General features: G+C 40.4%; 1 protein-coding gene across 1 annotated transcript; it reads left to right on the forward strand.

Annotated features, from left to right (window-relative positions):
* The first annotated feature begins 32,504 nt into the window (after window positions 1-32,504).
* On the forward strand, window positions 32,505-46,950 carry LOC126285126 (trypsin alpha-3-like). The gene is made up of 2 exons (XM_049984448.1): window positions 32,505-32,563; window positions 46,659-46,950. The coding sequence occupies exons 1-2, from the start codon at window positions 32,505-32,507 to the stop codon at window positions 46,948-46,950; spliced, it is 351 nt and encodes a 116-aa protein (XP_049840405.1).
* Window positions 46,951-72,089: the final 25,139 nt, after the last annotated feature.

Raw genomic sequence — 72,089 nt, forward strand, 5'->3', positions numbered from 1 at the left:
GAAGTCTCCTTCATTCTGAGAACGGCCTTGCCAAAGAGGACGGGGGAGTGAACAGAGGTTCCGGGCACTCTCTTACCCTTCTGGGGATGGAGTGACCCTAAAAGGCACAGGAACCAGCAATGATGGATGGTATGAGCATGCTGAAGGCAATAGAAACCACTGCGTTAAAGACACATAACATGTATTCCCAGCACTTTTGGCCTATGATTGGTAAAGTGTCACGACGATTTCTCCATAGCCAAAAGATTCTGGAGAAATCCCTGAACCGGTTCTCCGGGAAGGGTCTGCAAAGAGGCAGGTGCATTGCAGAAAAGACTGACTTTCCAACGAAAGAATAACGTTCAAAGAATCAGGGACGTGGAATAACTGAACTTAGTAGGAAAGCTAGAAAACCTGAAAACGCAAATGGTAAGGCTCAATCTAGATATAGTATGGGTAAATGAAGAGAAATGGAAAGGAGACAAGGATTTCCGGTCAGACGAGTATACCGTACTGTCAACAGTAGCAGGAAATGAAATAACAGAAGTAGGGTTCGTTATGAGTTGGAAGGTAGGACAGAGAGTGAGTTACTATGAACAGTTCAGTGATAGAGCTGTTCTTACCAGGATCTGCAGCAAACTAACACCGACAACAGTAGTTCAGTTATTAATGCCGCTCAGGCGCTCTGTCCGGAACCGCGCGACTGCTACGGTCGCAGGATCGAATCCTGCCTCGGGCATGTATGTGTGTGATGTCGTTAGATTAGTTAGGTTTAAGTAGTTCTACGTTGTAGAGGACTGATGACCTCAGATGTTAAGTCCCATAGTGCTCAGAGCCCATATTAATGCCGACATCGCAAGCAGAAGATGAAGAGAGAGAGAGAGAGAGAATGTAATCAGAATTTTGGATCATTAAGTCAGTACATATAGGGAGATGAAAATCTAATGATCATGGGACACTGGGATGTGGTTGTAGTGGAAGGAATAGAGGAATGGGTTACGGGAGAATATGGACTTGGTAGAAGGAATGAGAGAGGGGAAAGACTGAGTTCTTCTGCTTACACCATAGTCTAGGCTATAAGTGTGTTCCGTCTTCTGTGTATCCAACCATCTATTTCTTGTTATTCCTAGGGATCTCGTACCTAAAGGTTTAAAATTTAAGACTTGTTTCAGTAGTCTTGAATCTGGCATTCTTTGTAAATGTTTTAGGAAGTTTTTAAACTTCTAATTTGTAGCATATGTCCAAAGCTCTGTTCTTATGTCTTCGATTCTTAGCCGCTCTAACCTTGTACTACCCTCAACTGCTCTTAGCAATTTCATTCCTGCCGCTTGGACTCTATTGTCTTGCTTTTTATTAGTTGTCCAGTTTTCGCTTCCAAATAGCCATGTAGGGGTGGTACTTAACTTATAAAATGAATTTATGACTTTTCTCACTCTATCCCTCAATGTTCTATTAATTGATCTTTATATCATACGATTTTTCTGCAGTTTGTTGTCAATGTCGAGTTCAGTCGGGTAGCTTATAATATTTCCAAGGAAAATGAAGTGACTTACATGTTCAACGGCCTTTTTTCCTATTATGATCTTAGTCCTCAGCGGTTTCGTGCCTTTGAAAGCCATCAATTTTGTTTTTGCAATGGATATCTTCATATTATATTCTTAAGGAATTTGCTTCAGCCAACAGATGAATCTTTGTAGCGAAGTTTCGCTATCCTCTACAACTGCAAGGTCGTCTGAGGAAAGTATCGTACTGAAATATGTTATGTGATAATCTTAAGTCCAGATAATTTTTTTCTTTCCGTGTCCAAATAATTTTTTTCTTTCCGTGTTTCAATCAAATCCTTAACGTATATATTCAAAAAGTGTGAGTCATAAGCTGCAGCCTTGTCCAACCCCTTCATTTATTGCTATGTCTTCTGACACTGCATGATTAGTTCGTATTTTTGTACCTTTATATGGGCTCTCTATCTCCTTTGTTGTTGGCTCAGGATAAGCATTCCTGTGTAATATGTTCGACATATACATCTACGTGATTACTCTGATATTCACAATAATGTGCCTGGCAAAGGGTTCAATGAACCACCTTCAAGCTGTCTCTCTACCGTTCCACTCTCAACGGCACGCGGGAAAAACGAGCACTTAAATTTTTCTTTGCGGGCCCTGACTTCTCTCATTTTATCGTGGTAATCATTTCTCCCTATGTAGGTGGGTATAAACAGAACGTTTTCGCAATCGGAGGAGAAAACTTTTGATTGAGATGTCATGAGAAGATCCCGTCGCAACGAAACACGCCTTTTTTTTAAAATCATAGCCACTCCAATTCATGTATCATGCCTGTGGCACTATCTCCCTTATTTCGCGATAATACAAAACTAGCCGCACTTCTTTGTACTTTTACGACGTCATCCGTCAGTCCTACCTGATACGGATCCCACACCGCGCAGAATAGGGTGGACAAGCGTGGTGTAAGCAGTCTCTTTAGTAGACCTGTTGCACCTTCTATGTCTTCTGCCAATGAATCGCAGTCTTTGGTTTGCCCCACCCACAGTATTATCTACGTGATCGATCCAATTTAGGTTATTTGTAACTTTAATCTCCGATTATTTAGTTGAATTTACAGCACTAAGATTTGTGTGACTTATCACGTAATCGAAATTTAGCTGATTTCTTTTAGTACTTATGTGAATAACTTCACACTTTTCCTTATTCAGGGTCAACTGCCACTTTTCGCACCATACAGATATATTATCTAAATCATTTTGCAAGTCCGTTCTGATAATCTGATGACTTTACAAGACAGCAAATGACAGCATCATCTGCAAACAGTCTAAGAAGGCTACTCAGATTGTTTCCTATGTCGTTAATATAGATCAGGAGCAATAGAGGGCATATAACACTTACTTGAGGAACGCTGTATATTTCTTGTTTTACTCGATGACTTTCCGTCTTTTACTGCGAACTGTGATCTTTCTGACAGGAAATCACGAATCCAGTCGCACAACTAAGGCGATACTCCGTAGGCACGCAGTTTCGTTTGAAGACGCTTGTGAGGAACGGCGTCGAAAGCTTTCTGGAAATCTAAAAATATGGAATCATTTTGACATTCCATAGCGATAGCTAGTTGTCCTTCACAAGAACGTCATTTCTGAAACCGTGCTGACTATGTGTCAAAAATCGTTTTCTTCGAGGTACTTCATAATGTTCGAATACAGTATACGTCCCAAAATCCTACTGAAAACCGACGTTAGTGATATAGGCCTGTAATTCAGCGGATTACTCCTACTTCCCTTTTTGGTGTTGGTGTGACTTGAGCAATTTTCCGGTCTTTAGGCACAGATCTTTCTGTGAGCGTGTGGTTGTATATAATTGCTACATATGGAGCTATTTTATCAGCATACTCTGAGAGGAACCTGGTATATAATCTGGACCGGAGGCCTTGCCTTTATTAAGCGATTTAAGCTGCTTCGTTACTCCGAGGATATTTACTTCTATGTTTCTCGTCTTGGCAGTTGTTCTTGATTGGAATTCAGTAATATTTACTTCGTTTTCTTTGGTGAAGGAGTTTCGGAAAACCGTGTTTAATAACTATGCTTTAAGTGGAACTGTCATCAGTGACTTCAGCGTTGTTATCGCGCAGTGAAGGTATTGATTGCGTCTTGCCACTGGTGTGCTTTATGTATGACCAGAATATCTTTGGGTTTTCTGCCAGATTTCGAGACAGAATTTCGTTGTGGAAATTATTAAAAGCATCTCGCATTGAAGTACGCCCCATATTTCGAACTTCTGTAAAACTTTGCCGATCTTGGGTTTTTTTTTTTTTTAATTTGGCATGCTTTTTTCGTGGCTTCTGCAACAACGATCTGACCCGTTTTGTGTACCATGGGGGGTCAGTTCCATCACTTATTAATTTATGTGGTTTATATGTCTCAACTGCTGTCGATACTATCTCTTTGAAAAGATTCCACAACTTTTCTTCATTTACATGATCAGATGAGAAGGAGGGAAGACTGTCTCTTAAAAAGGCGTTAAGACCATTTTTATCGGATTTTTTTTAGTAGACATACTTTGCGATTATTTTTGATGGTTGTGGGTGTTACGGTATGCAGCCCAGCAGCAACTGCCTAGTGATCGCTAATCCCTGTATCCGTCACTATACTCACTATTTGTCCAGGATTATTGTTTGCGAATGGGTCAAGTATGCTTTCGCAACCATTTGCGCTTCGGGTGGTCTCATGAACTAATTGTTCAAAATAATTATCTGAGGAACATTCAGTACAATTTCGGATGACGTTTTATGCCTGCCGCCGGCTTTAAACGTATAGTTTTTCCAGCATATCGAGGGTAGATTAAAGTCGCCACCGACTATATTTGTATGAGCAGGGTACTTATTTGAAATGAGACACAAGTTTTCTTTCAACTGTTCAGCAACTATATCTTCTGAGTCGGGGGTCAGTAAAACGATCCAGTTAATAGTTTAGTGTGGTTGTCAGGTATAACCTCTACCCATATTATTTCACACGGACTATCTACTTCAGTTTCGGTACAAATCAAACTACCTCTGACAGCAATAAGTACTCCACCACGAACTGTATTTAATCTATCCTTTCTGAACACTATCAGATTGTTTGAAAAAAAATTCGGCTGAACTTATTTACAGCTTTAGCCAGATCTCTGCACAACTATTTGAGCTTCAGTGCTTTCTATTAGGGCTTGGAGCTATGGTTCTTTCCCAACACAGCTACGACCATTTACAATACCAATCGTTTCTGCAACTAACTTACTGTGTTTTACCTGCCCGCTTTTAGACGGACGTGCCTTCTGTGGTTCCCTGAGACCCTCCAACCTAAAACAACCGCCCAGTCCCTTCCACACAGTCCCCGCTACCCGTGTAGCCGCCTCCTGTGTGTAGTGAACTCCTGACATATTAAGCGGAACCCAGGAAACCCACCACCCGATGACGCAAGTCAAGGAATCTGCAGCTTACATGGTCACAGAACCGCCTGAGTGATTCAGACCCTCCACTGAGCTCTGCACCAAAGGGCCACAGTAGGTTCTATCTATGATGCTGCAGATGGTGACCTCCGCACCCCAGCTGATATCCTCGCAAAAAGTTATGTCAACGATCTACATGGTTTTCAGTTACAGTATCGCGATACCGTACAGACGATAGAAACTGAATGGGATTTCTTTGTGGTTATTCGATTCTAAGATTCTGTGCTAAACCTAACACCAAGCGCAGGTCATACTCATCTGGCGGATGACAGGTTTTTCACTAACGTTACATTTTCACGACGATAGACCCTGAGAGATGCAACTGACGTAGTAGGAATTGTTTTGAGAGAACTACCCTCCAGAATGACTTCTAATTTGGAGAGACGAAACGTTGAAGCCTGTTTATCAAACAAATGACAAACATGTTTCAAGATATCGACTACTGTTACTATCAGAAATGAGTTCCATAGAAGTAATATCGTTTTTGAGTGAAAGCAATCTGTTTCTATAGCGTGTTGTCGCGACGTAAAATATACAACAACTTATCACCTTGTTATACCTGTAATAAGTAATTCACAAAGGTTGTTGTTGTTGTTGTTATTGTTGTGGTCTTCAGTCCTGGTTTGATGCAGTTCTCCATGCTACTCTATCCTGTGCAAGATTCTTCTTCTCCCAGAACCTACTGCAGCCTACATCCTTCTGAATCTTCTTAGTCTATTCATCTCTTGGTCTCCCTCTACGATTTTTACCCTCCAAGCTGCCCTCGAATACTAAATTGGTGATCCCTTGATGCCTCAGAATATGTCCTACCAAACGATTACTTCTTCTAGTCAGGTTGTGCCACAAATTTCTCTTCTCTCCAACTCTGTTCAATACCTCCGCATTAGTTAGGTGATCTACCCATCTAATCTTCAGCATTCTTCTATAGCACCACATTTCGAAAGCTTCTATTTTCTTCTTGTCTGAACTAGTTATCGTCCACGTTTCACTTCCATACATGGCTACACTCCATACCAATACTTTCAGAAATAGCTTCCTGACATTTAAATCTATACTGGATGTTAACAAATTTTTCTTCTTCACAGAAGTAGACGTACTTACTAGGTTTCAGTTCTCAGCAACACATAATCCAGTCACATTAATATGACTATTACCTATGTTTGAAGACAACGTGCAATAGCAACAATAGCCGTGGAGAGTATATAAAACTTGCTGGGATAACGCGGAAAACAGAGCGGTCGTTGTAATGGGGAAATAGAGAGATTTGTCTGACGCCCAAAAGGGCATGGTATTGGCTTTCGGTCCACGGGTTCTAGCATTTCAAAAAGGGCTAAGTTTGTAAGCTTTTTTCGTATACCAGACATGGCAAAGTAGCGCTGTCTAAATAGGGCGCCGAGGCAACTGCGGTGCAGCACGGCAATAGATCACAGGGGTGAACGACGCCTGCGGAGATGTATACTGGCGAACAGAAATGCTACTGTTGAATAACGAACCGCCGAGATGAACCTAGGGGCTACCAACAGTTTCCCTTCAACGACCATTTTGCGAACTTCTCAACGCTGGGCCTCTACATCAGACGCCTGATTCATGCTCCCACGCTGACTGCAGTTAATCGGCAACGATGGCTGGAATTTTATGGACAGTACCGCAAATTGACATCCACTGAGAGACGACAGGTGGAAGTCTCAGATGACTCACGTTTTATGCTCCATCAGACAGATCATCGTTGGCGTGGAGAGCGTGAAACGTCTGAAAGCAAACACTCTGCAACTTGGAGAGAGAGAAATACTCCGGTGAATGTTTTCGGTGGCGTTCCCTTGGTGATCTCTTCATTCCGGATGAGACACTGGATCAACACAAATATGCGTCTATCCTAGGGAGTCTTGTCCACTACTACATACAATTTGTTTTTTCTTGGCGCGATGGTATCTGCCAACAGCACACGTTACACAGGTCACAGTGAACTTGCGTGGTTCTAAGAGTACCAGGATCAATTTACCGTACCCCCCTAGCCACCAAAATCCCCGAATTATAACCCAATCGAGAGTATGTAGGACTACATCGAACGGCTGTTCGCGGCATGGATCCTCAATCAAGTAGCCTAGTAGAGGTAGCTACGGCACTGCGGTTAGCATGGCACCACATCCCTGTCATTACCTTCCACAACTATACAGACTCTGTTGCTGTACGCCTCATGTTAAAAGATTTGTAATTCAGGCTTTTGACAGATCGTTGCATTAATGTTGATATGATATTGCAATCTAAGCAAAGCGGTAACACATTTACCCACAGAAAAGAAAGATACTCACTGCTTAAAGCACACAGTTGCTGCAACATATAATACTGAGACATTAAAGAACCCCGAGTCTGTCACTAGCTACTTACGTATTATTTATTCTCTTCACTTGGTATTCCCAGATAAGCTGAAGCCTTTTCTCTCAAATTTTATTTTAAAATAGAGTATCTTGCACGTAATAATTCTGCATTAAAAATGTCATCGTCTGTAAGAGTATTCCCTGTCCTGAAGATAACAGTTGTTGTTTCAACGTCTTAGCAAACCTAAAATTCAGTTAAATGTTCTATAATTCGTTTTTCTTCCCTTCCAGTTGAACTGCCATTGCTTTTACCATCATTATGCGTTTCATATTACTGCACAGAATTCACGTTACTTACAGAGTTTCACAGTAAAGAGTGTTCATTAAGTACTAAACTATTTGTAACCTCTGACTTTTTTTGGCTCAGTTTAGTTCGTAGAAGATCTCATTAAGCATTATAAGGTAAATATCTCTTGACGACAACGAAACGCTACATAATAATTAAGTTATGAATTTTCATTTTGTAACTGTGAGGTCCCAGTTACTTGTAAGCTATTACGTTTATTCTTGTACAGTTATAATCCTTATGTAGCTTCCAACTGACAATCGTATCGCACCCTTCAGATGTACTTTTGGTTCGCTATCTTGTCTAACTATAGATAAAAGTTCCTCTGTCAGTGTTTGCTTGCACATCAAAAATACATATATCGAGGGCAATTCCCACACCGAATGCTGTTCCTGGTTCTCCATCTAACAACAGAATCAATTTTGCAGTTCTCGCGGAAAGTTTTCCATGCGGGCTGCGCCAGATTAATCGACATTGGTAACGTACTACCACAGGTATCAGCTGTGACATTTCAGCAACCTAGACTTCGTTCCTCGTGGATGTCTACTTTAAAACATAAAACACTTAAATGTGACTGAAGTACTCTATTTGCTAGTACTGTCTACGATTATCTCTGTTTCACATAGTTTACTATTAATAACGCATAACACCAGTGTGCTTTAAAATGCCACAAAATTATGGGAAAAAAAGATTTAGAGATCAATATGGAAAGCGAAGTGATGCGTTAACGCTGATAAAAGTTGTAAGTATTTAATAAAGACTTATTGCCAAATGTAACGCTCTGTAAATTCACCCGGTTACATTACTTCGCATATTGAATCAAAATATCTGAGAATCTTACAGAACGTCCAAAATGAATACTTGCTAGAATATAAACTATATTTGAGCGAACCCCAAATATGATGCTATCTTTTTTCATTTTATATTAGAACTACAGCTTTTCACCGTTTTCATTCTTCTGCAGCATCCGTTTTAAATTATTATTTGTTTTCTCATATATATTGTATAGAATTCTTATAGTATACTTTATTAGTTATCCTAGACAGGCTGGGTGAACTTATTCTTGTTTTCAGAACCTAAATCAGAAACACGGAAAGAGATAAATGAGGACTGAAAATCAGAACAGTTCCTAAAATAGCTATGATGATTTCCGCGCAAATTAAATTTTTGTTTCCTGTTTCGAATAAACAGGTGAGCCATATATAGGAAAATGTTATTATTAATACCTCGTAAGTACTGTAACTCAGAAGTAACTGAAGAGTTTGCATATGCTCTAGAAAGCAATTACAGTTGCATACGAGCATAATTTCAACGTCAGACACATGACAATATTTCGCCTTCTGTTGTGACCAGAACTAGAAGTCAAAAACCGAACAACCATACTCAGTACAGTGGTTTTTAATGGTGATCTACTCCTACTTATACTGTGTATACATTCTCGCAACCTATCTAATGGTGCGTCGTGGATTGTACTTCGTATCACTACTAATCATTCCCCTCCGTTCTACTCGCAAATGGATTGATGCAAAACGACTGCCTATATGCCACCTCATGAGCCCTAATATTTATTATGTCGTCTTCGCTGTTCTATCGCGAAATAAACGTTGGCGGCATATTAGTCGTTCGGCGGATAACTGAAAATGCCGAGTTTATACTTTTTCCAAATATCGTTTCGCGTAAAAGTGCGTTATCTTCACTCCAGGAATTCCTTGCACCACGCCTCTGAATTACTTCAACGTCTTCCTGTAATCTGACCTGGTGGGGATCCGTAACAGTCAAGTCGTACTCCAGAAGAGTCACACTCTTCTCCTATCTTAATAATAAGATTCTCCAGATAACTGAAGCCCATCATTAGTTTTCTCTAATACCGGCATTACGCGCCCTTATTATACCGCTTTGTAACGTTACACCTATGTATTTAATCGACTAAGCGCGTAGTGAGGCACACACTACGGAAATATGGGATTATGGGATCTTAGTGTCACCTTTCATCCATGATCCGTAGGATATCATGAGAGAAAATTACCAGAAAGCTGAGTTCCGCTGGAGTGGTGCTTCATAAATGCGTACTAACTTGTGGACTGCTCCTGTCACGATCGCCAGTGTAGCGTACGGTGCGCTAAGCGGGAAAATAAATATATGAAAAATATAATAGCTTAATGGGGGACATTAGTGAAAAACACACACTATTTCTAAAACGAACCAAATACACAGTTATGGAGATACGACTATGAAATTTTGTACCAAACTTTACATGGAAGTAATACATTTACATATAAAAATCCTTTGATTATATATATCCAACATATTTTTAATGAAATTTGAAATTTTACTTTTAGAAAATAATCTATGTTCCTTTTTCTCAGGAAGTATTCAAGAGATTTTCATAAAAATTTCTCTTTTTTATCTCTTTATATGTTGTAAGCTTCTCTCATGAGGTTTTTGGAATAAACCAAGTAGGAGAATTTTCATAATTTTTTAATTATAATAACAGAAGTACAATTTTAAATTCATGTAAAATATCTAGCACTTTGCCCCATATCTCACATTGCAATCATAATGTCAAAATTTGCTTTTGAGATAACGTTTACTAGGTCTACAGAAATATGTGTACAAAATTTCATAATTCTAGCATTTATAGAATCTGTGGAAAATGTAGATAAACATTAAATAAACTTTTCGTGAAATGCTATTTAAAGTTCAACCTAACTTTTTTCCTTATGTCATTCTTTCAGACGGCACCACATTTGTACTCTGAGTCGTCTTTCTCTTCAAAGCTTCTCTTCTGGTTTCTTATTGTATGTCTTCTTTCCTTTACCGGGTCTTCAACTGACTTTTCAGCTGCAGAGATGCGCTGTATATCTATTTTTTCCAGGATATTTTGAGTAAAATTTCCTATCTTGAAGCCCATTCTTGCTAATACCTTCATCCTCCTGACGTTCCTATCATAAGTACAATAACTGCATCCTAAGTTGCAATTCTGACAACGGTAGCAGATGCAAATGTGTTTTTAGGGCATCGTTTCAATATGAGTGAATTTAGAGACTCATTTGGATTTTGGGTTTTGGGAGGAACCCACTTTTCGAGATGTGATGGATCTATAAAACCAAAGAGTATGTATCACGGCCTTCTACATGTATCCCGCACACGTTTCGTTGAAAGTAATCACTGACCTGGTATTGAAGTGCTGCTTCAAAACGTGGGCGTGAAAGGGAGGCGGCGTCACTCTTTTAATTAACTTTCAGGCAAATTGGATGCGATTTCACCATTGAAACTTTGGTAAATTATTGTACATGAGTTTTACTAACAAATAATAAATAAATCGAAAATTAACATTTTTGATCAATTTCATTAACGGCCCCCTTTAGGCACTAGTACTCCAGTTTGTGATTCGTGTAGAGGACATCATGTAAAGACTAACTACTGGTCAACTCAAACAACCGAACAATGCCATTACCTTGGCTGATTTATTAAGTGAACACCTCAATATGAGTACATGGTTCAACATAAGTTACTTGAAAGAACACTACACAATAATAAAACGCGAGTGAGTGCTTATATAACGATCAACAATACCACAACTATGAAATGAATACACTGAAGCTGTGAATAAATTTCTTTACTCTAGCATTTTCATTCCTTTTCAGAATAACAGTTTACACAAACATGTGCAGATTGCGCTGATAATGTATCAGTATATTTAGTAGATAATAATATTAAAGCGAGTAAGTCGAGTGATTGTGTTTAATTACATCCTGTTTCCCCAATGGCTGACAAGAGAAGTACAAGGGCCAAAGAAAAGATAAAAAGTCACACAAAACATCTGATATACGAAACTGTATCAGAAAGTCTTTCTGCAAGAGTTTACTGTGTCTACTGGTAAGTAGAGTGCTCTTGGAAATATTAGCTTTATTTCGTCAAACCGCTACGGCGAGTTTACTAGGCTGTTATACGACGGTATGACATCTTCTATTGTCATATAATACTGGTCGACTAGCGACTGGACAAAAGACTAGAATTTTAACGTGTTCTTCACAATGGAAGAAGTGATTGAAGCATCGGTTTTTTTTATAGACGGAGAAATTTCTATCAATTTTTTCCTGTCCACAAACCCGCCTTCGGTTTTAGACCAATAATGCTAAAATCTGTGATTACTCAAAATGTTCCCAATTTTGTTATTAAATTAGGGCTCCTATTTTCCGTTCTTAATCCATTTATGCGGCACGTATTTCTATAGAGCGTCAGTTACTACCAGTTTAAAAAGCCCATAATTTCTCTACTTCCAACATATTAGACAAACTGCCTACCTACTCTTTTCCAGCATAAGTTCTCTCCTAGCCTTCATAATAGCTTCAGTAACCTCAATAACAGTCGTCACTATGGCGATATCATGACCGCTGACCCCGTCTCTACGCTCACATTCACGACAAGCTGAGACGTGTTTGTAGTTACAAGGTCTAAAATATTTCCATAACTTGTGGGTTGTCGTACTAGTTGCTCGAGACAGTTTCCGGGAACGCCTTGAGAATTACTTCACAGCGCTATCTTTCCGTTGCACCTGCAGTGAATACTTAGATGTCCTAATGACCTTAGGATAGCAGTTTCGAGTTCCAGTATAAATCCAAATTCAAAGCTGGACACTATCGATGCAGCCACTTCATTTTGTTTGATTCCTTTGAACATCTGTAAGTTTAATGCTGTTACTAATATTTAGTATGAGCGTAAGTTTTCAAAAGAAACTTATTACTTCTACATTTCAGAGTGGAACCTTTAGACTTCAATCTGACTGCCAATGTAATGTACTACACTCCTGGAAATTGAAATAAGAACACCGAGAATTCATTGTCCCAGGAAGGGGAAACTTCATTGACACATTCCTGGGGTCAGATACATCACATGATCACACTGACAGAACCACAGGCACATAGACACAGGCAACAGAGCATGCACAATGTCGGCACTAGTACAGTATATCCACCTTTCGCAGCAATGCACGCTGCTATTCTCCCATGGAGACGATCGTAGAGATGCTGGATGTAGTCCTGTGGAACGGCTTGCCATGCCATTTCCACCTGGCGCCTCAGTTGGACCAGCGTTCGTGCTGGACGTGCAGACCGCGTGAGACGATGCTTCATCCAGTCCCAAACATGCTCAATGGGGGACAGATCCGGAGATCTGGCTGGCCAGGGTAGTTGACTTACACCTTCTAGAGCACGTTGGGTGGCACGGGATACATGCGGCGTGCATTGTCCTGTTGGAACAGCAAGTTACCTTGCCAGTCTAGCAATGGTAGAACGATGGGTTCGATGACGGTTTGGATGTACCGTGCACTATTCAATGTCCCCTCGACGATCATCAGAGGTGTACGGCCAGTGTAGGAGATCGCTCCCCACACCATGATGCCGGGTGTTGGCCCTGTGTGCCACGGTCGTATGCAGTCCTGATTGTGGTGCTCACCTGCACAGCGCCAAACACGCATTCGACCATCATTGGCACCAAGGCAGAAGCGACTCTCATCGCTGAAGACGACACGTCTCCATTCGTCCCTCCATTCACGCCTGTCGCGACACCACTGGAGGCGGGCTGCACGATGTTGGGGCGTGAGCGGAAGACGGCCTAACGGTGTGCGGGACCGTAGCCCAGCTTCATGGAGACGGTTGCGAATGGTCCTCGCCGATACCCCCGGAGCAACAGTGTCCCTAATTTTCTGGGAAGTTGCGGTGCGGTCCCCTACGGCACTGCGTAGGATCCTACGGTCTTGGCGTGCATCCGTGCGTCGCTGTGGTCCGGTCCAAGGTCGACGGGTACGTGCACCTTCCGCTGACCACTGGCGACAACATCGATGTACTGTGGAGACCTCACGCCCCACGTGTTGAGCAATTCGGCGGTACGTCCACCCGGCCTCCCGCATGCCCACTATACGCCCTCGCTCAAAGTCCGTCAACTGCACATACGGTTCACGTCCACGCTGTCGCGGCATGCTACCAGTGTTAAAGACTGCGATGGAGCTCCGTATGCCACGGCAAACTGGCTGACACTGACGGCGGCGGTGCACAAATCCTGAGCAACTAGCGCCATTCGACGGCCAACACCGCGGTTCCTGGTGTGTCCGCTGTGCCGTGCGTGTGATCATTGCTTGTACAGCCCTCTCGCAGTGTCCGTAGCAAGTATGATGGGTCTGACACACCGGTGTCAATGTGTTCTTTTTTCCATTTCCAGGAGTGTATATGCACATTAATGGCTCTATGTGACCATTTTTATACTGTGTAAGTAGGCTGTTTGCGTTTTTATGTTGGTAACGCCACGAAGCGAACTGTATTAAAATCTCTGACTGCGCTGTGTGCAGTCTGTGGCTGGCTGTACTCATTACTGGAAGTTTTTCGCCTATGTAGCGTTGGGCAGTTGGATGTGAACAGTCCGTAGCGTTGAGCAGTTGGAGGTGAGCCGCCAGCAATGGTGATGTGGGGAGAGAGATGCCAGAGTTCTGAGATGTTAATACGAGCGGAAGATCTGGACGTGTGACAGGGTGAGTTACCCAACATTACCGCTGGATATCTTTCGTAAACCACATCAAATACTGACGAATCAATTCCACAGACCGAACGTGAGGAGAGGGGCTAGTGTAATTGGTTAATACAAACCATTAAAAAATGCACGGAAGTATGTATCTAAAGTTGACGCCTGAGTACCACTCCTCCGCTGTTAGATCGTATGTATCGGAGAGCACCGAATTACGTAGGTATCCAAAGGGAACGGTGATGGACCTTAGGTACAGAAGAGACTGGAACAGCATATTACGTCCACATGCTAACACCTTTTTATTGGTCTTTTTCACTGACACACATGTACATTACCATGAGGGGTGATGTACACGTTCGACGGGCGTTTCATAGGACGTGGAGGACGCATAAATTGGCCAGCCCGTTCTCCTGATCTTACACCTCTGGACTTCTTTCTGTGGGGTACGTTAAAGGAGAATGTGTACCGTGATGTGCTTACAACCCCAGAGGATATGAAACAACGTATTGTGGCAGCTTGCGGCGACATTACACCAGATGTACTGCGGCGTGTACGACATTCATTACGCTAGAGATTGCAATTGTGTGCAGCAAATGATGGCCACAGCATTGAACATCTATTGGCCTGACATGTCGGGACACACTCTATTTCACTCCGCAATTGAAAACGGAAACCACGTGTGTACGTGTACCTCACCCTTCATGCTAATGTACATGTGCGTCAATGAAAAAGACCAATAAAAAGGTGTTAGCATGTAGACGTAATGTGCTGTTCCAGTCTCTTCTGTACCTAAGGTCCATCACCGTTCTCTTTGGATCCCTACGTAATTCGGTGCTCTCCGATACACACGATCGAACAGCGGAGGAGTGGTACTCAAGCGTCAAATTTAGGTTACAATATCTCCGGATGTAATTAACATTTTACAATGCAACAAACGGCACTGATTACGTATTGTTTATATGTTCAGATGTGCTAACAAAACTAACGGGGTTCCATGTAAAAAAAACGTAGGTTTGTGTTAAAAAAGATACTTCCGTGCATTTTTTTATGGTTTGTATTAACCAATTACATTAGCCCCTCTGCTCACCTTCGGTCTGTGGATTTGATTCATCAGTATTTGATGTGGTTTACGAAATACATCCAGCGGTAACGTCAGGTGACTCACTCTGTATATATGAACACTATTAAGTAAATACATTGTTCACTATAAAAATCTTACATTTGGTAACTATATGACTATTAGTGGTTAGTGCCTTCAGTAGTTACAGTCTTTTATTTAGCTGGCAGTATTGGCGCCCTCTGTATTGCAGCAGTTCGAGTGACAAAGATTTTTGTGAGGTAAGTGATTCGGCAAAGGTGTAGGTTATTATTAGTCAAGATTATTAAAAGTCAGATTGTGGTGCGCTAAAATGTTGTGTGTCAGTTTAGAAAAAATAAAGAGAAAACAGTCTCAGTGCGTTCAATTTCATACTGCTGTTTGAAAATCAAGTAACGTAGAAGTTTTACCAGCACAGTCACTCTTTACGTTCAAAGGGGAAGTTACAACTGCATGTGAAGCTTCTGTGTTTAAGATACCTACGTACATTATTCCAAAATTACATGCAATCCTCGATAATAAATCGCATTGGACCTTTAACAAGTGAATAATCACAGTATTTTTATCTCTAATGCTAAACAGTTATAGAGACACTGAACTAAATAAATCAGAATGTGAACATAATCTGAATGGAAACTCACTGATCCCCAAGAGACGCAAAACAACATTTAATTCTGGCAAGCTGTGCTACAGTAGATAATCAGCTATGCCTTGGATCCATTTGCCAGAAATAAATCACGCTGCTCTGTTGTCATTTAAGCAATCTTGCCAAGTGCAAAGCAACATAGTGCGCCAGCTTAACTCACAGTCAACAGTCAGCTCTCTCAAACTGCAGTGTGAATCTTAAACACTTTTCCTTTAAAACTTTCGAACATCCAGTGGGACGAGGAGGCTTAATACATATATAGAGGCTTAATGATGTGTTTCAGTCACCAAAATTAAAAACACGTGAGCAAGAGTGCAATACTGATCATTGTCATGCATTACTGATCATAGCGCACGGGGCTGGTTAACGTTCTTCAATAAATTCCAAATTACAGCAACAGGATTCCAAAATTAGGCCTCTGCACCAGTACGCACGTCTGATTCCAACTATTTTTGACCACCAAGTCTTTCTCCTTCCCGCAGGCTGACGATTTGACAACAACTGGAACTTAGAATATAGAGAGTCTTCATTAAACATCTACTTAGAAAAAAGTACTTACCGCGTCCAGTATCGCTTACGAAACTGCTCGTTCTCACACTGTCACAACCAGTCATCACCCCCCCCCCCCTGACAAACAAGAATTTTGTAAAATCATTCTTGCTAAGTCATATAGTAAGGAACATTCAAGAAATGTGTTCTCAAGAAAAAGGATCGTATATACATCGGGGCGTCAGAAGCAGGCCGAAAAGCTTTTAAAGGTACTGCAGTGTAGGCTGTCCTGAGAAATATCTGTAAGAAAATCGATATGTTTCGCGTTTACGAGTTAATTAGCATTGAAGTTAGCCATTCAGGCTGTTGGGTTGAAAATCAAGCGGCTCGCCAGATACAGTGTCGCCAAATGCAGTACAAAAATTTGGACATGGAGTGGTAGTAAAGACCGAATCCGTGCCAAAGGCAGAGCAATCTCGTGCTTTATCATCTAAGCTATGTGTACACTGATACTGATTTTATATAGCGGGCCGCTGGAGTTTGCGCGTACATTGACTAAAATCATATCGATTTTTTTCCTAACACTCATTACACAGTATAACCTATCCTAAAACGCACTTACAACCTTTTGATACTGTTTCTAACCACCCTGAATAAGAAAACAGACAAAAGCACATGAAGTTTTCCAGCCAACGATTATTACGTATAGAGAAACTAAACAATTGATACATAATCCAGAATGTCATTAGTAGGTGAAAAGAGAACTCAGAATGTTATGCTCGCTGCCAAGTTCACAAGATATATTCCAAAAGAAAATAATTTATAGAAGGTTGTGTAGTAACTTCATCATTACTGTAAAAGGAAAACGTAAGACACGGATCGACAAACGGGAATTTTACCTCTTGAGCGAAGAAATAAGCTGAACGGTTTTCAACTGTTGCTAATATGTCGACAGTGAAATATTAAATGTCTTTAAAACCATGTAAACTGTTCTGCGAAAGTGGAGGTAAAAAAGCCTATGGGAGAGAGCCATGCACACAAAGAAGAAAATGTCTAATTAATGGCAAAATTCACATAGAGCATATTTGTTATGTATATTCATATATATTACACTACTAGATGGTTCATGTGGTCACAATTGAGCACAAAGGAACATATTTGTAGGCAGATGGCAAGCTCAAGGAGCTCAGTAAAGTGATAAGTTTCTCCACGGGCAGCCCGAATATCCAGACGAAATAACAATGCCCGTCTCAGGGAGGACAAGAAGTTCAATCATTTTCTCCTCCGACAGTTCAAAGTTTCAGTATTGTGGAAAAAGCTGTAATATTGGCTTTCTTCTATCATCCATTGTCACCCATTCGTCATATGGTCTATTTGAAGTGAAAAGACAAAGTGGCGAAATAAGAATCTGGTAATGTTTAATTACTGGGACACTTGATACAGTGCCAACTATGCGACCCTGGTCTTAATGGAAATTAAGCGTTTCCGTACCTTGCTTCTACAGAATAAATGATAGCGAAATTGGCATTATGATAAATGTATCAATATATGATGTATTCTGAACAAGCAAGATAAGCAAAGACTTCATATATATAATCACACACACATGCACATATATATGTTTCAGCGAAAATATCTTCGGTACAAAAATACACCACACACACACACACACACACACACACACACACACACAGCTGTATGGGAACATCGTTCCCTAAACAACAAGCCTAGAAACGACATCCATCCGATATCAACATTAAAGATTTTTCAGAAGAACTAGCAAAACAAATCTGGGAAAAAGTGTATAACGAAACCAACGTGAATATGGAGTGCTCTAAATTCTTCACATTATTTAAATCGAACTTAGAAAAGGCATTTCCGAAAGTATGCATGTCTATATCAAAATCTCACAAAAATGATGGATAACAGCATGAAGCAAAGCAAGCGCTGTATCATGTATAAGATACAGAGGCGAGAGAGTGCACGGGACTTACCCTAGTTCACTGCTAGTAGCGTCACGTCATCGTAACGCGCCTGCATATAGTATTGCACCACATTTAGCATAAAAGTAAAAATTAAGATTTGTGTGTAAAACTTTGTTAAAGTATAGTTCTATGTAATAATGTTTCAGGTAACAAATCTTAATGTTATAAAATTAGTAGTTTACGTAAAATTCACGTTTTGAAAGAAAAATAGGAGGCGCTAAATAATGACGCTAGGAAGCCAAAATTTGGTGAGAAGGTGCAGTAAGAAGTCATTAATGAGTGGTGCTGGTTTCCAAAACCATAAAACTAAAATTGACTCCAGAATCCGCGTTTTTCGGAAAAATCAGAGGCGCGAAATAATAGAGCTACAATATTGAAAATTGGTAGGATGCTTCAGTTCACCCTAATAATAATAATGGAAATACCACAATCAGTTACCTCTTCTAGTTTTTTAGTAATTTAGTAAAAACTACTTTTGTGAGTAAAATGTACATAAGCATTATAGATTAAGTATTTTAAATTTTAATGATAAAACAAATTCTTTAAGACCAATGATCAGATAGGACAATTAACAAAGCTACACCAAGTTTTAGTCTTGTAGCATAATTAACAGCTGATACAAGTCTTGATAAAGTTATGGTTCAGAGGTAACAATCTACCGTTAGTTCCATTGTAAAAATTCTAGAGAGTAAAGTTTTAATTTTAGCGGGCTGAGATTTTCTACGTGCTTCTGTACTGCTCAGATGTATGTATACAAAAATTGAGAAGTTTGTAAAGCTATTATTAAATGTGGTATTTAAGATTATGTGCCTGAGATAGCGATCATTTGGAGGCTGCTGGCATCTGCATAGGAACGAAAAGAACAGATGCTCTCTTGGCGGTACGCGCCGGAGCTATATAAAAAGAGCGGCAGAGGCAGTAGTAAGCTCACTCCGCATTAGACCAACGCCTAGTCCACGCGAGCTTAACGTCCGATCGCGCCTCGCCTCGGGTGACGTCATAGCGGGCTGTGACATGCGCATACTTAGCAATGTAAACGGACATTGAAAATCGCGAGGACTGTACACCGTCCTGGATCGTTTAGACTTCGGTAACAAACTGTTATTGTGCCGTCCGTGTGAAGTATAATTCCGCGTGGCAAGTGGTGACTAACTCCACTTTTAAGGCGAGCATTAATCTTTTTTTTTTTTTACATTATTGCGAACTATTAATAGAGCACCGTTAGTTAGAGTAATGAACTATTCGGGAGGAACTTGCTGTAGAAGTCGCCTCTGAACTATTAAACGATTGGCTGAATTAACAATATTTAATGTCTTTAGCATTTTCAGAAGTTTCGAGTAATTTGTGTGAGCCTTTAAGATAATAAAATCTTGTTTGGAACTTTAAATTTTATTGAAGCAGCCCTAATCCCGTGAAGAACTATGGATATTTTTCGTTTAGCTGGGCTGTACAGGAATGTGGCCGTGCAGACTGGGAACTAAGGTCAGTAAGTTTCCCTTCGCTTTCTGACTGGCCACCAAATTAGTTGCCAGGCTCGCGTGATTTAAGGTGGCAATGTTCAACTTTCATTCAACATTAAACAACGACTTCTTCGCCGTCCTACATATGTTGCATCGGCAATTGTCTGTTACGTGAAATGAACATTCAAACAACTCATTCGACAACTTCTTCGCCGCCCCACATATGGTGCTTATCGGCCGGGAAAACTGAATTAAAAGCAAATAAAAGTGCTCGATGTGTGAAAGCGATTGGTATAAATTAACGAACTCGGTAGGCAATAACAGGACACTGAATTGAACTAGTGTGGGAACAGTGTTACCAGTAAAGGCGGGTGTAGTGTATAAACAATAAGTGTCTACCGCTGTACGTTGGTTAGTGACGATGGTGAGGAAGGCGACGATGCTGGATCGCGGCTGCCGACGGCGCTGAGACTAAAGGAAGACGGTGCGTCATCGCGGAGCTGCGCTGATCTGCGAGACAGCTGCCGGCTGCGCCGAGCGGTCAACGGTGCCTTGCTGCCCCCCCCTGGAGCTATTGCAGTAGGCGATTCCTGTGGCGGTACTCGACGCTACAGCTGCTGCTGCTGCCTTCAATACGTCGCGACGCGTCGCATCACGATTGCTGGTACACCGCGACGACATCATTCGTCGAAATCAAGCATTTAAGTTAAGTCAAAGACTTTTAAAATATTTATTAACTGCTGCTAACAAACTAAAAGATATGGAAAGTAGTGTACATTTCAGAAGGGAACCGGTCTCTGACCAAGAATCCTCAGGATCAGGAATTGAGTTTAATGAGGATGGTTCCATTAATCCCTCAAATATTGAACTAGAACGTAATTTGTCACCAGTAAATTATGACTTTAATTTAAATGAGAGTGCAGGGATGCAATCAATAAGTGAAATAGAAGTCAAAAGGGAGCCAGTAGAGTTGCTAACTTTGTCAGGTAGTGAAACTGAGCTCAATATATCTCCAGCTCAGTCAAGTCAAGAGATACAAAGTATCAAGGTAGAAGCTCCGGATTGGATGCAAATACTGTTTGCCAAACTCGAATCAAACCAAAATAAAATTGAGGCTAAAATTGAAAATAGTTATAAAAAGTTGGAGAATAAAATTGAGGTTAGTAATAAAGAACTAAAAGAAGAACTGCAATCAAAATGGAATAGTTTGAATTATAAGATAGATGCTATTCATCATGACATTCAAGTAAAAGTAGGGCAACAGTTAACTAAAATGCATAGTACTTTCAAATGTGAAATAGATCAAATTCAAAAAAATTATCAAGAGGCAGATGAACTTTTGGAAGTGAGGTTGTCCGAAAGATTGAGCAACGAGTCCAAACTTTGCTCTGACAAAGTTAAAGAGGTACAAATTAAAGTAGATACTTGTCAGAAAAACATTGAGAAAGTAAAAGAAACCTGTACCGAAATTCGTGGTGCAGTGGAACAAAGATGTTCTGCCAGGATAGAAGCAGTAGAGTCACAAGTAGAGGAATTAAATACTAACATTGCTAACCTAGAAAATAGAGTAACCTCTGTTAATTCTAGTCATTCTACTGTACAGCATGTGACTTCAGTTGACGCCGCTTTTATAGGGTGTCGACAGTTTTTGCGCTTTGATCCTGATAAGTACATTCACCCTCTTGAATTTTGGAATGACTTTGAGGATGTTCTCCCCAACACTTGGTCAGAAAGAGAAAAAATTTCATTTATAAGAAGTCATTTGTCAGGTGATGCTTTGCGATGGTCAGCGGATGTAATGATCAAATGTAAAACTTTATCTGAATTTAAGTCTGCATTTCTCAACGAATACTGGTCACATAACAAACAAAATGATGTGTTAAGGGAATTCTGGAGTGGTAAGAATTTTTTCCCAGGGCGTGAATCAGTAAAGGATTTCGCTAGGAAGTGGGTTTCAAGACTGTCACATTTGACAGAAAAGATGAAGCCAGATATGATCATTATGGGTTTAGAAGGTAAGCTGCCGTGGTACTGGCAGAAGAGGATCATTTCCGCCCCTAGAGATAATATAGACAAATTTATTGAATATCTGGAAAGAGTGGAAAGAGTAGCTGCTGCTGAGGAGCAGGTGCAGCAGAATAACAAATCTTCTAACAATCACGTACAAAATAATGGAAACGTGAACGTTAGAAATATGGAAGTTAGGCACACCAAAACAAACTATCGAAACCAAAGCCGTGGCAGAGGAAGAGGGGGTAGATACTCACCACGCTTTCGTAACAACTACTATGACGAAAGTGGAGAAGTAAATATTATGCCATTAAGACAAGAAGGGAGTCATGATGCTACTATATCTAGTGGTGTCACAGATGAACACAACAGGCCGCGTGTGGGAAACTAAATCCCGTCTATGAGGAAACTGGCGCTCACCAGGCGGTAACAGTAACACAGCCAGTGACGGAAACACAGACAATCAGCCAACATACACAGACAGACAACATGGATGACGAAATAAATACAGATAATACCAGTGATGTGTTAAGCCACTCTCACAAAATAGTGGATAGTATTTTGGATACACTAGAAAAATGGGTCAAGGAAGAACAGGAACTCAAGGTAGATAATGGGGAAGAAATAGATAATGGGTTTGAGTCTGATGGGAATAATGATGAAGTAAAAGCTTACATCTTCGATGAAAATGGCAATCTAATAGCTGAAGTAGAAGTAGCAGAAGTAGAATCAGTACTGCAAAACTTTAGAGAGGAGGAAATGATGAATGAAGGGGGTAGAAATAGTAACGAGGTGAAAGAATCTAGTAGCTGTGTAAACGTGCCACAAATGGTTGAAGGTGACGACATTCTTATGAACAGCAATATTGCGCAGGGACGCAGTTGCTCAGAGGTAGAGGATAGTTTGGCTGATGTGCAGCAAACAAAAGTAGAAAAAGTCGTCAGATGCTTCGATTTAAAGTTAGTGGACAGATTAGAGAAAGCAGCTAAGATTATAGAGCATGACGAGCCCCAGGATGTAAATGTAAATGTAATTGCAACTGATCAGAATTACTTTAGCTGGAAGAACATAGAACGAGATTTATTAGACGAGGTGTGTGAGCAACCTGTTCAATGTAAAATAACTCACCCTGTTATCAAAGTAAACATATCAGGAGTCACTGTGCGTTGTCTGCTTGACAGTGGCAGTGAAGCAAGTGCTTTATCACAAACATTTTTTGACACCATACCCAATAAAGAGAAGTTAACAGTTATGAAAGTAAGTGGCTTAAAGATTATAGGTGCTACTGGAAAAGTCTCTAGACCAGTTCAACACGAAGCTTTGATACCCATTGGTATAAGTGACGTAGTAATAGATCATCCTTGTTTGATTGTGCTAGGCTTAAGTGTTGATATGTTGATTGGTACTGATTTCTTATCAAAGTACCAGGGAAAGATCAATTTTGATCAGAACAACTTAATTTTAACTTTACCTGACTCTAAAGTGATAAGAGAGTCTTTTATAGGAAGTCATATAGGCGGTAGTAATGAAACTTGGGAACTGCCTATTAGAGTAATAAAGAATAAAGGATACTTGCAGGAAAATTTGGTTTTCAGTGAGAATGAGGAAAGTGCTAAGGTTGAAGAGAGACACATCCTAAAGGAATTTAAAATTAACAGTAATTAATTACTGTAGGGAGTCTGCCACTCTTTGGCGGATACACGGTTTGGCGTACCGCGCAGTCCCAGCTGGGTGAAACTTTATTTCCTTTTCAAGTTTCATTCCCTTCTTCTGGTCTATCATAACAGGTAAGAATCACATATGTCTTCATGTTGTATATATGCTATTAGGTTTTAAGTATTCTTAGTAAGGATCTACCTAGTGAATGGCAAAACAAAAGTCTGAGTACCAATAAGAGGCAAACATGGCTAAAATAAATAAATTAAAATATTTCATGTAATTGTAAAGGGTTAGAAACTACAACTAAGAGAGACACTTTGCAGTATACGAAGTACGGTATGAATATGAATAATCCATGAGATTATGCAGAAGGTAGTATGTTGCTAGAAATAAGGTTGTCTGAAGGAAAACAGCGTAAGAAGGTAATGCTCATAGAGGCAAGCAATGGCGTTTTAGAATTAAATAAATGGAGATGTGTGGAAGTGGTGTGAGGATCGCACCAAATATATAGAAACAGGACGTCAATAGGCTGACAAAAGGAAAAGGGAGAAAGAAGTGGAGAAATGAAGTATTTTGAATCTGGAAGAAAAGGGAGAAAATGAATAAGGTGAAGAAGTGAAGTAAGTAAATTGAAGTAAATGATGTAGGATTAAAGAATAATTCCCTCACGTCTCGTGAAATGGTGAAAAACGCTAAATCTTGCTTGAGGCAAATAAATAGTTAAACAGACAACAGAAACACACAAATATTGGAAAATGCAGAAATTTGGAATCGGTATACTGAAAATAACTAATTTCTTTAGTAATTCATACAATAAAGCAAAGTGCTGGTCAGCAAATGACTTCTTTGATGAACTAATCCATACGATAATTAAGCCAGAGTACATTAAAACTAAAAGGTTACTCAATTTTCTAAGTTGAAGCAAGATCTTAATATATTAATTTGCTAAAAGAATTTTCACTATTTAGGAACCTAAAAGATTATTTATGAAAGAAGAAAGTAGGAGCTATTGTATCAGATACGACTTAGTGCTAAATGTCTTTCTGACAACTTCACAATTAGTAAAATAGTGCCAGAATATAAACTATAAAATGTACTTTGTCCTACCTTAAATATAAGTTGAAAACAGAAACTTAGACTGTATTGTCTGTTTCTCAGGGACATGCAGGCTGCATGAATGACTGACAACAAGCGGTAGGGAGATTGGAAGTAGAGACGCAAACCACAGTGAATACAATTTCCTCCCACAATTTTGTCAATCAGTGAAATTAAATGAGTGTTACAATAGGACACCCACCACAGTGCCGAGTATTATAGTAAAAGAAAAATGTGAGTGCGTTGCAGTGATAAAAGTCGTGTGTATTTTCTTTTTCAGGAAGAGACTGATTTTAAAGAAAAAAAAAATATAACTATTTTGTAACCATTGAAAAATTTATATTTCCATTTAAATGTATGTAAATAATTTGTGAATGTCTTCTGTACTAGGTTTTCTATGTGTATATGAGTATGGTTATTTTGTGTATGTAGTAATAAGGAATTTCCTAAGAAGAAGCAACTTAAGTTGAAAGAGGTATACTAAAGTAATCCATCGCTTGTTTGTTCTTTTAGAAATTTAATTTTGTTCAAAAATAGATTTTCACGAAAATTAAAAAGGGGGTGATGAAGCAAAGCAAGCGCTGTACCATGTATAAGATACAGAGGCGAGCGAGTGCACGGGACTTACCCTAGTTCACTGCTAGTAGCGTCACGTCATCGTAACGCGCCTGCATATAGTATTGCACCACATTTAACATAAAAGTAAAAATTAAGATTTGTGTGTAAAACTTTGTTAAAGTATAGTTCTATGTAATAATGTTTCAGGTAACAAATCTTAATGTTATAAAATTAGTAGTTTACGTAAAATTCACGTTTTGAAAGAAAAATAGGAGGCGCTAAATAATGACGCTAGGAAGCCAAAATTTGGTGAGAAGGTGCAGTAAGAAGTCATTAATGAGTGGTGCTGGTTTCCAAAACCATAAAACTAAAATTGACTCCAGAATCCGCGTTTTTCGGAAAAATCAGAGGCGCGAAATAATAGAGCTACAATATTGAAAATTGGTAGGATGCTTCAGTTCACCCTAATAATAATAATGGAAATACCACAATCAGTTACCTCTTCTAGTTTTTTAGTAATTTAGTAAAAACTACTTTTGTGAGTAAAATATACATAAGCATTATAGATTAAGTACTTTAAATTTTAATGATAAAACAAATTCTTTAAGACCAATGATCAGATAGGACAATTAACAAAGCTACACCAAGTTTTAGTCTTGTAGCATAATTAACAGCTGATACAAGTCTTGATAAAGTTATGGTTCAGAGGTAACAATCTACCGTTAGTTCCATTGTAAAAATTCTAGAGAGTAAAGTTTTAATTTTAGCGGGCTGAGATTTTCTACGTGCTTCTGTACTGCTCAGATGTATGTATACAAAAATTGAGAAGTTTGTAAAGCTATTATTAAATGTGATAATTAAGATTATGTGCCTGAGATAGCGATCATTTGGAGGCTGCTGGCATCTGCATAGGAACGAAAAGAACAGATGCTCTCTTGGCGGTACGCGCCGGAGCTATATAAAAAGAGCGGCAGAGGCAGTAGTAAGCTCACTCCGCATTAGACCAACGCCTAGTCCACGCGAGCTTAACGTCCGATCGCGCCTCGCCTCGGGTGACGTCATAGCGGGCTGTGACATGCGCATACTTAGCAATGTAAACGGACATTGAAAATCGCGAGGACTGTACACCGTCCTGGATCGTTTAGACTTCGGTAACAAACTGTTATTGTGCCGTCCGTGTGAAGTATAATTCCGCGTGGCAAGTGGTGACTAACTCCACTTTTAAGGCGAGCATTAATCTTTTTTTTTTTTACATTATTGCGAACTATTAATAGAGCACCGTTAGTTAGAGTAATGAACTATTCGGGAGGAACTTGCTGTAGAAGTCGCCTCTGAACTATTAAACGATTGGCTGAATTAACAATATTTAATGTCTTTAGCATTTTCAGAAGTTTCGAGTAATTTGTGTGAGCCTTTAAGATAATAAAATCTTGTTTGGAACTTTAAATTTTATTGAAGCAGCCCTAATCCCGTGAAGAACTATGGATATTTTTCGTTTAGCTGGGCTGTACAGGAATGTGGCCGTGCAGACTGGGAACTAAGGTCAGTAAGTTTCCCTTCGCTTTCTGACTGGCCACCAAATTAGTTGCCAGGCTCGCGTGATTTAAGGTGGCAATGTTCAACTTTCATTCAACATTAAACAACGACTTCTTCGCCGTCCTACATATGTTGCATCGGCAATTGTCTGTTACGTGAAATGAACATTCAAACAACTCATTCGACAACTTCTTCGCCGCCCCACAAGCAGGTATTAACAAGCCCTTCCAAACACTTAAATACCTCAGTTCCATGAAAAAGAGTCGCAATGATCCAGAATTCCTAAGCTTCTATCATAGATACAAAAAGGTATATAGGAAATAGCTGATTGCTGCCAAAAGTCATTCTGTGACAATATAATATATAATGCAGAGAATAAAAGCAAATCAGTCTGGAATGTTATAAAAAAGCCAACGGGGAGAGCAAATAAGTGCAGAATAACATACTGCTAAGGCAGGAGGATAAGGTAATAAATGATCCACAACACTTAGGAAACTATGTAAGTAAGTATTTTGCAACTAATGCAGAGAGGTTACAGCAAAAATTCCCTAAAACAAATATAACTCCTCTAAATAATATTGTGCTAAATACAACGGTTACTTCCAACCACAAAGAACAAGTCAATAAAACTGTTCAAAAACTGGAAAATATAAAGGCAGTAGGTGTAGATGAAGTATCAGTGTGTGTACTAAAACAACGCAGAGGGCTTATACAAAGCCCCTTAACAAACTTAACAAATGAATCCCTCACATCAGGGTCATTTCCAGAAAAGTTAAAACAGACAAGAGTTGTACTTTCGCTTAAGAAAGGTAATGCAGAAGACATAGAACATTAGCGGCTCATTTCCCTGCTGTCACCGTTTTCAAAAATAATAGAAACAATTATGAAAGACAGATTAATGAATTATCTGAATTCCCTTTAAGAGAATCGCAGTTGGGTTTCAGAAGTGGCAAAAATACGGAGTCAGCCATAGTAGAATTCACAAATGTTGTACTTGATGCCCTTGACAAGGATGAGTGTGTCACTGGCATATTTTTGGATATTTCTAAAGCCTTTGATGTAGTAGACTGCAAAATTCCACTGAATAAATTAGAACCATTAGGAATAAGAGGAGTAGCAAATGACTTGTCTCGATCATACCTAGCAGGTGGGGTACAAAGAGTAGAGATAACACATACATCAAACAGATCTAAACATTTAGATAAAACACCTATCAGAACCAAAATACGTACATTAATATAGGGGTTCCGCAATGTAGCATATTAGGACCAATAATTTTCCTGATATAGATCCATGACTTTCCCAGTAGTGTTACTCATGTCAAAAAAATTCACTGATGCCGGAAATATCATAGTTACTGAGAAAACAAGAGAATTCGTTGCAGAGAAAGCAAATGAAATTCTCTAGGAACTTTATGATAGGTCAATAATCAATAAAGTGATTGTGAGCATAAAGAAAACTAATGCCATGAATATCAGTTTGAAGGGGAAAAATTGAAGTGTTAAATTAAATGTAGATGTCACCTCTATAGATTGTGTAACGAATGCATAATTACTAGGAATGAATATCGAGTCTCATTTGAAGTGGTGTGAATGCACAAAGATACTTGCAAACAGAATGTCATCAGCATTTTATGCCCATAGAATCCTATCATCAGTGTGCACCATGCAATGTCTTTTAGTGAAATACTATTCATATGTATACTCAATTCTTAGCTATGGCGTAAGTTTTTGGGGAACAAATGCACAAAACATGAACAAAATTTTTAAACTGCAGAAAAGAGCCATAACAATAATAACCAAAAATTGTAGTCGAGCTCACTGTAAATATCTGTTCCTAACAGTGGGGAATATAACTGCTCCACGTGAATACATTTACCAGTCAGTTGTACACATCAAAAATAACACTGGTACTGCACAAAGAGCTTTGTCCATGGCCATGGAACAAGAGCTACACTCAACATACATTTACCAAGAAAATATAAACATAATACTCAAAACAGCATTTTCTGCCAAAGCACAAAGCTGTAGAATAAATTACCAATAGAGATTAAAGTAATCGCAAAAATGCACTTTTTTTTACAGGCAGCCTAATAGCACCTGTTATACAATACATTTTGTACCTTGAAGGATTACTTAGATAAAACGGAGTGGGAATGTCCTAAAAACAAGTTATACAAATAAATAACCATAGTGATTATAAAACATCCAACGTTCCACATAACTCCTGCACACTATATTTTTGTTCCTTCTTTCTTCCTTTTCTTGATATACTTACCCCCAACCTACGCATAGTGCAATACTAACACCTCTTTCTGCGCTCAACATCTCACTCATTATTGAGGGATTTTGACTCAGTTTTTCAGGATTGCAAATGAGAAGTTGCGGTACAGAAAATGGTCCTGAGACACAGTGTGTGTGTGTGTGTGTGTGTGTGTGTGTGTGTGTGTGTGTGTGTGTGTTTGTGTTTGTGTGCGTAGTGAGTTAAGTGTTATGAAACAATGCGTGTATAGTACTGATAGTGTGATATGAGTGAACATTGTGGCCTTACAGTATTTATTAAGTTTTTTTTAAGTATTGTATACTAGTAGTTAATCTAATCTTTGTGTGTAATTAAAAGTCTGTAAATTTATGTGTATACGAATCAGCTTATTTTAAATTGGTCTTAACTCTAAATACTTTGGCATGTGCTACATCCTTGTAAAAAGAGATCTATGGATGAATAAAGCTACTACTACTACTACTACTACTACTACTAAAATATCTTCAGAACAAAGATACATACTGAAAAACGACTTTCACTGACATGAATGTAAGACTCGGGCTCGAAAAAATAAATACTATGGAACATTTTAAAACGTAGCCTACTTAACGTAACTTTATACTCACTAGTGGGTGAATGTAACCGCTAATGATGTTAAATTGAAGCCTGTGTGTTTGTAGTACCTACATACATTATTACGTATATTATATGCAATTCTCATGAATTTAACCCGTCTGACCCACCATGAGTGAATAATTTCAATACTTTGATCTCTAATGCAAAACACAGAGCTAAATAACGTCAGAATGTAAATATCATCTCAATGGACATCACTGAACACGCAACGCAATATTTAACTCTGGTCCTAATAATCAGTTAGATGTACCTATGTGACGATTATCAGCTCTGCTTCGCAACTGCTTGTCTGAAATAAATCTAGCTGCTTTGTTATAATTTAATCAAGCCTGCCGTATGAAATGAAACATGCTGCGCCAGCCTAACTCACAGTTAATAGTGCGATCTCACTAAGTGCAATGCGAGCCCAAGACACTTTTCATTCAGAACTTTTAAATAGAAAGTTTGATGTGGATCTTAATGCCGAATAATGTAAAAAGCTAATTGCACATCGGCCTTGTGCTTTAATCAACGAAACTGAATGTGTTTGAACAACAACCTTTTGTCTCATTACTGTTCATTGTTACTATAATACGAAACTAGACACAAACACCTTCATATAAACGCTTTAGGCAAAACTTCAAACGTTCACATAATTAGCTCTTTAAATAAAATTTAGATTTTTATTCAAAGACGAAAACGAGTAAAGAGTGATACATTCTTTTCCTGAGTTCATGAGTTCACGAGATCATAAAAATAAAAATATCAGAGAGTGAAAACTTCATTCTAATATCTTAACAGTCAAGTACTGTAAGACAGGAAAATTTGTGAAACAAAACTAAAAAATTGTTCTCTCCACGCGATATCCCACTTTCTGCAAAACTCGTGCACGCATATGGATATTACCTTATTTAATAAGTACCAAATTACTGCAACAGCATTCCGAAATTAGGTCTCCGCACAAGTACACATATTTGCTTCCAACCATGATCTGCAGCAAATTGTCTCCCGCGCGGGCGCGTACTGAGTGGTTGACAACAACTTTAACTTTGGAATCCAGAGAGTTTTTTTGTACATGTACGCAGAAAATTTTCTTACTGTGGTGAATATCGCTTACAAATCTGCCACCTTTCATACTGTAACAACGCTTCACAGCCTACAATTGGTAATATCAGTTGCTCATTCTTATCGGTGCAGTCATTACGTTCATCGTAATATCTGCTCTAATGGGTCTTCTGCTCCGTGATGGCGTCATTCAGATACAATTCTAATACCTCTGTCAACATTCCATTTGAAACGTGAAAGTTGTTGCAGATTACAACTGTATTTCGCACCAGGACTCGAACCTGAGACCTTTGCCTTTCTCGGAGAAGTGTTCTACCGACTGAGTTATCCAAGCATGAATTAAAAAACGCCTTCACAGTTTTACTTCCCTCTCTACCCCACCTCATCTACTATCTTAAAAACTTCACAAAAGTTCTCCTGCATGACTTGTGCAACTAGCACTCCTGAATTAATGGATCTCGCGGGACGTTTTTACCAGTGCACACTATGCAGCAGAGTGGAAAATTATTCTGGAATCACTCATGTTATAGTTCATTGTTTCTTAAGCGTCCAGTTTGGATGATAAACCAAATGTTGTGGAACTGCAACCACGTGTCACTATTTTCTGAAATCCGACTTTTTGTGGACTTCGGGTCTTATGGCAATTTTTCATCAAAATGATGAAACGCATTCTTGGTGCATTTTAGACATACATACATTGATGCACCAATGTTGAAAAGAAAACACAATGATATTAAATTGAAATATGTTGGTTCTCATTTCCTCGGCGAGAGCATGGCGGTAAACCATGAAACAATATTGCGTAGCTTTCCACCCACTACTTGGGTTGTTCGAATTGCACCCTTTCTTGTATTCTCCTTGTACGTTACCAGTCATTGTTTCATTTCCACTACTGGAAGTTCTTGAGATGTCAGGACGCCATAAGCACACGGGTTGGTCGATATCTGCGGATGTTCTCTGCTCGAAGGTGTGATTGTAAATAACACTTATACGGTAACGTACTGCCTGTTACGACGTAACAGTTACGACACTTCTGTTTCCCAGCAAACACTCTGATAGTTAAAATGTACAACAGCAAACACTTGGTTTCGAATCATTTGTAGAAATGAACTGGTTTAAAATGCATCTGATTTTCTGTTGTGACTGTATCCTGACTTCTACTTTTAAGTAGGGTATAAATGTTTCTTATTCTTCAACAACTAAGATATCTCTTGTGAAGAACCCGTTGCCAACCAGTATCTCGTGCATCTTGTGTTGAAGATAAGAGTTTTAAATGCTAAAGCAGCTCGGAAAGTACTTTTGGAGCCGTGTAATTTCAGAGAAGAGATATAATATAAATGTCCTCATTATTTACTATCTCACGACCTGCAACGAAATGTCTGTATACACACGTTGTCAACCGAACGTCCCTTGGTCACTGCCTCCAGAATGAAGCTCCTCGCTATATTCCTATTATGCCTTCTGGGTTCAGCTGCAGCCTTGGCTTCCTCAGTCAGGCTGTGGAATAAAGCTGTTGGTCGCATCATTGGTGGGCCCTCGATCACCATAGAGTACTACCCTTGGCTACTGTCCCTCCATTACAGCGGTTCGTACATCTGCGGAGCGCCCATAACTTTACAGAAGCTCTTCTGGAAACGTTGCAGAACTAGCACTCTTGAAAGAAAGGATACAGCGGAGATATGGCTTAGCCACAGACTGGACGATGTTTCCAGAATGAGATTTTCATTTTGCAGCGGAGTGTGCGCTGATATGAAACTTCCTGGCAGATTAAAACTGTGTGCCAGAACGAGAATAGAACTCGGGACCTTTGCCTTTCGCGGGTAAGTGCTCTACCATCTGAGCTACCCAAGCACGACGAGAGGCCATGAGTCTGCTATGATGACGCTGCTGTCTTCATTGACGGTCACAGGGTCGGGTGAGCGGTTCTGCGCTCTGACGTGAGTAGCAGCGGCGGCTTATGGAATTTCCTGAGGCGTGTCTCCGCCGACGTCTCTTATTCACGGTTGCGTCTGTCAGCGACTGTCTTTAGCTTGTGGCGCCGTCATGACGTAACAGCTGTACTCTGGAACGTCACTTTTCGGACGACACCTCGAAAATTTCCCATAATGCTTGAATACAATATTAGCTGTGTGCTGCTTCACCGAGTCACATCGATTAAATACGTAAGCGTAAGACTGGAAAGCGATATGAAGTGGAAGGAGTAGGTGAGGTGAATCGTAGGAAAGACGGCCAGTCCGGTTTATTGAAAAAATTCTAAGGTATTGTAGTTCATCTGCATAGGAGACAAGGGACGTAAGATTTGTGCGTTCCATTCTTGAGAACTGTGCCCCAGAAGGTCGGAGTAAAGAAGCGATTGAAGCTATTGAAAGGCCTGTAGCAATATATGTTACCGTTAGCTCTGATGAACGCGGTAAAATAATGGAAAAGTTTGGTGAATTCAAATGGGCATCCCTGGATGGAGGACGGCGTTCTTTTCGTGTAACATTTAGAAAAAGTTTACAGAAGTGGTATCTGTGAGAGACTGCAGAATTGCTACCAACTTGCATCTCGCGTAAGAACTGCGAAGACGAGATAAGAGGAATCGAGCTCGTACGGAAGTTTACCGACAGTCGTTTTCCCTCACTTTTAGAGTACCCTCCACCACGCACCGTGTGGTCGCTTTCGATGAATGTATGTAGATGTACATTTAGATGTAGATTGTCGATACTGTTATCGACTGAGTTAAGCAGGTACAACCCACATCCCTCCTCACAGCCTGAATTTACTTTCATCTACGTTCCAGAGCTGTAGCCAGGGGTGTCATTTCCCCATACTGCGCACGTGAGCCAAGACCTGTTTATCCCTGTTCACCTGTAGTTCAATTGAAGAGAGAGTCCACCTTATTTGTGAGTACACAAACGTGCACTCGAGCCGTATGTGTTTCCTAACCCTAGGCAAATTGCGTGTAACATAGTGTGTACACAGGTACATTCGAAAATAATTTAGCAGGCTATATTGAACAAGGAGAATATCCATGTGGTTCATTACCTACAAATGACAGGTTACATGCAACTGTAAATACTAGGTGGTTGTAACTAAAGTGCAGCTACTCACAGGGAGCCGTGTGGGTTGTAATTACCGTATGGCACCGAAATTTAGTAGACGGTCTAATGCGTCAGTATGGAACTGCCTTACTCTGAGAAAAATTTCTTTCAGTTAGGTCCGGATATGCAGATATGGCGCTCTGTGTGCAACAAAGACGTATGTAAATTAAGAACCTCAAATTCGCATTGTGTCAGCAAACGTTGGTTGATATATTAAAAAATTAAAAACCCGAAAAAATCACCTAGTTTTAAGTGTTTACCAAGGTTTCGGTGTAGATAACTACACCTTCTTCATAACAACAATAAAACCCACAAGACCCTAAGAACACCTTTGTCAATGATTAAAAGAACACCATAGCTACACTTTTATAAACGAAAAAGAAAAGGAAAACACAAACAGTACATATGCACAAAGTCATTATACAGTCGTGTCCAAAAGTATCCGAACGACCTGAACTGCATTTCGCCTGATTCGCATACAACCCTCATAACGCAACTGTCTAGCAGGTCCTCTAATCGCTCCTCGGTACAGTTGTTGCAAATGGTTCCAACAAATCACCACTAGAAAACACTGCTGTTTATCGCAATAACTCAAGATGTAAAGAAATACCACGATACTACAAATATCAGGGAACGCCTTATCGCAGATAAGAGTGTCCTTAAGGCTTGTAAGCTCATATTTATTACAATAAATGACATACCTGAAAATGTTACCACTCTCATTATTGCGTCAGATAGGTAATGCATGTAGTAAGTTTGTCGTATTCATGATTTCCTCTTCAAAATTACATAACGTACTGATTATTTAACAGAAAACGACATTAAATTTTCAGATTTTCACTAGCCGCTAGTTGATGATATGTATGAACTTCAAATGACAAGACGAAGCGTCTCCTTCTGCATATGGATTCAACCCCATGTCATGCAGACTAAGCAAAGATTTCGTGACTGACGGAAACTAACAGTCATTCCTGACTAGGCATACAGAGAGTGATATACCTCGGTTTTAGACAGTATCAGTTAGCAAATATAAACTTTAAATTACATAACTTAAACATTTTTAACGGGCGCGAATTCCTACCCAGCATCTATTGGCCATGTGAACGAACTACGAGAGATGTAAAATATATCTTTGTCGCAAGTAATTTACTTGAAATGCCGTGAGGTAAAGCTTTGTGTTGGACAGGCATTCGAACCCAGAACCTAATGGGATTGTTATCGAAGCACAATCAAGTGTGACATATTTTCTCGGCAGTAGCAAGATGTTTTAACTGAAATGACGAGCCGAAACATTAATGTTTTCCTTCCCAGGACTCCAACCCGGCACCTATTGCTGTTATATTCTAGAAAAAACGAAAGTTAAACATGGGCTTGTTACACCAGCAGCGACATGTGAGCATGTTTGAACTAGAAAAAATATGACGAAGAGTTCAGTGTTGGCTGGTAATCATACCCCACACTTATCGTTGTTGGCTACACACAAAGAGACGTCAGCAACCGAATTTTTCTCCACCGGCAGCTCGGAATAACATTCTTGAACTTACAGTGATCTTGCAAATAGTTCTGTGTCTCACTGGGAGTCAAAAACGTCAGATATCGTTAGTGTTGACAACGAATGAAAATACATTAAAAATCAAAATTATTGTCCACCAGCAGATAGGTGTTCTCATGCTAGAGCTTGATAATATATAATGAAAACTTTAGTGCCAGGCCAGGATTCGAACCCATTCACGGGGAGAGTTTGAGGAATCTGCAGTTTTGAACAAACAACAAATAGTAGTGGAGCTGTATTTTCACGAAGGGATCAAATTCTGCGTTAAGGGCGATCTGAGTTACAGTCCCAGTTCCGAAACAATTTATCGACATACGGAAGCTCAAATAAAAATAGAATAAGTGTCCTGATACCCTACGTACCCTTTGTTTCGTCCCTAGAAGTAAATAACTAGTAAAGGAAAGGTTACTGGTGATTTTCTACATGTCGCCACTCCTGACTTTATCGTCGTTCAACCCAATGTCTACTTGGTACAGAAGGAATATCATGTTTAATGTCAATTTTAGACCAAAATGCTATTATACCTTCTTCACTTGGCGGAGCCAGAAGAGAATAGAATCTGTCTCTCCCTATCAAAAATCATCGGCAGAAGTCGTAATTGAAACCAGATCACGTGTATGTGAATCTACAAGGTATTCAACAGACCACCACATTCTCTTCTCTGTAGCTCATTTTCTATTATAAAGCCGTTGCGCCACACTGGATGAGCATTCTGACACACAGGCTCCCTGTAGTGGTTTGCAGCATGTTCAGTAAATTCATTTAATTGGTTGACCGAATCACCATGAACTAGCTGCCTCAGCTACCCAATGGATACATTCGACTCTGTTTTGTAATCACCGAAATAAAATCACGCAACTGCCACCTACACAGAACGGCCAACAAGCAGGATGCATAAATTTAAATAGGAAGTGTTCCTTTCCACTTGAGCTACTCTGTTGCGCTATCTGTTTATTGTAAACGTCGTGCAGTGCAAAAGAAAAGTTCTGACTGTCTGTCTCTCAGAAGTCTACATGCGGCCATATGCATTATCTCACAACATTGTAGAATGCGAAAGTTCTGGAGGAATTGTTGTTACCTTTAGGAGGTGATGTAGCTACGATTCAGCTAGTAGTGTAACGGTAAGTGTAGAGCGCCTTTGACAAAACGTCGCTAATTCAAATACATTCGCTGCTACACTTTTAAAACGCAATTCTGTTGTCTGCTGAAGTTATCAATCTAATGGAACTTTGAAGGTAATTCCCTTCACTTCTCAACCCAAAATAGTCGCATGTGGAAAAAGGGCCAACTATTGCGACATTTTGTTCTTTTCAGGTTTAATAGACGGCCAGGCAGCACATGCCTCTCGAAACTTTTGTATTATATATGGGGAGAGCGCATCGTGCCAAAATACGCCAGAGAAGTATTTTCTACATTACCTGTCGTGTGGTAATGGCATTTTATTCTTCTTCAAACCTTGTTTGACAGCTTTAACTCAGAACAAGTTTTCTACGTGCATGTAATCAATAAACTACCTGTGCATTGTCAGACTGTTATAAATAACATTAGAAAATTCGCATATATCGTTGATGATTAATTACTCTCTCATGTGTACTATTGTTTAAACAAGACTAAAAGAAACCCTACGAAAATTGTGCACTGTATTATAGGAAATGAAATAAAACTACCCCCGATAACCTTACGACGAAAGTCTGTTTTAATAAAGCCTGAATATATGTATACAAGTGTGCCTCTATCGCACCGAATTAGGAAAATACAATTCACTTAGATTTCTATTGGGTCTGTGTTTAATTGGTATACTGTGTCATGCTCAAGAGCTATGCAAATGTAGCATTTCATAAAGATATGTATTCCCAAAATTAGCTTGTCACCTGCTGTGCAGCATTGTAAGTTTTTCACCATGGCACTATGAGCCGAAAGTATTTTCTTGTGTTTTCCTTATCGATGTTTGATCTGAATGCTTGTAGCTCTTTCACAGAAGGAATAAAAACGTGACACTCAGCGAGACTGAAACCGCAAACCTGAGCAGACACTTCTTTACATGTCAGCATGTTAGCACAGTGCTAGCGAAGATTGACGTTTCTGGTATTCCTATTACGAGGCCAATAGTCACTAGAACTCGTAAATCGCTGTTTAAAGGTCAAGATTAGTTGCGATTTCCACGTGCAACGACTTTCCTGGGCTGAAAACCGTAAATTTACAATGTTTTGTAACATGTCAAGCGATAATAACTCAGATTATTCAATGGAAATGACAGGAAAAAATCAAGTGAACTTTGAGACTTAATTCCGTTCACACCAGAAAGTAACTCGTCGATCACATAGTTGCCAAACATACCTTGCCTTGTTGTCAAATCTCAGTTACAATACCAGGAGGAAGAAGACGAATCGATGTGTTTCTACAGCGGGCTATGAAGTGACCGTAGCTGACGTCTCAAAGACACGGCTGCTACGGCCTAGAATACGTAATGTGTCTGATTCACATGTCTGTAACTGGGTTTAGAGACTGGAGCGAAGTTACTAGTAATACTCAGAACTTACTCTAAACTAAGCATCTTAAGTCAGTAACTCTCTTAGCTGTTTTTATATTTCTGTCGTAAGTGTACTCAAAAATAAGGAACTCATTCATGGACGTTTTCGTGCATGGACGATAGTTGAGCACAACAAACAAATAAATATAAAAATTAGTGTTTGTGTGTGTGTGCGTGCGTGTGTGTGTTAGTGTGTGTGTGTGTGTGTGTGTGTGTGTGTGTGTGTGTGTGAGGGGGAGAGAGTGAGAGAGAGAGAGAGAGAGAGAGAGAGAGAGAGAGAGAGAGAGCGAGAGAGAGAAATAAAAAACAATGGAAAAGAGAGTAAATAATTGTTGTCAAGAAATAGCATCATGGTATGTAAAGTATTCTTTAATTAAAATGACACGTTCCACATCCTTACGAAATGTCGTATTCATGATCAATGGAACAAATATTAATCGTATCAAATGTAAACTAATCTAATCATATTGCTGAGTAGCCATGAAGAGTCATGAATAACCGAAATTTTCGCCAATATCAGTAACCAAATCTAAACTTAAAAATAAAAGACCACAGTTTTTGTAATAAACCGGGACACCTATAAAGACCCTTCCGTCTCTGTTTACAAACCACGAAAGATGTCTGATATGCCTCCATTCTGAAGTAACAAAGCGTGTATGCCTTTAAAGATGAAGCCCATGATGTGAAGTTCTGTGACGGAGATACAACTCAACAGGTAATCGGTTTGTTAATTAAGTAAAATCAAATGTTATGCATCGGTTTTTCTTACCAGCTGCTAGGTGTGTGAATCTAAAACAAGGATACAAATTTTTGGGCCTGAGGGACAATCGAACCGTACACTTATCATCTCTCTTTATTATCCACGAATATAGCTTACGTATAATAGGTTACTCACCAACAGTAAGATGTGTGCGTGTTTGACCAGAAATAACGACACCAATTGCGAATGTTGGCAACACATCACCAGACATTAAAAATGCTTGTTAATTTTCACTATCATGCCGGTGTGCACGTGATAAGGCTTGATATGAAATTATGAACTTTTTTGTACTGGATCAGTATTGAGACCCACATACGTACCTTTGGAGGAGACCTAGAGTAGACTGCAGTCTTGCGAAAAGGAACGAAATGACTGAACTGTACTGTTCCGAGAGATTCAGATGCTCAAGAGAGGTGATACAAATTCAAATCACAGTCCAACACCAAATTTTTCAACGTCTGTAGTTCAATCAAGTACAAGTAAAATAAGAGCCCTGTTCCTTTAAATGGCTATCCGTTCATAAAATAAAATAAAATTTTGTAATGTAAGTAAGTTTACTGGCGACAGTATTTCTGTTTACCATGACTTCAGCCTATGTAATTTCCCAATGTAAACTATCTCCGCCTAGTCGGTAATGACGAAACCAGATGTTTAATGCGGATTATGAATTATAACGTGTTTCCCTTGAGATTACCAGAGACAAAAAAAAAAATTGTTTGTGGCTCTTAAAAGTAAATGTGTGAACCCACGCATTGCACCTGTGATAGTGCGTTCCACCAGAGCATTTTGGCCGTATTTCCCAGCCGCAGGAGTGTGCTGTAACGGATCATATACTTAGCTTACAAAATTAGTCAGGGTGGAATATATTTCCGAGTCTGTGAAATGGTTAAGTAGAAGCAAGCTTCTGACGCGGAGATTACGCTATTCTCATGTCAGCAGGATGTAAAGACTCTTCTAGGCATCATAGCTCCGATGTGATGCCATTTTGAAATTTTCAGTAATTCAGCAAATATTTCTTAGTTTTACGAAATCCACTGTGAAGTTACCGAATAATTCGATTATTACCGTCATTATTACTATCACTTTCTTCATACCGCTGCTGGAACACATGTGCTTGAACAACATTTAATGCCTTTTGGTCATTATAGAAGTAGTTTGCTCAAGAACAGGTTAATTTCATGTTAATGTCAAACATCAGCAATTACTCGTAGATCACATTAAAACTGAAGTAATTGGTGGAAAGGTCACTTATAACAAAAACGCGCTATCTTTCTTCATTTACTTGCACCTAGAAATGGCTGTCGAAAATTGCCAAACCAAAAGCCAGGCGGTCTTACTGCCTTCCGATATACGTCGCAGTCAGTTCATCCATATGATTTGGTCGACGTGACCTGTTTCAGCTTCTCTATGACAGAGAATGTTTTAGAAAATCCTTTGTTTTCCTTTGCAATAAACAGAAAGATCTTCATTCTAAGCTATCCAAGTTCAAAATTTTCGCAATATTAGTTTAAAGTTAATATTCGCTTCTGTAATGTGGGGAAGAATTTCACAGTTGCAAAACCCGCATCCGACCCATTGACCTTACACTTAGTCGCTGACCATAAATTCTAGCTCAGAGTGACATTATTTTAAGTTACCTAATGTAGCGAAGACTGTTTGCCAGTGCTCTTTCTCACCGGAAAGTACGCAATTAACCCATTGGCCTCTATAAGTACACTGTAACAGTAATGTATGTGTGTGCAATGCATACGGATTGTATAATTTAGTGGTGCTCTCTCTTCCACTTCTGTATACATTATGCCTGATCTAAACGGGCCCTTTATCATTACAGGCCCTGGGCAGTGCAACATCATAATGCGCTTTTGCTGACATCCTCACTGTTCGTTTTACCTGATTTTGTTATCATTTAAATAAAACAACAGGACCTTCCCGTGTACGTTTTTTCTCATAAGACGCATAATGGCAATGTAGATTGAGGCATCAAAGAGAGACCATATATGTTGTTTAATTTTTCTCCTTTTCTGTTTATGCAAACTTGAAGGCATTACACTCAATTCAGTTCTCTTTACTTAGGTGCAGGGTCGCGCAAGTGCCAACGCAGGCACAAACAAGAGATCCTTAATTTTAATGCGAAGCAGAAGCCACAGTGGTTGCTACATGGTCGCAAAGTGATAAATAGCAAGACTGCGAGTACGAAGGTCTCGGCTTCGATCCCTAGTCAGTCCCAAGAACTTATCTCGCATTTTACACTAATTTCCCCTCGGGCAGTGTGGAAAATGCCGAGTTGCACTGTAGTCCGAAAACCACGTTAAACTGTATGTTCCCCTATTAACCAACTAGGCACGTCAATTAAAAGGTCGGTGAAAAGCAACAGCATACAACCTCCAACATCACCGTATCTATTAAAGCACTGTGGTGTTCAAACCAATCTTCCAACTGATGACTTCTTTACTTTACTATGGGTTCCAAATTTAATGAACTTCAGGTTATTAACATTTCTGTGTTTTCATGCAGTAGCTTTGATACTAGTAAACGTAAGTAACCGACCGAGCACTGTCACCGTTCGAGTTGCCAAGGTGGTAGACGACGATGCTTTCGACCCCAGTTACAATCTTGTTCATGTCTATGTTTCAGTTGAATATCCCTTTGTACCTTTCTGTGTATTTGAAGATATGCTTTTATACACTTCGTACGCATCCACATTGATATATGATAGAGTTGTATTTAGCAACATGAATCAGATATGTTTTTCTAGCAATATATCAGACAATACGTCAGTGCAGTGGGATTTCGTTTGTGTGTTGTGCATGGTGCAAGAAATATTTGTCTTTTGCTTATTTCTGTGATAGGTTTGATCCCAATGAATGTGCGCAAGCTCACGAATAGACTATAAATAATTGAAATTACGCAATAATACACATTCAAGGAGTATTTTTGCATTATATAACCCGACTAAAATAACTGTAAATAGATTATATGCCTACTTGCTTGCGCACTCTTGCGGCTTGAAAATATTGCCACAATGGTCTTGAGGAACGAATTATCACAGGTGCAATGCATGGGTTCATTTACTTTTAAGAGGCACAAACAGATTTACTTTACCTCTGGTAACCTCAAGGGAAAGAGATTATAATTCATGATCCGCATTAAACATCACGTTCCCTCATTACCAACTAGGCGTAGATAGTTTACATTGCGAAATTACATAGGCTGAAGTCATGATAAACAGAAATACTGTCCCCAGTAAACATACATACATTACAAAATTTTATTTTATTTTATGAACGGATAGCCATTTAAAGGAACAGGGCTCTTATTTTACTTGTACTTGATTGAACTACAGACGTTGCAAAATGTGGTGCTGGACTGTGATTTGAACTCGTATCTCCTCTCTTGAGGTTCTGAATCTCTCGGAAAAATATAGTTCAGTCATATTGTTACTTTTCCCAAGACTGCGGTCTTTGCTAGGTTTTCTCCAAAGGTAAGTATGTAGGTCTGCATCCTGATCCAGTACAAAAATATTCATAATTTCATTTCTAGCCTTATTATGTGCACACAGGCCTGATAGCGAATGTTAAATGCAATGTCTGTTCATGTGTTGCCAAAATTCGATATAGGTGTCGTTATTTCTTGTCAAACACGCACACATCTTACTGTTGGTGAGTGACCAATTGGTACGTAAGCTATATTCGTGGATAATAAAGCAGGGCGGTAGGTGTACGGTTCGATTGTCGCTCAAGCCCAAAAATTTGTATCCTTATTTTAGAGTCAAATACCTAGCAGCTGGTAAGAAAAACCGATACATAACATTTGATTTTACTTAGCTAACAATCCGATTACCTGTTTGGATTCGTATCTCCGTCCCAGAACTTCACATCATGCACTTCATCTTTAAAAGTTACTTCTGAATGGAAGTATATCAGACATCTTTCGTGGTTAGTTAACAGAGACGGATGGGTCTTGATAGGAGTCCAGGTTTATTACAAAAACTGTGGTCTTTTACTTTGAAGTTTAGATTTTGTTACTGATATTGGCGAAAATTTCGTTAATTCATGACTCTTCATGGCTAGTCAGCAACGTGATTAGATTAGCTTAGCTTTGATTCGATTAATATTTGTTCCATGGATCATGAATACGACATTTCGTAAGGATGTGGAACGTGACATTTTAATGAAAGATTTCTTTACATACCACGATGCGATTTCTTTACAACAATAGATGCTGGGTAGGAATTCGCGTCCCTTAAAAATGTTTAAGTTATGTAATTTAAAGTTGATATTTGCTAACTGATACTGTCTAAAATCGAGGTATATCACTCTCTGTATGCCTAGTCAGGAATTACTGTTAGTTTCCGTCACTCACGAAATCTTTGCTTAGTCTGCATGACATGGGTTTGAATCCATATGCAGAAGGAGACGCTTCGTCGTGTCATTTGAAGTTCATACATATTATCAACTAGCGGCTAGCGAAAATCTGAAATTTTTAATGTCATTTTTTGTTAAATAATAAGTACGTTATGTTACTTTGAAGAGGAAATCATGAATACGACAAACTTACTACATGCATTACCTATCTGACGCAATAATGAGAGTTGTAACATTTCAAGTATGTCATTTATTGTAATAAATATGAGCTTAGAGGCCTTAAGGACAGTCTTATCTGTGATAAGGCGTTCCCTGATATTTGTAGTATCGTGGTATTTCTTTACATCTTGAGTTATTGCGATACAGAGCAGTGTTTTCTAGTGGTGATTTGTTGGAACCATTTTCAATAACTGTACCGAGGAGCGATTAGAGGACCTGCTAGACAGTTGCGTTATGAGGATTGTATGCGAATCAGGCGAAATGCAATTCAGGTCGTTCGGATACTTTTGAGCACGTTTGTACATATTGAATCCGGGACCGCATGCTCGGCACACAAGAACGCTACCGATAGACCGTGATCTACGGACGCTATTACATAATAACCCCTAAATAGTTAGACAGTGTGACATGCTGAAGATTTTCACCACCAGTTTCGTGCTGAAGAAAATATGATGTGATTTGCTCAACACGTACAGCATTTACCTTTTGTTTGATTAACGCAACCTAACATCCACTGATATCTTCTAATTACTATAAAATACGTACTCCTTTCCTCGAATATTTCGTTGAGAACATTTTTACTTCTTATCAGCCTGGGTATTTCGTCCGTGTACTTCTATAATACTACAACTCAAACCGTTCGATTTTCTACCTCTTCGATTTTTCCACCATCCATCATTTACTTCCCCACAATTCTGTACTCCTGACATGCCTCCTAAACATTTGCTGCCTTGTCATATTAAAGCCTATGTATGGCACTGGCGTTTCTTATGAGAAGTGCTGCCTTCTCCTGAGATACGCTGCCGCTTAATCTTCCTTTCCTTCTCCGGTATGCGTATTTTTGCTTCCAAAGCTGCAGAATTGCTTCGCTTTGTTGTATCCATTTTCTGTTGTATATTTGTAACTAATCTCATCTGTCTTGCAACTATTCATTCTATGCTCGTTAGACTTTTCATTATTAGACCATTATAGAATTTGTCTCGGGTATGGATGTGGTTTATGCACTTAGGTTAGTTAGGTTTACCTAGTTCTATGTCTAGGGGATTGATGACCTCAGATGTTAAGGCCCATAGTGCTCAGAGCCATTTCAACCATTTGCATCGTTCTGGAATACTTCTGCAAATGGTTCAAATGGCTCTGACCACTATGGTACTTAACTTCTGAGGTCATGAGTCCCCTAGAACTTAGACCTACTTAAACCGAACTAACCTAAGGACATCACACACATCCATGCCCGAGGCAGGATTCGAACCTGCGACCGTAGCTGTTGCGCGGTTCCTGACTGTAGCGCCTAGAACCGCTCGGCCACTCCGGCCGGCTAAAACTTCTGCACTTACACACGGGACAGAAAGACAACAGCGTATCTTTCCAGTGATGCCCTTTCAGCCCTAAATTTAACCCCAATACTGAAACTTCCTTCAGAGGAAAGCTCTACCATTCTTGACACACGCTAGAAAATCGTTTCCTACCGACTTCCGTGTCAGCCACTAGCCGAGAGCATGCACTGGCTACAGTATAATTGGGCTTGTTGGGCTCCTGGCCATTGCGGTGATAATATACCTGCAACAGCTACTACTCGGTGAAGCAGCTACATACGTGGCACAAAAACCCTGAGTGGACCCAGTTCTAGTACTCTCATTAAGGAAAAATCCCTGAACGTACCAGGAATCGAACTAGGAGCCTCTGAACGGCAGTCATCTACATTCCCCACTCCACTACGGATTCTAGCACTTCCTATAAAGCTTGTTCGAAATACTGCCCGAACACCAGAGAAAAATGACTGCATTCCTGCGTCATGCCCTTTTTAATCCGAGCATCAATCTGTGGGCCATCCATTCTTATCCCTCCAACTTGGTGCTTCTACACACTGTACATTACCACTCCTTTTTTACCGTGTATATAAATTTTATATATGATTTCAATCTCGCATCACTTTTAGAATATACATCTATTGTACAGTAAATGAACAAATTTGTCAGCAACTTTAATGTTATAATACAGATAGCAGAAAACATAATAACAGTTTCTTCGTCCATGTCTGAACTGAACACATAATACAATCGACCATCGACTTCCGTTACTCCTGAAGGTTACTTCGTGTTTATATGGCCATGACATCATCATCATCAGATAGAGTTAGCGGTGTTAACATCTCGGACTGCGTTTGTGGCAAAAAGATGTGCCGTGTTTCTGTCAGAAGCCGATGAGAACAGAGTGATTATTTGTGAGATGACAGTTTTACGCAATTATTATTTTAACATATTCTAATTCAATAAACGAAGACGAAATATTTACGCTTTATAAACAAAAAGAAATGTGATGAGAAATCATTATCTACAATGAGTTGAATGTGCCTAACTTATGTAACATATACATCAATCTGATCCCCAATATTCTTAGGAATATATCGGGAAAAATAGTACTGTTTCTAAGGTACTGCTGCTTGTTTAGTATTTATGAGATAGTTTTACATTTGATTCTGTTTCCTTTTTCTCCAAAGTTTACACGTTCTTTAAGGTTTATAGAAATTTTACGTTATTCTAGCTGCTCTCACGTTCTGTGTGGATGCTATATAATGTTTTAATATTCCTGTGTGTGCCATTGATCAGAGACGCTGATACTGATGTATTTGGTACGTTGCATCTGAGGACTTACGTTGTCTGATATTTGTAGTGAAGTTCCACCAAGTTTGGTTTTTTGTATTCAACAGGAAATTTATGAAAGACAGCTCCGTTCATTTCAGGACTTGAATGGATGCACTGGGGAGAAATATGAAATACCCAAGCATCAATTTAAATATATTGAAAACATGCCGATATAGACATTACACTATAGAAATTAATGACATCTCCAGTTTCAAAACAGAAATAATTACCGGTCTACAACTGCTGAAATAAGCCTGATTTTGTTTTGTACACAGACATAATAGCAGACATAAGTCACTTCTTATAATCCAAAGGGTTCTCTTCGTCTGAAGTCCCTAGGTAAGACTACATAACTAAATTTCTTCCTGTAAGGAATCATTAATATAAATAATTTTTTGACGCCAATAAATTCATCTGATAATTAACTGACACTATGGTTGTAATTAATCAGTACACTTCTGTTACTATTCCGGTTATCTGAATTATAATAGAAAAATTTGTTTAATTGTTTAAGTATATGTAATAAGCGAAAATATTAAGACTTGGTGTGAACAGGTTAAGTGGCTAAATAGAAAGTAATCATGTGGGACACACAGAGTGGATAGGACTGTGTGAGAATTTTCGGCTTAACTTTTTTCTAATTTTTTGACATATTGCCAACGAGTTAAGGCTCCTCAGATGGTTTCAATCTGTTGTGGTTTTCATTATTCAACTCTAAGCATAACTGTTCGACTGAGATTACCCTGGAATAATTTCTACGTTGCATGCTGTCCCTTTCTGGTGTGCAGGTGTCTGGATCGTTGCTTGGGACGTGTGCACGGCCCGTAGGTCTGTCTCCTGACGGGTTCGGCCGCGAAGAGGGCCTCAATGGGGTGACAGGTCCACCAGTGGCCCGGAAGCCGTGAACCTGCGCAAGGTGGACACCAGCGTCTTGGAGCGCCGCACCTGCCAGGACGTGTTCGCCGGCTTCAACGCGGTCACAGAGAGGATGGTGTGTGCCGAGGAGGCCGGCAAGGGCGCCTGCAGGGGCGACTACGGCGGCCCGCTGGACAGCGGCGCCACGCAGGTGCGCATCGCCTCGTGGTCAGCCTCGCCCTGCGAAGCCACGCCCGCCGTCTTCACCAGCGTGGGCCACCTGCGCTCCTGGGTCAGCGCCACCGCTGGTGTCTAGCGATAGAGCTCCCACACGGCTGCACCGATGTAGCCACTCAAACGCAGTACCACATGTGATGGAATTTTCTTCGGTTGCTGTTTTCTCATTCGTTAACTCGTCTATATTAAACGATATACGCAAATGTATGCTTCAAATATTCTACATGTATTCCGCCGTATGAGAGCTTTGCTTAGATACTACAGTCACTGGCCAAATTAATATCACTACTTACAGAAATTAAGCAAACGACTGATAATTCTTTAAATAAATATTTTCATCTACATGTGCATCTACATGGATACTCTGCAAATCACATTTAAGTGCCTGGCAGAGGGTTCATCGTACCACAACCACAATTCTCTATTATTCCAATCTCGTATAGCGCGGAATGAATGAACACCTATATCTTTCCGTACGAGCTATGATTTCCCTTATTTTATCATGGTAACCGTTTATCCCTATGCAAGTCGGTGCCAACGAAATACACTCCTGGAAATGGAAAAAAAAAACACATTGACACCGGTGTGTCAGACCCACCATACTTCCTCCGGACACTGCGTGAGGGCTGTACAAGCAATGATCACACGCACGGCACAGCGGACACACCAGGAACCGCGGTGTTGGCCGTCGAATGGCGCTAGCTACGCAACATTTGTGCACCGCCGCCGTCAGTGTCAGCCAGTTTGCCGTGGCATACGGAGCTCCATCGCAGTCTTTAACACTGGTGGCATGCCGCGACAGCGTGGACGTGAACCGTATGTGCAGTTGACGGACTTTCAGCAAGGGCGTATAGTGGGAATGCGGGAGGCCGGGTGGATGTACAGCCGAATTGCTCAACACGTTGGGCGTGAGGTCTCCACAGTACATCGATGTTGTCGCCAGTGGTCGGCGGAAGGTGCACGTGCCCGTCGACCTGGGACCGGACCGAAACGACGCACGGATGCACGCCAAGACCGTAGGATCCTACACAGTGCCGTAGGGGACCGCACCGCCACTTCCCAGCAAATTAGGGACACTGTTGCTCCTGGGGTATCGGCGAGGACCATTCGCAACCGTCTCCATGAAGCTGGGCTACGGTCCCGCACACCGTTAGGCCGTCTTCCGCTCACGCCCCAACATCGTGCAGCCCGCCTCCAGTGGTGTCGCGACAGGCGTGAATGGAGGGACGAATGGAGACGTATCGTCTTCAGCAGTGAGAGTCGCTTCTGCCTTGGTGCCAATGATGGTCGTATGCGTGTTCGGCGCCGTGCAGGTGAGCGCCACAATCAGGACTGCATACGACCGAGGCACACAGGGCCAACACCCGGCATCATGGTGTGGGGAGCGATCTCCTACACTGGCCGTACACCTCTGGTGATCGTCGAGGGGACACTAAATAGTGCACGGTACATCCAAACCGTCATCGAACCCATCGTTCTACCATTCCTAGACCGGCAAGGGAACTTGCTGTTCCAACAGGACAATGCACGTCCGCATGTATCCCGTGCCACTCAACGTGCTCTAGAAGGTGTAAGTCAACTACCCTGGCCAGAAAGATCTCCGGATCTGTCCCCCAATGAGCATGTTTGGGACTGGATGAAGCGTCGTCTCACGCGGTCTGCACGTCCAGCACGAACGCTGGTACAACTGAGGCGCCAGGTGGAAATGGCATGGCAAGCCGTTCCACAGGACTACATCCAGCATCTCTACGATCGTCTCCATGGGAGAATAGCAGTCTGCATTGCTGCGAAAGGTGGATATACACTGTACTAGTGCCGACATTGTGCATGCTCTGTTGCCTGTGTCTATGATGTATCTGACCCCAGGAATGTGTCAATAAAGTTTCCCCTTCCTGGGACAATGAATTCACGGTGTTCTTATTTCAATTTCCAGGAGTGTATTTTCCCATTCGGAGGAGAAAGTTAGTGATTGGAATTTTGTGAGAAGATTCAAATCAAAATGTCAAAAAACGTGTGTGAAATCGTGTGGGACTTAACTGCTAAGATCATCAGTCCCTAAGCTTACACACTAATTAACCTAAATTATCCTAAGGACAAACACACACACACCTATGCCCGAGGACTCGAACCTCCGCCGGCACTAGATGCACAGTCCATGACTGCAGCGCCTAGACCGCTAGGCTATCCCTGTGCGGCTGAGAAGATTCCGTCGCAACGAGAAACACCTTTTTTTAATGTTTTCTAGCCCTAATCCTGTATCATTTATGCGACACACTCTCCCATATTTCGCCATAATACAAAAAGCGCTGCTTTTCTTTGAACTTTTTCGATGTACTTCGTCAGTCCTATCTGGTAAGGGTCCCACAGCGCGCAGCAGTATCCTAAAAGAGGAAGGGCAAGCGTAGTGTAGGCAGTCTCCTTAGTAGTTCTGTTACATTTTCTAAGTGTCCTTCCAATAAAACGCAACCTTTGGTTAGCCTTCCCCACAAAATTTTCTATGTGTTCTTTCCAATTTAAATTGTTCGTAATTTTAATACCTAGGTATTTAATTGAATATACGGCTTTTAGATTAGACTGATTTGTCGTGTAACCGAAGTTTAACAAGTTCCTTTTGGCACTCTTGTGGATGACCTCACACAATGTTTTATTGATTTTTGCTGTGTCAGATGCACTTGCCTTACACGAACACACGTGTCACGATAGAACTAACCACTAATCAAATAGCCTGAAATCACCTTTATTGTGTTTTTTAATACAATGAAGGGAAAAAATCGCAACATCAATAAATTATTAATGAAGTGTAATGAAATTTCGTTGTTACTTTTGTCTGGATTACATAATGAAGTGATTAACATTGCAAGATAACACGTTAATGTAAGAGCGACATAAGACGCTGTAAACGTGAAATGCTGATACATTAATAACCGGTGTAATTGTAAGAATGTTAAATGCAAGCTTAAAACGTGTTTGCCTTGTGTTTTACACGTGCCGCATCTCAGTTTGTGGGTTGGAATTCCATGGCTGTTGCACTTTGTAGTCCATACAGGGAAAGTTACTGCTGGTTGTGGATGAAAGCTCGAGTTGTCCTCAGATGATGTCCCATGTGTGCTCTACTGGAGACAGATCTGGTGATTGAGCACGTCAAGATAACATGTCGACATTCTGTAGAGCATGTTGGGTTACAACAGCGCTATGTCGACGAGCGTTATCCTGTACATGAATGGCAACACAATAGATCGAATCACCAAAATGAGATAGAATTTTGAGTCGAGGGGCGTGGCATAAGACATTCCTGTACTGCCATAAGAAATCTCATCTCAGACCATAACTCTAGGTGTAGGTCCAGTCTGCCGAGTAAAAGGACAGGCTGGTTGCAGGCTGTCAGCATGCCTCCTTCGAACCAGCACACGCTCATCATTAGCGCCAAGGCAGAACAGGCCTTTATTAGAAAACAGTCTATGCAGCTCTCGTGTGACACCTCTAAACGTGCTAATGGTGCTGGCCTGAGGTCAGTGGTATGCGGGGTATGCGGAATATGACTCGTAGCGGCCATTTAGGTAATCGGTTTGTAACAGTTCTTTGTGTCGTTGTGATGCCAACTGCTGCTCAAATTTATGCTCCAGATACAGTTACGACCCGCCAGATCCACACCCCGAACACAATGGTTTTCGTATGTAAATATACATAGTATGTATCACAGCTGCGGATTCCGCGTGGTATTTTTTCTTTCGGACGTTCCACCGTATATTCTCGTGACCACAGCTGCCAGCAATCATGTACAGTGGCTACAATCCTGCCAAGTCTTTCTGCAGTATTGCACCTTCTCGTAACTCTATTATACGGCCTCGTTCGAACTCAGTGAGATGCTGATAGCAGGCCGCTGTGGGCGAGCGGTTCTAGGCGCTTAAGTCCGGAACCGCGCTGCTGCTACGGTCGCAGGTTCGAATCCAGCCTCGGGTATGGATGTGTGTGGGGTAGTAAGGTTACTTAGGTTTAAGTAGTTCTAAGTCTAGGGGACTGATGACCCCTGATGTTTAGTCCCATAGTGCTTAGAACCATTTGAAACATTCGAAGTGCTGATAACAGCCCCATTGTCGCCTTAAAGACAAAGTGACTAACATCATCTCACCACATCCAATCTCAAAGGTAACTGGCGCTCATGGCTGTTACAGAGTGTATGTGAAGCAAACCTGATTTTCATACCCACATTGCCGCTACTGAAAGCACTCTTATGCAACTGGCGCGAGATCTGAATAGACATCATCTTCCAGATGTATAAACATGCCTACCACTTTTTTTTGTACCTTGCATAGCTCCTTCTCGGTGCTACAATTTTATTCCGTCAGTGTAATTAGTGAAACACCCTATTCTCCGAAATAATGAGTAAAATAGGAATCCCTGAAAACTGATCCTGCCTGTATACGAACTCAAGTATTAAAACGGATACGGGTAGAGAGACAACTCTTGAAATACAAACAAATCGAGGAATAAAACTAGGGTGATGCTTGCCACCAAATATTGTTAGTATCTATTTAGATGAGACGATCAGAAAATCGAAAAAGAGATAGAACACTGTTGTTGTTATTGCCTTTAGTCCAGAGACTGGTTTGATGCAGCTCTCCATGCTACTCTATCCTGTGCCAGGTTCTCCATCTCCCAGTTCCTACTCCAACCTACATCCTTCTGAATCTGTTCAATGTATTCATCTCTTGGTCTCCCTCTACGATTTTTACCCTCCACGCTGACCTCCAATACTAAATTGGTGATTCCTGCATGCCTCTGAATATGCCCTACCAACCGATCCCTTCTTCTAGTCAAGTTGTGCCACAGATTTCTCTTCCCTCCAATTGTATTCTATACCTCCTCATTAGTTATGTGATCAACCCATCTAATCTTCAGCATTCTTCTGTAGCACCACATTTCGAAAGCTTCCGTTCTCTTCTTGTCTAAACTATTTATCGTCCACGTTCACTTCCATACATGGCTACACTCCATAAAAACACTTTCAGAAGGGACAACCCGACGCTTAAATCTATACTCCATGTGAACAAATTTCTCTTCTTCAGAAATGCTTTCCTTGCATTGGTAGTGTACATTATATATCCTCTCTGCTTTCACCATTATCAGTTACTTTGCTCCCCAAATAGCAATACTCATTTACTACTTTAAGCATCTCATTTCCTAATCTAATTCCCCACAGCATCACCCGATATAATTTGACTGCATTCCATTAGTCTCGTTTTGCTTTTGTTGATCTTCATCTCATATCCTTCTTTCAAGACCATGTCCATTCCGTTCAACTGCTCTTCCACGTCCTTCGCTGTCTCTGACAGAATTACAATGTCATCGGCGAACCTCAAAGTTTTTATTTCTTATCCATGGATTTTAATTCCTACTCCAAATTTTTCTTTTGCTTACTTTACTGCTTGCTCAATATACAGATTGAATAACATTGGAGAGAGGGTACAACCATGTCTCACTCCCTTCCCAACCACTGCTTCCTTTTCATGGCCCTCGACTCTTACAACTTCCATCTGGTTTCTGTACAAATTGTAAATAGACTTTCGTTCCCTGTATTTAACCCCTGCAACCTTCAGAATTGGAAAGAGAGTATTCCACTCAACATTGTCAAAAGCTTTCTCTAAGTCTAGAAATGCTAGAAAGGTAGGTTTGCCTTTCCTTAATCTATTTTCTAAGATAAGTCGTAAGGTCAGTATTGCCTCAAGTGTTCCAACATTTCTACGGAATCGAAAATGAACTTCCCCGAGGTCGGCTTCTACCAGTTTTCCATTCGGCTGTAAAGAATTCGCTCTAGTATTTTACAACAGTGGCTTATTAAACTGATTGTTATGCAGTTTCCTCGTGTGTCAACAACAGCTTTCTTTGGGATTGGAATTATTATATTCTTTTTGAAGTCTTAGGGTATTTCGCCTGTCTCACACATCTTGCTCACTAGATGGTAGAGTTTTGTCAGGAGTGGCTCTCCCAAGGCTATCAATTGTTCTAATGGCATGTTGTCTACTCCGGGGGGCTTGTTTCAATTTAGGTCTTTCAGAGCTCTGTCAAACTCTTCACACAGTATCATATCTCCCATGTCATCTCCATCTACATACTCTTCCATTTCCGTAATATTGTCCTCAAGTACATCGCCTTTGTATAGACCCTCTATATACTCCCTCCACATTTTTGCTTTCCCTTCTTTGCTTAGAGCTGGGTTTCCATCTGAGCTCTTGATATTCATACAAGTGGCTCTCTTTTTTCCAAAAATCTCTTTAATTTTCCAGCAGGCAGTATCTATCTTACCCCTAGTGAGATAAGCCTCTACATCCTTCCATTTGTCCTCTAGCCATCCCTGCTTAGCCATTTTGTACTTCCTGTCGATCTCATTTCTGAGACCTTTGTATTCCTTTTTGCCTGCCCCATTTACTGCATTTTTATATTTTCTCCATTCATCAATTAATTTCAATATCTCTTATGTTACCCCAGAATTTCTGTTAGCCCTCGTCTTTTTACCTACTTGATCCTCTGCTACCATCACTATTTCGCCTCTCAAAGCTACCCATTCTTCTTCTACTGTATTTCTTTCCCCCATTCTTGTCAATTGTTCCCTTATTCTCTCCCTGAAACTCTGTACAACCTCTGGTTCTTTCAGTTTATCCAGGTCCCATCTCCTTAAATTCTCACCTTTTTGCAGTTTCTTCAGTTTTAATCTACAGTTCATAACCAACAGATTGTCTTCAGAGTGCACACCTGCCCCTGGATATGTCTTAGAGTTTAAGACCTGGTTCCTAAATCTTACCATTATATAATCTATCTGAAACCTGTCAGTATCTCCAGGCTTCTTCCAGGTATACAACTTTCTTTTATGATGCTTGATCCTAGTGTTAGCTATGATTAAGTTATGCTCTGTAAGAAATTCTACCAAGTGGCTTCCTCTTTCACTTCTTCCCCCCAATCCATAATCACCTACTACGTTTCCTTCTCTCCCTTTTCCTACTATCGAATTCCAGTCACCCATGACTATTAAATTTTCGTCTCCCTTCACTATATGAATAATTTCTTTTATCTGATCATACATTTTATCAATCTCTTCGACATCTGCGGAGCTAGTTGGCATATAAACTTCTACTAATGTGGTAGGCATGGGCTTCATATCTATCTTGGCCACAATAATGCGTTCACTATGTTGTTTGTAGTAGCTTACCCTCATTCCTATTTTCTTATTCATTATTAAACCTACTCCTGCATTACCCCTTTTTGATTTTCTGTTTATAACCCTGTATTCACCTGACCAAAAGTCTTGTTCCTCCTATCACCGAACTTCAGTAAGTCGCACTATATCTAACTTTAACCTATCTATTTCACTTTTTACATATTCAACCTACCTGCCCGTTTAAGTGATATGACATTCCACGCTCCGATCCGTAGAATGCCAGTTTTTCTGAGTAGTCCCCGCTCGGAGATCCGAATGGGGGACTACTTTACCTCCGGAATATTTTACCCAAGAGGATGCCATCATCATTTAACCATACAGTGAAGCTGCGTTCCCTCGGGAAACATTAAGGCCGTTCGCAGTACCAGCACTGCAAGGTCGTTTTGGTTTGTGTTAAAAGGCCAGATCAGTCAATCATCCAGACTGTTGGCACTGCAACTACTGAAAAGGCTGCTGCCCCTCTTCAGGAGCCACACGTCTGTCTGGCCTCTCAACGGATACCCCTCCGTTGTGGTTGCACCTACGGTACGGCTATCTGTATCGCTTAGGCACGCAAGCCTCCCCACCAGCGGAAAGTTCCATGGTTCTTGGCAGAGGGAGAGGGGGGGGAGGGTTTGAATAGAACACTTTAAGGCATAAATAATGGGAGGTATAAATATATTAACACTACACTATTCGTGGATGATAAAGTTATCATAAAATATAGCGAAGATAAACTATGTGTGGCATTACGTAAATCAAATGAGGTAAGTTCAAGCTACAGTCTCATTGTATCTATAGTCAACAGTAAAGCCATGGCCTACTTTGTTTTGCCTCTCGTAGTGCAGCAATGCGAAGTGGCATAGATTGAACAATTCCTTGGAAGTCCCCTGCACAAATATTGAGGCATGCTGCCTCTACAGCCATCCAGCATTGCGAAAATATTGTCGGTGCTGGATTTTTTTCAGGGAGTGAACTCTCATTAAGTCGGATAAATGTTCCACCGGAAGATATTGGGCGATCTGTGTGGTCAAATTATTCTTTAGAATTGCCCAACCAACAAGTGTGGCCGAGTGATGTGACGTCTTGTCATCCATTAAGGCTCCATCGTAGTTTTGTGGCGTGACGTCCATGAATAGCTGTATATGGTCTCCAAGTAACCGAACATAACTATTTCCAGTAAATTATTGGTTACGTTTCAGCAGAGGACCCAGTAAACTCCATGTAAACACAGCCCACACCACTGTGGAGCCACAACCAGTTTGCGCTGTGTCTTGTTGACAACTTCGGTCCAAGGCTGCCACACTCGAAACCCGCCAGCAGCTCTTACCACGTGAAATCTGAGCAGGCCACGGTTTTCCAGTCGTCTAGGCTCCAATCGCCATAGCCACAAACCTAGGTGATGCACTGCAGTAATGTTGTGCCTTTAGCAAAGGAATCCGGCGTCTGCTGCCACAAGCAATAAACGTCAAATTTCACGGCACTAACCTTTTCCCGGTGCTTCTGCGACAATGTTCTGACCTGTTTGTATGTCATGGAATTGAATTCCGTCTGTTGTTAATGTATTTGGAATAAAGGTGTCCATTGCTGTCGGTACTATTTTATTGAATTTAAGCCACATCGGCGCCAGACATAGTAGTTAGTTCAGAAGGAGTGAAGGCTGTCTCTTAGGAACACGTAAACTATATTTTAACTAATTTTTAAGGAGAAATATTATGTTTTTAATTTTGGAGTGTTTGGGTGTTGCAATATCCAGAGCCGCTGAACGGCCTCGTGGTCACTAATGCTAGTATCCGTCACAATACCCGTTGTTTGCTTAGAGTTATTTGGCCCACTTTTACTGTGGGGTGTATGCATTTTACTATCCCAAGGATTCAGGCTCGATAACTGAGTTGTAGTGCCTGGTTTTGTGTGTATTTATGTACTATTTTTGGTAGACAATGTAAGTTCTATTGTAACCACTCCCATGTTTTTTGTATGTGAATTTTCTGTGCCATTCTCCCTCTCCAACCCCCCCCCCCCCCCCCCCCCCCCCTCTGTAGGTTCACGGATTCAGCCTAACTCCCTGAAGTACGGAAATCCCTTGATTTTTCCACATTTTGTTAACAGTTTTCGAGTCCGATGCTTTAACCACATGTACCTCATTTTTTGGAAACATATTTGGAGATCAGCTCATCCAGCACATTTAGAGTGGGCTCCTGAAATAACTATTCAAAATAATTTTGGAAGAAAGTATTTAGTGCGGTATAGGGTCATATTTTATGCATACTACGACTTTCAACGCATAATTTCGCCAACCCATCAAGGGTAAACTGGATTTACCACCACGTATGACTGTTTGTGTGGGGTGTGTATTTGAAACAAGGTGCAAGTCTTCTGTGGACTGTTTAGAAACCGTATCGTATGAATCTGGAGTTCGGTAAAAAGGACCAACAATTAACTTTTTCCGGTTTTCAGGTATAACCTCTAACCTTACTAACACATAGCAATTACGTACCTCAATTTCGCTGCTTGTAACACCAACAAACGCACTACAGCCAACTGTATTTATTCTATCCTTTCTCAATACCGTCTGATCCCCTGCAAAAATTTTGGCTCAACTGATCTCGGGTATTAGCCAGCTTTCAGCACATTTAAATATTTGGATTTCAGTGCTTTTGTATTAGCGCCTGGAGCCCTGGTTCTTTCCCAACGCAGGTACAACAGTTTTCTATTATAATACTTATGTTTCTTACGTCAACCCTGTTCTTATGTTACACCTGAACCCTTTGAGATTCAAACCCTTTTCGTTTTTTCCCGAGGTCCTCGAACCCAAACAACACCCCACTGCACTCCAGATAGCCCCCGCTAACGTGCAGCCGCTTCTTGTGTGTAGCGGCCCCATTACCTGTTAAACGGGACCCGATACCCCTTTATCCTACACCGCAAGTCGAGGAATCGGCAGACTACACGGTCGCATAAGCGTCTACGCCTCTCAGTCCTTCCACAGCTCCTCAGTACGGCCTGTCGACGCTACTACACGTCGCAACGAAGAGTGGCAGTCCTTACCAATTCAGCTACCCCTTGAAACAAGAGAGAATCTCTTCTGACTCAAAGTAGCACACATCATTTGTACTGGAACAAGCCACCCCCTGCGGTAGGAGGTGCCCTGCGCTCTTCATGACATCCGTAAGCAGTCGTTGGATGACTCCGCCACCCCTCTCCCCAGACACTACGCACGACAGAATGCACACAGAGTTCAGTGTGTATTTCTTCCCCTACTTGGCAGCCTTGCCTCTAACGGGCGCCATTACCCGCCTGACACTGGGGATACCAGCTACCAACGATCCCACCCTCTATGACTGCCCAGTTCTACCAGGCTGAGAGGTTTCCTGTAAAACAGGGCAAGTGACAGGGCACACCAATATTCAGGAAAGGTAGTAGTAGTAATCCACTGAACTACAGGCCCATATCATTAACGTCGATATGCAGCAGGATTTAGGAAGGTATATTGTGTTTGAACATTACGAATTACCTCGAAAGAAACGGTCTATTGACACACCGTTCTTGTCAAACAAAACTAGCTCTTTACTCGCATGAAGCGCTGAGTGCTATTGACAAAGGATTTCAAATGGATTCCGTATTTCTGGATTTTAGAAAGGCTTTTGACACTGTACTACACAAGCGGGCTGTAGCGAAATGGCGTGCTTATGGAATATTATCTCAGTTATGTGACTAGATCCGTAATTTGCTATCAGAGAGGTCACAGTTCTTACTAACTGACGGAAAGTCATCCAGTAAAACAGAGGTGATTTTTGGCGTTCCTCAAAATAGTGTTATAGGCCCTCTGTTGCTCCTCATCTATGTAAACGATTTGGAAGAAAATCTGAGCAGCTGTCTAAGGTTGCTAGCAGATGACGCTTTCGTTTATTGACTAGTAAAGTCATGAGACGATCAACTCAAATTGAAAAACGATATTGAAAAGATACCTGTATGGTGCCAACATTGAAAGTTGACCATATATAACGAAAAGTGTGATGTTATCCTCACCAGTGCTACATGGAATCCATTAAAGTTTGGTTACACGATAAATTAGTCTAAAGACCCTCAATTAAGCTTAATACCTAGGAATTACAATTAAGAACAACATAAATTGGAAGGCACACATAGAAAATGTAATGGGAATGTCAAACCAAAGTCTTCGTTTTATTGATAGGATACTTACAAAATATAACAGATTTACTAAGGAGACTGTCTACATTATGCTTGTCCATCCTCTTTCAGAATACTACTGCGAGATGTGGAAACCTAACCAGATAGGACTGACGGAGTACATATAAAAAGTTCAAAGAAGGGCAGCACGTTTTATATTATCGCGAAACAGGAAAAAGAGTTTCGCTGAAATGACAGAGGATCTGGGATGAACATCATTAAAACAAAGGCGTGTTTTGTTGTGGAGGAATCTTCTCACGGAATTTCTATCACCAACTTTCTCGTCCGAATACGAAAATATTTTGCTGACGCCGACCTACATAGGGAGAAACGATCACCACGATAAAATAAGGAAAATCTGAGTTCGTAAGGAAAGCTATAGGTGTTCGTTCTTTCCGCGCGTTGTAAGAGGTTCGGATAATAGTGAATTGTGAAGGTGTTTCGATGAATCCACTGCCAGGCAGTTAAATGTGATTTGCAGAGTATCCATGTAGATGTAGATGTAGAATGCATCTGGCTCAAATTCTGTACCATCCACCTACAGCGGCTTGAGCCGGGTTTTCAGCCGACCTGAAAAGCCTGCCGCTGTCTGCAACACGCTGGAGCGATCTCCCATTCGAAGACAGGTGAGTATTCATCCGCAAAGCGGGGAGTAACCTGGGCGTTCACAGTAGTGGACCGACCGGGAGACTTATTTGATGAGCTGCACGTCCCTCAAATCCCCGCGTGTGCCCTTCCATGTTCGTTGTAAGATAAGAAGTTCATACTAAACGTTTCAGACCAAAGCTACATATTTCATGTATTGTTGTTTATGTATTACGTGATTAGGATCGTTTTGAAATGGTTCCAGTGGCTCTGAGCACTATGACATCTATGGTCATCAGTCCCCTAGAACTTATAACTACTTAAACCTAACTAACCTAAGGACAGCACACAACACCCAGTCATCACGAGGCAGAGAAAATCCCTGACCCCGCCGGGAATCGAACCCGGGAACCCGGGCGTGGGAGGCGAGAACGCTACCGCACGACCACGATATGCGGACGATAATTTTGAAGTTTAATAGTTTAAACCAGACGCGGAACCCTGTGCTATCCCGCATCAAAGCAGAACGTTATTCGGTGTCGCCAGTCCAAATAATTGAAACTAGTTTTTGAGTGCGATTTGTCGTCTCCGATGTTGCCCGCCAGTGCCCACTCTTTGAGGGCGGCGACAGCTGCGGGCTGCACATGCGCCGAGCACGTTACGGAAACCTGTACAGGGCGACGATTGAAAGTCTTGGCATCAGTTTCCAGCGGGACTCAGCAACAGCAGCGTTCTTCTAGAGACTGCGGAGAGCTGGATAAGCGAAATACTGAATCAAGTTGATTTTAGGATCCGGCAGGAAACCTGAAGAGACTAATTCAAGAGTCAATTTCCTAATGCCTTTCTGAGCAACAGAAATGATTTAAATTTCTTGCGCTAAAAATGAAATCTTTGATTTTCTCTCCTTCTTCGTCGGAAGATTTGAGTGGAGGGGTCTTGTGGAAGACTTCAGTGAGAAGCATACGTGACGTTTTATGTGATACGTGGGTCTGTCATCTGAGAGGTATCAGGCTAAAAGGACCTAATTATTATTATTTTGTAGTTAAAAGGCCTACATAACTAAACAATCCTGGATAATTACAGATGTATTCGTGCAAGAAGGGCTTGACACCAACATAACGCTGAGAAGAAGACACGAAACCAGTGAAACAAGGTGGATACACTATTTTATTCCAATTAAAAACGGCGAACACCCACGCAGTAGATTTGTCATTTCTTTATTTAAACGATATGTTAGAACTCTCGGAGGAACTACTATTCTGAGTCTCCACTGCCTGGCAGTCCAATTCATGTCATCCATTTCAATAATCAGCCGCATACCTGACAAGCGTTGAGGATTGCTTAGTCTGCGCGTGTTTTGTTCCGATGTGAGATGCATACAATTTTATCTATGACTGATGATGTTATTCTCTACACTGTTATCTCTGACGCACGCGCGATTACTCCATAGTACTTTGACAAATGGTTTAAAGTCTACTAGCGACTCACCTTGGAAATGGAAGAATATCCGAGCAAATATCAGAAGAAAAGAGAATACTATCCCGGATGCACTGCAGAAAGAGCACTGAATATTCCAGCCCCCGAAAACTTCAAGAAATGGCCGACCCTGACAGATAGTGGAACAGACACATTTCCGTATTCGTAAATAATTTGTATTTAGTATTAGCCGTTCAGACAGGAACACTCCCGTCGTTATAGACATGTCGATCTGGAAGTCGCCTCTGCGCACTTCCATGTTTCCAAGCCTCACAGAGCGTTACTCTCTGGCCAACAATCAATAGGACGGCTTGCCATTGGTATCTCACCGTGTCGCAGTCTGTGGGGAGGAGAAATCGTCTTCCTCCTTCCGAAGACTACATCCCATCGGCTGACAAGTGCTGGTAGGGGAATACTCTGATAGGACGTTCCACCAGCGTTGTCAATCCGTACCTGACTTGCTATGATGTGAAGTTCAGCAAGTAAGCGTATATCGCTGCCTGGTGTTTTTTACCAGCACCTACTGAGCTTAGAGTCTCTGCAGTTAAACACGCAGCACTTTTCGATTTCGTAACCTGAAGTTCCAAAACTTCCGTTTTCGTATGCTTTTGTAGCAAAGGAAGCTATCTGCTTCAGCACATCTAGTAAGAAATAATTACATTCAAGAGTACTAAGAAATAATGGAAGGTTTTTCTCTCTTGAAAGGACATTGTAACGTTCCACTATCTCAGCTTAAAATATTTATTCACCATTTCAACAACTGTCTCGGAAGTTTTACATTTTCAAGTACCTGCGTATTCAAAGTTTGAGAACTACGATGTGTTATTATCCTACAGGAATTTTAAACTTCATATATTTACAAGTGAAGAAGTTCGTCAATTATTGAGGTATAATTGAAATTGAATTCATAACTTTCATTGTCATGAATTACACAAACAATTTTTTATACACTAAAGTTCCAAAGAAACTGGTGTACCTGCCTAATATCGTGTAGGTTCCCCGCGAGCACGCAGAAGTGCCGCAGCATGACATGGCATGGACTCGGCTAATGTATATAGTAGTGCTGGAGCGAACTGACACCACGAATCCTTCAGGGATTGCAAAGCATCCCAGATATACTCAATAATGTTCATGTCTGGGAAGCGTTTTGGAAATCTGAAGTATTAAAACTCAGAAGAGCACTCTGTAGCGATTCTGGACATTTAGGGTGACGCCTTGTCTTGTTGGAATTGCTCACGTACATCTGAATGCACAGTGGACGTGAATGGATGCAGGTTATCAGATCGGGGCCTTAAGTACGTGTCACCTGTCAGAGTCGTATCCAGATGTATCAGAAGTCTCATATCACACCAACTGCACACGTCCCACACCATTACAGAGTCTCCACCAGCTTGAAGAGTCACCTGCTGACATGCAGGGTCCATGGATTAATGAGGTTGTCTCCATACCCGGACACTTCAGTCCCCTCCATGCAATTTGCAACAAGACTCGTCCGACCACACAACATGTTTCCAGCTATAAACAGTCCTATCAGAGCAGTACATCTCCAATTTTAGGCTACGTTATTTGCTTTACTAGGCCTTTCTGTAAAAAATACGTATTATACAAGAAAACGTAACAAAAGTATAAAATTAAACGAGAACGAGATTCAACTTATAGTATTCAATATTAGGCGTTAAAATAATGACTACAAATAGACTCAATAGATAACATCCCCAATATTATTAGTAATTCATGCACAAACATATTTGTGTACACAACATTGAGGAGGATTTTCATATCTCACTACTGCCAGAAGTGGATAAGTATTTGTTATTTTTCACTTATTTATACTTTCAGAAACAGCTCATAACCGATATTTCGAGGGCGGTGCCGACGTCTGTCACAAGTGGTCACTGAAAAAAAACAATGGCGAAACTTGAAATTTTTTATCATTGATTTCGTGTTTGCCTCGAAATACTGATAATTATGGCCGCTAAATCAAAAACAAGTGTCGCCTGTCTGACAGAACAGACGCCACACACATATAGTATGGCTCATAACCGAGTTTGCATGGTAGGTCTATACAGCTCAGTTCTATTTCAGGACACCAATTTTCATTTACAGAATCTAAAATTTGATTCTTTCTGAATTGTAGTCGAAAGGAAATAATCGACGATCTATAACAGGCGATATACAATTAAAACATATTTTCTACTGTCAAGACTATTTTAATCATCATCTACAACTAGATCTCTATATTATCGTTAAAAGTTAATGAAACTCGATAATAAAACGCTATAAACAAATAAAAACAAGAAAAGAATAGGATAATACAAAACACTACTAACACCATTGGTTTGTATCTCCTACCTTTCCTACTGATAGTCCACATACGACTATGTGTCGGTGGTAGAAAGAAAATCAATAACAACAGCTAGCTGAAATAATACAACTTACATTGTTAATTACATTCAAAGAATGTATCGACGAACCCCTTTTGCTACTTGTTTCGAGATTTTTATCAAACACTTTGCAATTTTGCTCTTCATAAAGTCTAGAACTTCCGTTTCCTGGCCTACCTTTCTTCACTATTTGTTGCCTGATTTTTAATTGTATGTCTCTGAAGCTTTCATAATGCTGAATAAAAAGTTAGAAAGCTACAGGCCGTTCGGCCAGCTTTTCAGCTCCCCCAGTATTTTTGCGTGGATTGACTCTTCAACGTTATTTCTATGCGTGAGGCTTAACGCTAGTCGAGTGACTGCTTTACTATCATTCGTCTGTTCCTTTCCACACAAATACCAACGTGATTACAATCTTAAAAAACACCGATAGTATACACTGAATAAATACCAATGTATTTCTAGCCACCGTTTTAAAGCACCATGTCAGGCTTAATTCAGAAACGACTGTTTTCTTCAGGGAGTTTTTTTGCAAAGGATCTTAAAACTCGTTTTTATTCCACCTACCAATCTTCTTCTTCACTAGTACTAAAGCCCTTGGTGAGTCTGGGCTTTCTTCAACAATCTTCCTCCACACTTCTCGGTTATTTGCTGCTCTTTTCCACCCCCGGACTCCCATACTGGTGATACCCATTATCACCTCGTCGATCTTCTTTTTGTCTCCATTTTCGCCTAGCTGAATGGATCACACCTTTCATCATTTTTTTTGGAATTCTGTCCTCTGCCATTCTCTCCTAGTGCCCTAACCATCGTATTCCCTGTCATTTCACAAATTATACTATGTCCCTGCCTAGTATTAACTCTTGTAATTCGGCATTGTAGCGTATTCTCCAGCCTTCTTCCTCCATTATTGGCCCATAGATTTTGCGTAGTATTTTCCGCTCAATGGTTCTTAGTGCATTTTATCGTCTTCTGTCGACGTCCATACCTCTGACCCGTATGTGGTAACTGGGCGGGCTACGGAACTGTATATTAGCAGTTTCGTTTTTCTTGTAACAAGGCTATTTTTGAAAAGTTGCATATTTGCAAAGTAAGCTCTGTGTCCTGCTTGTGCTCTTTCCTTTACAGCCTTTCCAATACTGTTATCATCTGTTATTAGGGCTTCCAAGTGGTTAAAAGAGGACACGCATTTGAAGCATTTCCCATTGATGTTTAGGTTTTTAGGGGTTCTTCTGGCCTCAGATTGTGACATAACCATATGTTTTGTTTTGTTTTCATTTACTATGAGGCAAATTTTTAAGGCTTCTGTCTCCATTGCCCGGTATATGTCTAGGAGTGTATTAGTATTTCTTCCTACTATAGCAATGTCATCAGCATATGCACATATCTGGCTACTTTACATAAATATGGTGCCTCTTTTGTTGATTTTATTTACTACACTATGCAGGGTGGTATTGAATAGGACAGTGGAGATACTATCACCTTGCTTCACAACTTTATTAAAGTCAACGCTTTCACTTTTTCTGCTAAGGACCTTTGCTTTTGTTGTTGTCTCTGTAATTGTCATTCTGATTAGTCATTACTTTAGCACATACACCAACTTCTTTCAGTACCCTGTATAGTTCTTGCCGATGCATTCTGTCAAAGGCTTGTTCGAATTGGATGAATAGGAAGTGCAGATCTATATCATATTCATAGAACTTTTCCATCATTTGTCTTATCACAAATATTTGATCAGTTGCTCCTCTATCTGGTCAAAAGCCACACTGATATTCCCCTAGTATGCCTTCTGCACATTTATCTAGCCTTTCGTGTAATATACTTGTTAAGATCTTATAAGCTGTGCTTAGGAGTCTTATACCTCTATAGTTTTCACATGCTGTTCTGTCCCTTTCTTATAAACGGGGTTATTATTCCAATTCTCCAATTATCTGGCATAGATTCTGTTTCCAATATGTCTGACATTACTGTTTTTAGTCCCTTTATTACAGCCTCACCACCAGTTTTTATTAATTCAGCAATTATGCTGTCTTCCCCAGGGGCTCGATTGTTTTATGACTTGTGCACAGCCTGGGAGACCTCTTGTAGTGTTGGCGTTCTTGCCTCATTGGTTTTATTGTCTACTTCCAGCTCCAATCTTTCCTCCTGTGCGGCTGTTTCTTCATCTTCTATGCTGGTGCTCAGTGTATCTTCGAAATACTCTGCCCATCTTCCCACTATAAGTTCTTCCTCCCTTATCATTTTCCCATCTTTACTGGAACAGGCGATTGTTTTTGGTTGGAACCTATTCTTAATTTTGCCTGTGGCATGATAGAACTTTCTTATTTCACTCTGTTCCTTCATTTCTTCCAGTTCTTGAAATTTATTCTTATTCCACTCTCTTTTCATTCTCTTGCACAGTCTGTTAGCTCTTCTCCTTAATTCTCTATATTGTTCTACATTATTTCTGGTTTCTCTTTGTAGCACTTTTGTTCCTGCCATGTTGTTTTCTTCTATTGCTGACCTGCAATCTTCATCAAACCATTCTGGGGTTCTTCTATTCCTTCTTATGCCTATTATTTCCATTGCAGCATACTTAATGGTTTTTTTCAGTCCTATTCCACCTTTCATATACTAATACTGCAATCTCTTCATTGCTCAACTTTCTGCTTAGTGTTAACTGGTATTTTTTTACTTCATCAGGGACGCTCAGATTGTCTGTATTCCTTTTCATAATCTTTCCTATTCTGTTGCCATTTGTTAGTGACAGTTTCTCTCTCAGGACTGATTTTATTACAAAGTGGTCTGAATCACAGTTTGGTCCTCTGCAGCTCCGTACATCTGTAACTGACGTGGAGTGCCGTGCAATCACTAAAATATGGTCAATCTGATTGACTGGAGTGGCTACAGACTTCCAAGTACCCAGATGGATCCATTTCTGTGGAAAGCAGGTACTTGTAATAATCATATTATTCCTTGCCGCGAATTGGCATAGTAAGTCTGCATTGTCGTTGTTTTCTTCATGTAGTGAATATTTTCCTGAAACTCTATTTCTCCCTATTTTTGCATTAATATCTCCTATTACTAGTAATAGGTAATATTTTGTACTTTTTCCAAGTCTTCGTAGAACTGCTCCTTAATTACACCTCCCAATACATTGCATTAATATACACTTTATCCTACCGACCCATACCACTGTTTGAAACAAAACTGGGCTTTCGTTGTTAAATCAGCGTTGTTTTGCGTGCGCGAGGAAATTTGTTTTGCTGCAAATGGATTACCTGCCTGACCTACTTGACAGGTAGGTATAACTTCTCCGAACACAAATGTATTAAAGGAGTAACTTCTCACAAATTCTCTCTAAATGTCGTATTAATGTAGTAATCGATAATATGGGCATTTACGTACCCGTTATAACTTAAGTGACTGTACATTTAACGACGTCTTTCTGGAGCAGTGGTTCCCAACCTTTCTTAAACCATTACTCCTGATTGCAATTAGGCATTAGCTAGTACCCCCGCGTTCTCACCCTACGTTTGATACCGTCCTCCACATTACCACAAACCTTAGCACCTAACTCAACTGTAGAATGAAAGACTTTTCTTGTAACACTTTTTTTTTAAATGATGAAAGAGGAATGATATTCAGTTTGTGTGTGTAAGTGTGCGTGTGTGTGTGTGTGTGTGTGTGTGTGTGTGTGTGTGTGTGTGTGTGTGTGTGTGTGTATTAGAATAAATGACAAAGGAAAGCGTGGTGCATCACTAATTGTTACTCACAACTTCTTCTGAGATAAGAATGCCAACTACTCACAGTGAGGGCACACACTTGTTGAAAAACATACTTCCCTTGCATTGCTCCTCTCTATTGCGGCGCTTGCTTCACATGCACACTGCAGCCCATTTGAAATCAACCAAGGTAAAATGTATGCACCACACATACTATTCGTAAATCATTTGATAACGGCACTCTTTAGTCCTGAACTAGCAGAAATTGGCTGACTACAGTCACTAATAGTAATAATGTGTACAGCACTATAGTAGCCATTATTTAGTTACTGTTGTGGCGTGCTTTCAATTAATTCATTTATCTGTTTCTAAGTGAGTCATGATGCAATGCTGGACTGCCACAAGTACTATGTACAATTTGGAGAAGACATTTTCTTGAGATACTTAGCATTTGTCACGTATATGTATCACTTTTGTCATCAGCGACGTGCAGAATAAAGCACAACATATGTATGTACCGGATGGGCTCCTTGAATGACCTGTAACCTCCATGGCATTAATACTACTACCTGAGGAAAAGCATTTATTGATAACTTACATAATCAATATCAAAATCTTACAAAATTATAATAAAAGTAATGATCTTTTCAAAATAAACTAATTTCGTGATGAAATTGCATACAATCGCTTGCTTTTTACCTCTCATATAATTTCATATTATCCCTTATGGAGTAATTATCCACAGAGACATTAGCTTTATGCACACACAAATCAGACACAACGTTTTCTCTCATTTGCTTTCGCTCTAACCCATGACTTACAACATATTTTAGTCCCAAAAGCGTACTGTATCGGCATAAGTCACTAAATGTATGTAATGCGCTCTTAATAAAATTTATTGTCTTTCACTTTGTTTCAGTTTGTATGAATTTTCATTGTTTTTGTATCAGAATTGAGAATCAAAATTTATGCTAATATTGTTTCATAACTGTCCACGTAAAGATAAAATTTGGATACTTTTGCTTTTAGCTAGACATTTTTAGCAGATTTACTCTTATTTCTGTATAAGAAAATGAGATGCAGTAGTAATAAGTAAATTACTGTTAAAATAATGGTAATATAAACAAAGACTTAGGACTTATACTCCCTCTACAATTATTAGCAGGGACATCAGATAAACTTCTTGAAATATTGAAGTGCACTAATGATGGTATGTTTGAAAGTAGTTTGGTTGTTGCTTTGTTATCACCCACCAGTGCTACAAATGATATGACTGACGAAGCCTTCAGTGATGTAGAACTCATAATACTAACGTAGATTTTATTTTGCTTATTTGTTTACCTTATTTCCTTTTCTGTGTGACTTGCTTCTGAGAAATATTCAGACCACAGGTACAATGAGAACCAACCGAATTGGCAAAGATTGTAATCTACAGAAGGGAGATGGATTGAAAATGCAACCCAGAGGGACATTTGACTTCAGGTCTGACACTTCAGTCAATATATGCACGGAATGACAAAAGCATAGTGATAGTAGCTACGAATTTTGATACTACAAATTCAACTCATTCAGTAACGTGATCTTCACGTCAGTCGAAGAGACCAATAGCAATTCAGTAACGAAGAGCCATTTACCACTACAACAACTTTATGAGAGGAAATGATGGAACTGATCAAAACGTTTCACTCCGTAGAGTATTTATCAGGGATAAGAAACGGTACTTCCACATTATTACACGTTTCGTCGTTGTAGTTGTGCAAAGTGTATAACAGAACAGGCGTAAGTTGGACCACGTGCCATTTCATCGATGAATCGTCACTGCAGTTTGGAATCAAACTGTCGTGTTGCTATGTAAAGAGCAACATCATCTACAATTGAGGATATTGATTCTAGATATGACATGCTGGAACTTGCTACTGGATCCTTTGTCAAGAAAGAAGAAACATTTTCATTGTTGCCAGTGTCAGAAAAAAATTTGAACAGAGTGCATTAAATGTAGTGTATCACTTCATGTTTCTTGTTTCATACCGTTCCATACTAAACAGTAAGGCGCTTAAATAGTGACATTGTGTCAAGTGCTTGTATATATAAGGGTACTCCTTGGAGAAGGTGGGGTAATTTTCTAAAACTATGAATATATAATATGCAAAACTATTGTGTATATGTAACTTCTGTTATAAGCGATTAATTGAAGTTTTCATTAAAATTCGAACAAATAATAGTTCAGCATTATCTGGGTAAAAGTACTTCTCTTCAATCTTATAACAGTTTGTGTTGGTTTCACCGAACGTTCTCTAATCACAGATCTACCCAATATTCGTGTTTCGTATTGCCTCGTGCTGGCATTCGCAACATGAAAAACTCCTTGCTGCGTTTGCCAATATTTGAAGGACGTGGAATTCATCTTCTGGGACACAGACTGGAACTGATAACTGCTGAACTAAATAGCTGATTTAGATCTTATAATACCACATATGTTTATCAATAAAAATGTGTACTGGAACACAGTTTGAACCCCTCAGTATAAAACTTTTCTTAGGTACTTTGACAAATTCAGAACGTTCTTGTTGTCAAAACATACAGAAATGGCAACAATGAGCACTTTTACAGAAAACTGTGCGTCGAGTCGACACACATCCCTAGATTGTCAATCATGGTTAAGTGTATCACGAAGCGTGTTGCTAACAATAAGAGCCACTGTTATAATCTCTAGACCATGGCAGCAGCTACGCATTAGTAACAAATAAAACTGGTCACCTAACGCACTCCTTTGACCAATAATGCTGCGTGATTGTGACGTATTTATTTACTGTAGACGATAATCTAATCATGACGAAAACACACATCTTCTTCATGTTTGAGTTTAAAAGATTACTGTCCATTTCTTCATTGCGATAATTTCCATAATCTCTCTTTAGTGTGTTACTTACATTAATCGTATCTGGGAGAGGACAAGAGCAATTGTGTATTAAACAGTAAAGCCTGTGACATACTCAAGGAAGTCTGACGCGTCGTTTGCGAAACACAAAATACTTGGCTATAAGACAGTTATGTATATGTCGAAATTACAATAAAGGCGTAAATTAGCAACGAGCGATACCCATCTGTGTTCTGGTATACGTACGACTCTGCTCTTCCTTTCAAGAAATGTTAAGTATAACTTTCAGGACCAAATGCATTGAATTCTTCGTGAAATCTGTACACACAGTCAAAATGTAAGTCCTCTAATTAGTCGTGCAGCTGGAATTATTCGTCATCGTAGCATGTTCAAAACCACAACAGATACAGTGCTAATGAAACGTAAGCAATTCCACCAAACTACTGCAATGAAAAGAAACTGGTAGATGTGTTTATCTCACATCGAAGATAGCCTTGGATTTCTGCAGCAAGTTTCTCTTACTGATTTTTATTTTTCTGTTCTCTTGAATTTACTGACGTACAATTAGAAATATATATAGAATAATCCACACACATATGCTGCAAAAAGAGAATGTGTGCAATATCTTCATATTATGCGAAAGTATCCAAAAAGCCACACATATATTGCTGAAGATTGAATCTTGTCTGACGCCAACTGTAGTCGGCAGAGAATACCGTACTAAGACGGTTGTTATGAATGAATAAATGAATTCTGCTATCATTGTTCCTCACTGTCTTACCGTAATTTACTAACAAGAATTGGAATGATTGTCTTCACATTTGCTACTGTCTTGTCAGAATAAATCGCAAATGTACAATACGTCTACCCTGTACTGATTTGTGGCAAATAAGTCTCACTAGAAGTTCCGTTAAATCAGGGATTCACAGAGCACTGCCTGATGCCCCCATACGGCCCACCATTTATCTGATGCAGGTCCAGCCCTCTCTCTTCGTTCTCGTAAATTTGTTTTGTTAGTCACCTTGTCTTCTTTTCCTCCCCGAATGGAAAGCGCAGTCTCTCGCAGAACTTAGTTCTTCTACGAATACGTTGTTATAGCTATATTCATTAAATACAGCGAATATTTGTGAAACGAATTACGCGAACAAAGTAGGTACTTCGTTTGGGGCAATCATTACGGTACACGGTACTATAAAGTCCTATATTCCCGCTTGTAATGCTTTAGATGAGAATCAATTGGTTGCCTGGTAATCGTACACAGTTTTAATGGCATCAGTGAATGCCCATGTATCAACTTAAGACGCATGACAACTATTTATTGAATACCACAGTCAATTACATTCACGATAATTACACTGTTGTGTAATAGCCTTCCCTAGTTCAATGTTTGGATAAGTTTCTCTCTATCTACATAGTCCTCCCTCGGTGTAGTTCACCTTCTTGTCAGTTTTACAAGTGTAAACACAGCATTTTACCGACAGACTGCCTCTGCTATTGTTTCATATACTCGCACTTTTTCGACAAAAAGTCGTAAAATTCTTTGTCTTCAGCTCTCTTGATTTCTTCATTCTTGATGATCTTCTGCGTTGACTCCCATGACAAACCTTTTGCGACGGTGAATATTAGTCCATCTCGTGTTATTCTCCTCTTCTCCTTCGTCGAGCCGTCTCCTCCCTTATAAACATCCAAACCCCTGGTGTTTCATCATTAAATTCAATTCTGGCAACGTATTAATTACATTCATCGATAAGCTGCCACAAATTGCTTCCCATTGTCCCAAAACATAAGCTCGCCTTTTCACACTTTAATAGCCAACCATAAGCAAAAATAAAATTTCGCTTCCACAAATTATGTCTCCGTGCCAACAAACTGCCATGCTACCTCTGATAGTAACCGTTAACGTTATCACTTCTAAATAAAATTAAAGAAGTAAATTTTAAACGTACAATTCCAAATTATAGTCAATATTAGACAGGTACACTCCTGGAAATTGAAATAAGAACACCGTGAATTCATTGTCCCAGGAAGGGGAAACTTTATTGACACATTCCTGGGGTCAGATACATCACATGATCACACTGACAGAACCACAGGCACATAGACACAGGCAACAGAGCATGCACAATGTCGGCACTAGTACAGTGTATATCCAACTTTCGCAGAAATGCAGGCTGCTATTCTCCCATGGAGACGATCGTAGAGATGCTGGATGTAGTCCTATGGAACGGCTTGCCATGCCATTTCCACCTGGCGCCTCAGTTGGACCAGCGTTCGTGCTGGACGTGCAGACCACGTGAGACGACGCTTCATACAGTCCCAAACATGCTCAATGGGGGACAGATCCGGAGATCTTGCTGGCCAGGGTAGTTGACTTACACCTTCTAGAGCACGTTGAGTGGCACGGGATACATGCGGACGTGCATTGTCCTGTTGGAACAGCAAGTTCCCTTGCCGGTCTAGGAATGGTAGAACGATGGGTTCGATGACAGTTTGGATGTACCGTGCACTATTCAGTGTCCCCTCGACGATCACCAGAGGTGTACGACCAGTGTAGGAGATCGCTCCCCACACCATGATGCCGGGTGTTGGCCCTGTGTGCCTCGGTCGTATGCAGTCCTGATTGTGGCGCTCACCTGCCCGGCGCCAAACACGCATACGACCATCATTGGCACCAAGGCAGAAGCGACTCTCATCGCTGAAGACGACACGTCTCCATTCGTCCCTCCATTCACGCCTGTCGCGACACCATTGGAGGCGGGCTGCACGATGCTGGGGCGTGGGCGGAAGACGGCCTAACGGTGTGCGGGATCG

Source organism: Schistocerca gregaria, chromosome 8, assembly GCF_023897955.1.
Source record: "Schistocerca gregaria isolate iqSchGreg1 chromosome 8, iqSchGreg1.2, whole genome shotgun sequence".
Classification (NCBI taxonomy): Eukaryota; Metazoa; Arthropoda; class Insecta; order Orthoptera; family Acrididae; genus Schistocerca; species Schistocerca gregaria.

Coding starts and splice junctions, on each gene's coding strand:
- LOC126285126 (XM_049984448.1), top strand. CDS start 32,505: ATGACGCTGCTGTCTTCATTGACGGTCACAGGGTCGGGTGAGCGGTTC. Junction 32,564..46,658: donor GAGCGGTTCTGCGCTCTGAC/GTGAGTAGCAGC, acceptor ATGGGGTGACAG/GTCCACCAGTGGCCCGGAAG.